Below are 72,089 nucleotides of genomic sequence, written 5' to 3' on the forward strand. Positions count from 1 at the left end.
TTAACAATTTATTTGCATATTATGGTGGAAAATAAGTATTTGGTCAGAAACAAAATTTCATCTCAATACTTTGTAATATATCCTTTGTTGGCAATGACAGAGGTCAAACGTTTTCTGTAAGTCTTCACAAGGTTGCCACACACTGTTGTTGGTATGTTGGCCCATTCCTCCATGCAGATCTCCTCTAGAGCAGTGATGTTTTGGCTTTTCGCTTGGCAACACGGACTTTCAACTCCCTCCAAAGGTTTTCTATAGGGTTGAGATCTGGAGACTGGCTAGGCCACTCCAGGACCTTGAAATGCTTCTTACGAAGCCACTCCTTCGTTGCCCTGGCGGTGTGCTTTGGATCATTGTCTTGTTGAAAGACCCAGCCACGTTTCATCTTCAATGCCCTTGCTGATGGAAGGAGGTTTGCACTCAAAATCTCACGATACATGGCCCCATTCATTCTTTCATGTACCCGGATCAGTCGTCCTGGCCCCTTTGCAGAGAAACAGCCCCAAAGCATGATGTTTCCACCACCATGCTTTACAGTAGGTATGGTGTTTGATGGATGCAACTCAGTATTCTTTTTTCTCCAAACACGACAAGTTGTGTTTCTACCAAACAGTTCCAGTTTGGTTTCATCAGACCATAGGACATTCTCCCAAAACTCCTCTGGATCATCCAAATGCTCTCTAGCAAACTTCAGACGGGCCCGGACATGTACTGGCTTAAGCAGTGGGACACGTCTGGCACTGCAGGATCTGAGTCCATGGTGGCGTAGTGTGTTACTTATGGTAGGCCTTGTTACATTGGTCCCAGCTCTCTGCAGTTCATTCACTAGGTCCCCCCGCGTGGTTCTGGGATTTTTGCTCACCGTTCTTGTGATCATTCTGACCCCACGGGGTGGGATTTTGCGTGGAGCCCCAGATCGAGGGAGATTATCCGTGGTCTTGTATGTCTTCCATTTTCTAATTATTGCTCCCACTGTTGATTTCTTCACTCCAAGCTGGTTGACTATTGCAGATTCAGTCTTCCCAGCCTGGTGCAGGGCTACATTTTTGTTTCTGGTGTCCTTTGACAGCTCTTTGGTCTTCACCATAGTGGAGTTTGGAGTCAGACTGTTTGAGGGTGTGCATAGGTGTCTTTTTATACTGATAACAAGTTTAAACAGGTGCCATTACTACAGGTAATGAGTGGAGGAAAGAGGAGACTCAAAGATGTTGTTACAGGTCTGTGAGAGCCAGAAATCTTTATTGTTTGTTTCTGACCAAATACTTATTTTCTACCATAATATGCAAAAAAAATTATAAAAAAACAGACAATGTGATTTTCTGGATTTTTTTTTCTCAGTTTGTCTCCCATAGTTGAGGTCTACCTATGATGTAAATTACAGACGCCTCTCATCTTTTTAAGTGGTGGAACTTGCACTATTGCTGACTGACTAAATACTTTTTTGCCCCACTGTACCTTTACACTGCTGTCCACCTTGTATATCTAGTCTGATAATGGAGATACCACGGGGGCTGATGTAAGAAAAAAGCTGCTCACACGATTGTCCCCCTGTCTATCTGATCTCATACTTGAGATATCAGGAGTGCAGAGGTAAGAAGAGGCTGCTTGCACTGCTGTCCACCCTATCTGATCTAATACTGGAAATACAAAGGGAGCTAAGGTAAGAAGAGGCTGCTTACACTGCTCTTCACTCTGTATATCTGATCTAACACAGAAGATATCAAGGTGCTGAGATAAGAAGAGGCTAGAGGTTGCTCACACTGCGGATCTCTCTGTCACCTCTCTGTTTACTGTCTATCTTCTCTAATACTATATATACCAGGGGAGCTGAGGTAAGATAACGCTGCTCACACTGCTGTCCACCCTGTCTATCTGACTTTTTGTCTTGGCAAAAATCGGGTTGCTCACACTGCTCTCCATTTATCTGATCTAACACTAGGAGTGTTGATGTAAGAAGAAGATGCTCACATTGCTGTCCACCTTATCTAATACTGGAGATACCAGTGTGTTGATGTAAGAAGAGGCTGCTCTCACTGCTGTACACCCTGTAAATCTGATCTAATACTGGAGATACCAGGGATGCTGAGGTAAGAAGAGGCTGCTCACACTGTTGTCCAACTTGTCTATCTGATCTAATACTGGAGATACCAGGAGTGATGGGGTAAGAATAGGCTGCTCACACTGCTGTCCACCTTGTCTATCTGATCTAATACTGCCGCAAAACAAACTTACTTCTCATCTCTCATATCCTCCCTGTCTCACAACCCTAAACAGCTTTTCAACACTTTCAATTCTCTACTCCGTCCCCCCGCACCTCCTCCCTCCCCCCTCATTTCTGCTGATGACTTCGCCTCTTTCTTTAAACAGAAGATCGATATGATCAGAGAAAGCTTTGGCCCACAGCGCCCACTACCCCTCTTAGCTCCTCAACCCTGCTCCTCAAAAACCAGCTTCTCCACCATGACAGAAGATCAGCTCTCCACCCTCCTGTCAAGATCACACCTCACCACCTGCACGCTTGACCCGCTCCCATCCCACCTCATCCCTAACCTTTCCACGGTCTTCATCCCAACCCTAACGCACCTCTTCAACCTCTCACTCACAACAGGTGTCTTTCCCTCATCCTTCAAGCATGCCAAGATCACACCCATCCTCAAAAAGCCCTCCCTCGACCCATCCTCTGTGTCTAGCTATCGCCCAATATCTCTTCTCCCTTATGCCTCCAAATTGCTGAAGCAACACGTCCATCTTGAACTGTCCTCCCACTTCTCCTCCTGCTCCCTCTTTGATCGGTTACAATCAGGCTTCCGTTCCCATCACTCAACTGAAACTGCCCTAACTAAAGTCACCAATGACCTACTAACTGCCAGGAGCAAGCGACACTACTCTGTCCTCCTTCTCCTGGACCTGTCTTCTGCCTTTGACACTGTAGACCACTCCCTTTTGCTACAAATCCTCTCATCTCTTGGCATCACAGACTTGGCCCTTTCCTGGATCTCGTCATATCTGACAGACCGAACATTCAGTGTCTCCCTCCCCCACACCACCTCCTCACTTCGCCCCTTGTCAGTCGGTGTTCCTCAAGGCTCTGTTCTACGACCCCTACTCTTCTCCATCTACACTTTTGGCCTGGGACAGCTCATAGAATCCCACGGTTTGCAGTACCATCTCTACGCTGATGACACGCAGATCTACCTCTCTGGACCTGACCTCTCCTCCTTGCTTACCAAAATCCCGCACTGTCTGTCTGCCATTTCAGCCTTCTTTTCTGCTCGCTTTCTACAACTGAACATGGACAAAACAGAATTCATCATCTTTCCCCCATCTCACTCTACCCCTCCACCAGACCTATCCATCAATGTCAATGGCTGCTCACTATCCCCAGTCCCACACCCTCGACTCTGCCCTCTCTTTAAAGCCACATATCCAAGCCCTTGCCTCCTCCTGTCGTCTCAAACTCAAAAATATTTCCCGGATCCATGCTTTCCTTGACCGCAACACTGCAAAAACGCTAGTGCATGCCCTTATCATCTCCCGCCTCGACTACTGCAACCTCCTACTCTCTGGACTCCCCTCTAGCACTCTGGCACCGCTCCAATCCATCCTACACTCTGCTGCCCGACTAATCCACCTGTCCCCCCGCTATTCCCCAGCCTCTCCCCTGTGTCAAGCCCTTCACTGGCTTCCTATCGCCCAGAGACTCCAGTTCAAAACCCTCACACTGACATACAAAGCCATCCACAACCTGTCTCCTCCATACATCTGTGACATGGTCTCCCGGTACCTACCTACACGCAACCTCCGATCCTCCCAAGACCTCCTTCTCTACTCCCCTCTCATCTCTTCTTCCCATAACCGCATCCAAGACTTCTCCCGTGCTTCCCCCATACTCTGGAACTCTCTACCCCAACACATCAGACTCGCGCCTACCATAGAAACCTTCAAAAAGAACCTGAAGACTCATCTCTTCCGACAAGCCTACAGCCTGCAGTGATCCTCAACCTACTGAACAGCCGCACAGCCAGCTCTTCCCTCTCCTAGTGTATCCTCACCCACCCCCTGAAGACTGTGAGCCCTCGCAGGCAGGGTCCTCCCTCCTTATGTACCCGTGTGCCTTGTTATCTGCTCATGTTTAATGTATTTGTCTATATTTGCCCCGTATTCACATGTAAAGCGCCATGGAATAAATGGCGCTATAAAAATGTATAATAATAATAATAATACTGGAGATACCAGGGTGCTGAGGTAAGAAGAGGCTGCTCACACTGCTGTCCACCTTGTCTATCTGATCTAATACTGGAGATACCAGGGTGCTGAGGTTCACACTGCTGTCCAGAATGTCTATCTGATCTAATACTGAAGACACCAGGTGTGATGGGTTAAGAAGAGGCTGCTCACACTGCTGTCCACCTTGTCTATCTGATCTTCTGATCTAATACTGGAGATACCACGGGTGCTGAGGTAAGGAGAGGCTGCTCACACTGCTGTCCACCTTGTCTATCTGATCTAATACTGAAGACACCAGGAGTGATGGGGTAAGAAGATGCTGCTCACACTGCTGTCCACCTTGTCTATCTGACCTAATACTGGAGATACCAGGGTGCTGAGGTAAGAAGAGGCAGCTCACACTGCTGTCCACCCTGTCTATCTGATCTAATACTGAAGACACCAGGAGTGGTGGGGTAAGAAGAGGCTGCTCACACTGCTGCCCACCCTGTTAGTTGAATTTAATAGAGATACCAGGAGTGATGAGGTAAGGAGAGGCTGCTCACACAGCTGTCCACCATTTCTTCCTGAATGATGGGCAATTATTATTACATAGATATAGCTTAACAGTACATGAAATAGGTTATTTCCTGGACAAAGCACTGTAGTTTCTCCTGTACACACTCACATGGACCTGTCTTACCAATATTCTAGGATAGGTTTCTATCAGCGTAATAAGGTGGTTGCCATTTTTTTTTGTCATTAGTTCCGTACACAAAATAATTGTGATTTGCTAATTAAAGGTATTTAAAATGTTATTATTGTGACATTTCCTTTACTTATTTTTTATCTATTCTGGGAGAACTCCTGTAATGAAAAGAAGCCTAAAAAGTAAGGTATATGCCCTCTGGTGGTCGCCAAAAGCTTTGCATTAATATTAGAATAAAATTGAGCCTCTTTCAAAGTTTGTGCATACGGGTAAGAGAATTTGCTTTGTGTCCACATTGAATAGCAGTGTGCAACAATGTAGTGCATCCATTGTGACTGCAGCCATGTGAAGAGGGTGCCTTAAAATGAACCCATTATGTTGAAAATGGTATGTGATCTACAAGCAGGATGTTTTTTACCATGCAGCTCCACAGATCAGACTGTGCATGTACAAACTGACAGGTGTCCTTTAAGTTTCTCCTGTTTTATTGTCTTGCAATAAAATGAATGTCCTCCCTTTAAATTTATCTTATCGTGCCATGATGGTTATATTTACACAGGATCGATATGCTGCAAATTTTCCGTGCAGATTCATATATGAAAATTTCAGAATGTTGCAAAATTTTTCTGCATTGAAATTAACCTGTGGCGTGATTTTTATAAATCCTCAACTTGTTAATTTCTTTTACTAAAGATTTAGAAGGGTTAGATTCCTAAGTTACTTTTGCAGTAAAATCCATGTTACCCATGCTAAACAGTGGCATAACGTAAAGATTGTCGACCCAAAAGAAAAACCTCCAAAAGAGCAGCCAACTATTATAGGTCACTAATCTCACTGCTCATCTCATTTAGGCTACAGGGATCCTTTAGTTCTTCCCTAGGCTCCAGAGCTGATGTAAAAAAACGACAAAAGTCGCAAAAGTTTAGTACAACTTCAAGTTGCTCTAAAATATTATGTCGTTTCAAACAGTTGAATGTCGGAATTCAGATGTAAAGTGTTTGATGAACAGGTCCCTCAAAGTAAAATATGCAAATTCTCTCTTCAGAGAGGTAGCGGACTAGAACTCTAGCGCCACCTATTGGAAGCAGCGATCCTAAAAGTCAATATCGACTCTTTTAACGACTTAGGATAAAAGTGAACCCAGAATCTCAATTTGCAGAGACGGTGTTTTGGGATGTTGCCCCCTCATTAGTGCAAAGTATGAGATCTGATTTGGCTAAGAGGCTCTGGACTGGGGGTCTAAGAAGTAACGTTTCTCCTTGTGGAGATTGACAAGCCAAGCCTGGCATGCCAGAGTGAGGAGACTTTATAAGCCCTGTGTTATTTTAATGCACTTTTACTTTTTACTTATTTAGTTACAGCAGGGTTTTTGCTCATTTTGCTTCTTGTATGTTTTGCATACTTATTCTTTGTGCAATCTAAACTACCCCTCTCGTTTTACTAATACACGAGCTGATCTTTTAAATTGGCATAGCCTCTCATGATGTACGCTAGGTAATGTCATATAATCGAACTGTTCAGTTTTCACATCTGTTACATCCCTTCCAGACTATTCCTTCACTGCTGAGGCATGTAGATGATAATAGTCTGAATTCTAACTTCACAAAATATGTTTGGGCTGGAAAAAAAATCTCGGGGCTGAGCCATCAAAGCCTTTACACCAGAAAAGTGGTGTAAAAGCTTTGAGAAGTCATAAAAATTGTTTATCAAAACTCTACCAACTGTTGGAGCTTTAACGCCAGTGTGAATCAGCTCCACCAAAATGGGCAAAGCTTTGGAGGAACCAGGGTGGCATGGGACGTGGCCACATCAGTCTGTGAAATTTAGCATTTTGTAATGCAGAAATACTACTCCAGTCCCTGACTAGAGTAGCATATTTGATGCAGGGCATGTTGATGCGCAACACTCAGAAGAGGTGCAAAATTCAGAGTGGTTTGGTTTTTAGAGATGGCAGAGCTCTTAAACTGTCTCTCATCCGAGAGCAAATTGAGAGCCTACCTGCATTTTCTGCTTTGGTTGAAATGTCGGGAGGTTGATGCATAGTAATTTATTTCTCCCCAACTCAATTACATCTCTACATTTTAAACCTTTCATTTTGGCCCTCCTTGTCATCCGTAGGGGAGCTTACTAGTGTCTGTGTCCCCTTGCTTACTAGACATAGCGCCGTACACTGGTAGAGGTCATGCCCGGTATTACAACTCACACGTCAGACCCATTCAAGTATCCAGCTTTTGAGATTTAGCTAATCGTGGTAGTGAGAATAAATTTATATTCACATAGAACTTTTTTAAGGATTTTCATGTCTGCTCACAAATCCTCCAAAATAAACAAAAAAAAAGCTTCTAATATGATTGGAAAATGCTTATTAATTTCTATGGAGAATCCTGCTTGCTGTTTATATGAGGAGTTGCTTGCGCAAAGAGGTTTTGAAAAATGTCTGATGTTAAAAAAAATTGTTCATATCACTTCAAAGACTCCTGATATTGGTAATCCGCTACAAATTAGGTACTGTTAACCAAAGGATGCAAAAAAAAAAAACACTTTAGGAAAAAAAAACTCTTCCAAACCACTCCAGGAAAAGAAAAATTCCTGCAAAAATTCTCCAAAAATGGAGTGTTCCTGCTTGAAAAACTTCATGAGAACATAGCCTGAAGGTGGTTATCTAGGACTATAGAACTTTTTTACAATGTGACCAAGAACTAACAAGCAGGTAGTTGATAAATACCTGCCTGTTGGCGCCGGTCTCTGCTGGCACAGAGTTGTCACAGACCGCTCTTGCCAGCAATTCAGTGGCTTTGACTGACGGCACACGGACAGGGCAGTGGCTTCTATTCTGCTCTGTTGACGGGGCGTGACTGCCAACGTCATGCTGATTGTCAACCAGTTCCGTCTGTCTCACTGTGGGGAGCCAGCTGTCAGCATGATGTCTGCAGTCATGTCCCATTGATAGAGCAGTCCGGAAGAGAAAGAGCTACACATGGAGCAGCTAAATCGCTGGCAGGAACGGTCAGTCACCGCTCTGAGCCGGTGTCGGGTAGAAAGGGCAGGTAATTGCCTGTTAATATTTAGGCCCATAGTAAAAAAAAAAAAATTAGTCCTGGACAAACCCTTTAATGATCCACATATACTTGTATACACGTACAAATTGACACAAGGCCTCTCTATATTGGGCCTTCACTGTCCACCATGAGGCTCACCTTCAGGGAGTGTAGCAGAACTTGACATTGAACTGAATGTTGATCTTTCATCTCGACCCCTTACAATAGTTTTTACATGTAACCTCGGCCTGGGGCAGTAAGCACTCAGCTTTGCGTTGACGGAAACAACTGAAATCCTAACCTGTCATACTCTTTACCAGATAATTACATCTAGCAAATTACGTATATCCTACCGCTCTACCGCCTCCATGAGATTACAAACTCACAGCTATATTTCCTACTGCGTCAATGGTGCCAAACTAATCCGCTGCGCAGTACATAGATCATAGATTGCCATCACTGCCTCCGTCCAACTAGTTCATTTCCATGTGAAAATGATGAATCTCTTCCCACAAAGTAACTGTAGGGTTGTGATTACAGTCACGTCTTGTGGGTGGCGTAGGATCATATGAAGAGGTCACACAGTCTGCAGTGTCAGCTATTGCTGCTTCTTAACTCCTTAGATGCCGTGTCCATTCTGGGATCTAAAGGCTTATATGCACCCGTCGTCTTTTTCAGACAGGTCCCCTCTAGTGATGAGCGAATATACTCGTTGCTCGGGTTTTCCCGAGCACGATCGGGTGGTCTCCGAGTATTTGTGACTGCTCGGAGATTTTGTTTTCATCCCCACAGCTGAATGATTAACAGCTACTAGCCAGCCTGAGTACATGTGGGGATTCCCTAGCAACCAGGCAACCCCCACATGTACTCAGGCTGGCTAGCAGCCATATATCATTCAGCTGCAGCGATGAAAACTAAATCTCCGAACACTGACAACTACTCGGAGACCACCCGAGCAACGAGTATACTCGCTCATCACTAGTCCCCTCCTTAACCCACCTAAAGAACAAAGTGCTAAATAAACACTAAAAAGAATGAACATACGCTCAGTAATGTAAAAACCACTTACTTGTCCATACGTTCATTCCATTAAGATCTTTCAACTCCTTAAGGTTTCTCAAGCCGCAAAGCGTTTGAAAGAAGTGACCTGATCATTTTTCACTATTTTATACATGCAAGCAAAAAAAAAAAACAACCAACCCCAAAATACTCAAGAATTGCTCCATATAAAGAAAAAAAATGAACAAAATAACTGTTTTTAGAATTTTGAAAAACAAAAATTGGCAGAACATCCTTACAGATGTTGAAGGATTTTAATTTAGTGCTGAAAAGCAATGCTTGTTGTTAGTACTGTACTATTATGGTTTTTGTTGCAATACTTTGCTTACTTTAATGCTGAATATTGTGAATAGTTTTGGGGTTTCTGTGCATAATAGCCGATTCAGAGTGGGTGCTGAGGATGGCAACCAAGCCAATTGAAATGAATCGGTCAGGTCCCCCCAAGCTTCCCAAACTGCCCCACTTACCATTTAAAGTGCTAATACTGCATCCCCATCATGGCCTGGTAGCCCAGACAATACCTTGGTTCTTGCACAAATCCTACTTTTATTGTTGTCCTTGACACATGCAAATTATCCTAAATAATACATCAGGGTGTTTCCCACTTTGGCAGAAACTGATGTGAAAAAAAAGTGGCAACATTTTTGCACAATCTTGTGTTGTGTAAAAAAATGTATCAATTTTTCTAAGTGTTTCGTACCATATTTCTGGCATAAACACTTTTATGAATTGAGGTCTTAAAAGGTATCTCCAGGGTCATGTCCAACCCTCTGCTCAATGCAAGAATCACTTAAACCATCTCAGAGAGATGTCTGTCCAGCTTCTGTTTGAAGACTTCCATTGAAGGTGAACTCACCACCTCTCGTGGCAGCCTGTTCCAATCATTGATCACCCTCACTGTCAAAACGCTTGTTCTGATCTGTATCTTCTCCCTTTCAGTTACATTCCATTGCTTCTCATGTTTCCATGTACAAATGGGAATAAGGATGATCCCTCTACACTGTGACAGCCCTTGAGATATTTGTAGACAGATATTAAGTCTCCTCTTAGCCTTCTTTTTGCAAGATAAACATTCCCAGATCCTTTAACTGTTCCTCATAGGACATACTTTACAGTCTGTTCACCATCCTAGTAGCTCTTCTCTGAACTTGCTCGTTTTTCAACGTGTCCAGAACTGGACTCAGTATTCCAGATGAGGTCTGACCAAGGAGGAGTAGAGGGATAATTACTTCACGTGATCTAGACGCTATGCTTCTCTTAATACATCACAGACCTGTGTTTGCCTTTCTTGCTGCTGCACAGTATTGACTCATGTGCAGTCTGTGATCTATTAGTATACCTAATTCTTTTTCAGGCGTGCTGTTGCTTAGTTCTATTCCTCCCATTCTGTAGATGTAATTTTCGTTTTTCTTGCCCAGATGTAGTATCTTGCAATTCTCCGTTAAATTCCATTCTATTAGTCACTGCCCATTGTTCAAGCTTATCCAGATACTTATGAATCCTTTGTCTTCTCTAGTGTTAGCTATCCCTCCTAGCTTTGCATCATTTGAAAATTTGATTAGTTTACCTTCAGTTCCCTTACCTAGATAAACACTGAGGCCAGGACAGGGCCTCCCGGTATCCCACTGGAAAACTCTTCCAATTCGATGTGCAACCATTTATTACCACTCTTTGAGTATGATCACTGAGCCTGATATGAATCCAACCAGACAGTAGCTTTGTTCATTCCATACTTGGAGATTTTTTCAATAAGGATAGTATGAGATACTTTATCAAATGCTTTGCTGAAGTCAAAATATAATATATCTACCGCATTTCCCTGATCCACCCAGTCAGTGATTCCATCATAGAAGGAAATTAGATTAGTCTGTCATGACTTGTTTGCTACAAATCCATGTTGGCTCTGCTTAATTACTGTATGCTTATCCAAGTATTTGCATACATGCTGTTTAATAATTTGTTCAAAGACCTTTCCTGGTATAGAAGTGTAAATAGATGAATAAAGCTGTCCATAAATGTAAAGATGTGACTCTATTCTGACTTTATAACTAAGCTGTGGGATGTTTGAGATACCATTTCTTGGCTGTCTCTATGTACCTGTTCTCACACGAAGAGATATCATCAGGTAGTTTGACACGAGTGCAGAGGCACGTATAAAGATTCCAGAAGGTTTAATTTCAAGCTGAATTTTTGCAGTTATACACAAATACAGTGGTTAAAAAAGGCTATTCTGAACCAGAGCTGCAAGACATGAGCTTCTTACGATGGTTGACATACAATGAATAAGGATGGAGAGGCAGACAGGGAGGACAAGCTACTAAAAGGCAAACCTTACGGCATAGTAACACAACAGCTACAATACAATTCAATACTGAATGATCCTCAAGTGGTGGGACATGCCCGGCCCAATATGGTAAATAGTCTAATTATTTATAATGTTGATTAGGAAGAGGTCACAAATAAGTAGCATAGCCAAGATTGTTCAGGTCTACTGTCCCTGATGCAAATTCTCAGGCAATCGTGAATTAAATGTTAAGAACGATCAGACAACCAAGTTACGTCACATTCAATTGTTTTGGCAATCATAAGCGCTGTCAAAATCATCCAAAAATTGGTTACATTTTAAGAATTAACAGTCCCTGTACTGTCAGAAAAACTTGACCTCATTTCATAGACAAGGTCCGCTAATTTTCTGTGTGACGCCCAGGAGACCGGGATACCCAGCACCGGCCAATGGGGTCTATCTCTTGAGGGGGATGTCACGGGTGGCTTGACCCGGTGCTGTGGCCTCAGGCAATGCACAGTGTAAAGGGTATCGTGAGGGGACAGGCACTTACTTGATCAGCAGCAGGTTCTCCCAGCGGTGACGATCCCGATCCTGGATAGATGGCTATTGTCCAAATGAAAGACTGAGGCACTGAAACGTTTAACCAGTTTACTTTAACATAAAAGGATTTACAACCAGTCCTGTCACCGGAGTCTGTATGGGAACTCTGAATTACTTTGACCCTGCCGGGGTCTTCGCCTCTTATTGTGCGCAATTTCTGTGTGGCCCTGCTGCTGTATGTGAACTGGCTGCCGGCCCAATCTGTCCCCTCCGGGTCCTGGTTCGACGGGCAACCCGAGTCCTTTTATCGGCTTACCCCCTCCGGGAGTACCGCTGAACTCTGTGTCTGTTGCTGCGTCCGGCCCTAGTGAAGCTGATATCACCTCACGTTTTTCCGGTTGCTGTATTATATATAATGAATACAGCCACGGATCCGGTATCCGTCTTTGCGCCTGTTCTGGGTAGTGATTAATGCTACCCGGTTCTCACAATGTCCCTTTTCTCTGTCCCTCTTCTCCTCAGGCCGGTGATTTGGGCCTGGAAACCGTCATAGGGCTGTTAGAAATTCAGCTGTATGACCTCTCACTATCAGCTCCTTAGCCCAACTGCCATTTCTTCTCTCAGACCAGAATGGATTAAGGGGAGTCTCTGGAGCTCCCCCTTCTGGCCGGAGGTGGTAGTGCAGTTTTGCTATTTTAGTATTTGTGTTTAGTGTCAGTAACTATTTTTGTGGCAAATACCCCTAGGGGTGCCACATTCCCCCTTAGTTAAGAACAGTACTCCGGGACTGTGGGACGATAACATTTTGAAATAACAATTAATATGTACAGAGTCTTAAAAATGAAAAGTTACAAAAACCACTCAAGGAAACAAAAATAGAGTTCTGTAAAAAGTCACTTCAAATAGCGTCCATTAATACAGTTCTACCCTTGAAGGTACTCAATATAAAGTCTAAAGAAAGTTCAAAAAGAGCAAAAAGCAAAGTTCAAAAAGCAGTCTTTCCGGAGCTTTGATTTAGTGCCTCGGGGCTGATAACAAGTTCAAGAATACAGTGGGGCAAAAAAGTATTTAGTCAGTTAGCAATAGTGCAAGTTCCACCACTTAAAAAGATGAGAGGCGTCTGTAATTTACATCATAGGTAGACCTCAACTATGGGAGACAAACTGAGAAAAAAAAATCCAGAAAATCACATTGTCTGTTTTTTTAACATTTTATTTGCATATTATGGTGGAAAATAAGTATTTGGTCAGAAACAAAATTTCATCTCAATACTTTGTAATATATCCTTTGTTGGCAATGACAGAGGTCAAACGTTTTCTGTAAGTCTTCACAAGGTTGCCACACACTGTTGTTGGTATGTTGGCCCATTCCTCCATGCAGATCTCCTCTAGAGCAGTGATGTTTTTGGCTTTTCGCTTGGCAACACGGACTTTCAACTCCCTCCAAAGGTTTTCTATAGGGTTGAGATCTGGAGACTGGCTAGGCCACTCCAGGACCTTGAAATGCTTCTTACGAAGCCACTCCTTCGTTGCCCTGGCGGTGTGCTTTGGATCATTGTCATGTTGAAAGACCCAGCCACGTTTCATCTTCAATGCCCTTGCTGATGGAAGGAGGTTTGCACTCAAAATCTCACGATACATGGCCCCATTCATTCTTTCATGTACCCGGATCAGTCGTCCTGACCCCTTTGCAGAGAAACAGCCCCAAAGCATGATGTTTCCACCACCATGCTTTACAGTAGGTATGGTGTTTGATGGATGCAACTCAGTATTCTTTTTCCTCCAAACACGACAAGTTGTGTTTCTACCAAACAGTTCCAGTTTGGTTTCATCAGACCATAGAACATTCTCCCAAAACTCCTCTGGATCATCCAAATGCTCTCTAGCAAACTTCAGACGGGCCCGGACACGTACTGGCTTAAGCAGTGGGACACGTCTGGCACTGCAGGATCTGAGTCCATGGTGGCGTAGTGTGTTACTTATGGTAGGCCTTGTTACATTGGTCCCAGCTCTCTGCAGTTCATTCACTAGGTCCCCCCGCGTGGTTCTGGGATTTTTGCTCACCGTTCTTGTGATCATTCTGACCCCACGGGGTGGGATTTTGCGTGGAGCCCCAGATCGAGGGAGATTATCAGTGGTCTTGTATGTCTTCCATTTTCTAATTATTGCTCCCACTGTTGATTTCTTCACTCCAAGCTGGTTGGCTATTGCAGATTCAGTCTTCCCAGCCTGGTGCAGGGCTACAATTTTGTTTCTGGTGTCCTTTGACAGCTCTTTGGTCTTCACCATAGTGGAGTTTGGAGTCAGACTGTTTGAGGGTGTGCACAGGTGTCTTTTTATACTGATAACAAGTTTAAACAGGTGCCATTACTACAGGTAATGAGTGGAGGAAAGAGGAGACTCTTAAAGAAGTTACAGGTCTGTGAGAGCCAGAAATCTTGATTGTTTGTTTCTGACCAAATACTTATTTTCCACCATAATATGCAAATAAAATGTTAAAAAAAACAGACAATGTGATTTTCTGGATTTTTTTTTCTCAGTTTGTCTCCCATAGTTGAGGTCTACCTATGATGTAAATTACAGACGCCTCTCATCTTTTTAAGTGGTGGAACTTGCACTATTGCTGACTGACTAAATACTTTTTTGCCCCACTGTATGCAAGAAGTTCATACAGACAAGTCTCTGTAGGTACTGGGCTTAAACGTTGCAGACTGATAACAATGACTATACTACATTTTCTGTTTAACTATATACGGCATAACATATATACAATTCACATTATGAGCTTTATAGTTGGTAATCTGCATACCTGGCCGGTAATTGACCCTGGGTACTACGCTGTGATCTACGTAATAACGGTATCTCTTCATGTGGTATACTACTGTCTACTGCGGATGTAGTATCTGCCCGCTCTGCTAAAGATAATTCCATAACTATGGAGTTGGCAAGTCCACCGTGAATGGGATTACTCTTTTCAGGAATCTGTTCTTCCTGGCCTGGAACCTCCTGTAGTACGGGGTCAGCCTCTTCCTGTCTTGGGACTTCTGGTATTGGGTTCGGTGTTGGATAAAAGGCCACCATGGGAACCACTACTGTACCATGGTATGTTAGTAGGGTTTTGGGAAAGTCTCCTATACAGGTGTGATACACTTCCTCTTCTTTTTCCTTTACTGGTTGAACCTGTATGGGTTGAATAACTTCTGGTTCTGGCTGGACAACGTTTGGCTCTTTCAATGCTTCCGGGCATAATTTAAGATTGTCTCTTGACACTAGTACAGATGTCAAGCCTCCGTTTTTGCTAATGAGACACATTTTAGGATTATCCACTCTTGTTGGTAAAACTGTGTAGGGTACGGCTTCCCACTGATTGTCCAGTTTATTGGTTCGACGATTTCTCTTGAGCACTTGGTCACCCGGTCTTAATGGGGTCGCTAGAGCATTCTGGTTGAAAGTTCGCTCTTGTCTTTCTCTAGTTTGCTGAAGGCTTCTTTCCACACTCTCTTGCACTTGGCGATACTGCTTTTGCCGTATGATATCCCAATTGGAGTCTTGAACTTCTGCGTCTGGTTTCAGAATTCACATTTCTAGATCGATTGGTAATTGGCCGGGTCTTGCACGCATAAGATAAGCTGGGGTGCAGTTGGTGGAGCTCACCGGGACATGATTATACAGATCCACCAAGTCAGGCAATTTCTCTGGCCATTGATTCCTTTCTGTCTCAGGTAAAGTCTTTAGTAGGTCTATTACAATATGGTTCATCTTCTCGCATAAGCCGTTTGTTTGTGGATGATAGGCCGTCGTCCTGATCTTTTTGCAACCATACATATTACAGAATTCTCTGAAGATCTCTGATTCAAAGGCTGTACCTTGGTCGGTGAGAACCTGTTCCGGATATCCATGGGGTCTACAAAAGTACGTTTGGAACGCTTTGGCTGCTGTTTTTGCTGTCAGATCTTTTACGGGTACTACTACCAAGAAGCGTGAATAATGGTCCACGATGGTCAAGGCATAGACATAGCCGGACCGGCTTGGTATTAACTTCACGTGGTCTATGGCTTCAAGTTCAAGTGGTTGTTTGGTGATTATGGGCTGCAGTGGTGCTCTTTGGTTCTTTTGATCGTTTCTTCTGATGTTGCACGGGCCACAATTTCTACACCACTGTTCGATTGATTTTCTCATCCCGACCCAATAAAATCTTTCTCTTAGAAGTACTTCTAACTTTTTCCAACCAAAGTGACCAGCACCATTATGGTAAGCTTCGAGGACCATCTTGACATCTTGTTTAGGCACGATAATCTGCCAAACCAATTCATGTGTTTTCGGATTGGTGTACCTTCTACAGAGCTTCCCTTGATACAGGAACATTTTGCCTCTCTCTTTCCAGAGTTGATGCGTCTCTTCTGGGGCATCCTCATCGGGATATGCACTTTGCTCAGTTAACAGTTCCTTCACCAACTTCACAGCCGAATTGCTGTCTTGGGTGTCAGCCCATCTATGGTGTGCTAACGGATTAAAATTCACCTCTTGTTGTTTCTGATAGGTACTTGACTGATGATGTTTTGCCTTGGGATGATGGAAGGCTGGTAGTTCAATTTCTTCAAGCTCCCCCGTTTCTTCTTCTACATCTCTCAAGTGTGGCATCCGGGATAGGGCATCGGCATTTCCATTCTTGCGACCTGCTCGATATTTGATCTTGAAGTTGTAATTAGATAACCGGGCTATCCATCGCTGTTCTAACGCACCTAATTTGGCTGTGTCCAGGTGGGTCAACGGATTGTTGTCAGTATAGACAATAAATTCTGCAGCGGCCAGATAGTGTTTGAAACGTTCCGTCACAGCCCAAACTACTGCCAGTAGTTCCAATTTGAAGGAGCTATAATTTTCTGGATTTCTTTCAGTAGGCCGGAGCTTTCTACTTGCAAAGGCGATGACTTTCTCCCGACCTTCTTGCTTTTGTGACAGCACCGCTCCTAGTCCCACATTACTGGCATTGGTGTAGAGGATGAAAGGTTGATGGTAATCTGGGTATGCCAGAACCTCTTCTCCGGTTAGTGCCTTCTTTAGTTGTTCAAAGGAGTCTTCCCTTTCGTCGTTCCACTGGAAAGGAGGGTTTCGGTTTGAAGGTTTCTTCGTCTGCCCTACCAAGGCGTCTTGCAAGGGTGCTGCCAACTTGGTAAATCCTTTTATAAATCTGCGATAGTAACCCACCAATCCCAGGAATTGCCTCACTTCTTTTGCGCTGGTAGGTCTCGGCCAATCCCTTATGGCGGTTATTTTTTCGGGATCCGGTGCTACTCCGAACTCACGATGTGTCCCAGGTACTGTACCTTTGGCTTGAGAAGGTGACATTTGGATGGCTTGACTTTCATGCCATACCTGGATAAGGCTTCGAACACTTCTGCCAAGTCTTTTAAGTGTTGTTCGTAAGTCTTTGAGTAGACGATCACATCATCTAGGTACAGGAGGACGGTCTCGAAGTTCTTGTGTCCGAGGCAGCATTCCATCAGCCGCTGGAAGGTACCGGATGCATTGCAGAGTCCGAACGGCATGCGATTAAATTCACTTAGACCCATTGGTGTGGTGAATGCCGTCTTTTCCTTATCTCTCTCAGCCACAGGGACTTGCCAATACCCGCTTGTTAAGTCTAAGGTGGAAAAATAATTAGATTTCAAAGCAGTCAAGGACTCTTCTATCCTAGGCAAGGGGTAGGCATCTTTATGGGTGATGTTATTAATCTGCCGGTAGTCTACGCACATTCTCATAGTTCCATCTTTTTTTTGACAATCACTAGAGGGGCCGCCCAGGGGCTACAGCTGTCTCTTATTACCCCGGCCTGTTTCATTTCCCTCAGCATATCTTTTGCACATTGATAGTGAGCGGGCGGTATGGGTCTATATCTTTCTTTTATTGGGGGATGGTCACCTGTGGGGATTGTGTGTTCTACCCCTTCTATCCGTCCGAAGTCCAATGGGTGTTTACTGAAGACTTGTTCATATTCCGTCACTAGCCTATACACCCCTTGTTTTTGATGGGTAGGTGTTGAATTTATGCCCACGTGTAGCTGTTGGCACCAATCCTCCATTTCTCCATCTGAGCCATTGCCTTCCACCTGACAGGTTGGTTCTAAGGGCTCAATGGTTGTGATGGCATTGTTGTCAACAGTATATAGCTTTGCCATTGTAGCATACCTTGGCAAAGTGACCTCTTCCTCTCCACAGTTCAAAAGTCGTACCGGCACTCGTCCCCGGTGTACCTCGACTATCCCTCGTGCTGTGAGTATAGTGGGCCTGCTGTCGGTGTACACTGGTTCTATTAAGGCTTGATAATCTCGTCCCTTAGTACCAATGGCTGCTCTACACCATACCAGCATTTTTGTTTTTGGTGGGATTACAATAGACGTTGGATCACTTACCCTCACACTGCCGATTTCTCCACCTGCAACTTCTACCTGTTGCCTTAACATCAATACTTTTATTTCCCTCCGGAGAACTCTCTGCTGGCAGGATTGGGCAGTTTCAGCAATTTGCTGTAAGACAGAAATGACTTCGGAAAAGCAGTTGTCTAACACATTCATTCCTATCAATACAGTTGGTTCACAGTTCCGCCGGTCAACATCAACAACAATTATACCCTGTTTCTTCAATTCTACTTTACCAATCTTTATAGTCATCTCCCTGAATCCTAGTTTCGGTACCAACTTACCATTACTGGCCCATATATCTAGTTCAACATCAGAGGGCCCTTTATCAATATCTGCATCAGCCCAGTACCTCTTATAAAGGATATACGGTATAGATGAAATCTGGGAACCTGTGTCCAGCAAAGCGTTGAGGGGCAGTCCAGCACGATAGGGATAATGGGTCGTCCTCCGATGTACCTGTCGTGCCAGGGTGTTGGGCCTTGAAAGTTCATTCCTGCGAAGCGGCCCGCATTCCCAGGGGATTCCCGTTTAAATCACAATCTCGTGCACAGTGGCCTGGCTGCTGGCAACGGCGGCAAATGGGCTGTCCATCCGGTTGGTAGCGGTCGCGGGGTCGTCCTCTCCATGTCGGGTATCTCCAGGGTCTCATCCATGGAACACCTTCCCTACGGTTTGACAACTCCATCTTGGGTCCTCTCATCTCCTGCATGGTTTTAGCCATTGAAGCAACAACATCAGTTAAAGAGTCAAGCTTTTGTTGAAGAGCCTTATTAATACTGGGCCCCAGGGGCTTAGCAATGGCCCCGGACATAGCTGATGTTACTGGTACTCCATGTTGTTGAGGAGCCTCTGCCATGAGTTGCGCAGGCTCCTGATCCCGAGGTGCCTCTGCCAGCTGGAGACGTATAGCGCTCTCCTTTAATTGGGCAAATGTCAATTCAGGGTTCTTAAAAACAAGCATGCTCACATGCCCCCGGTGAGAAGGGGTGTAGAGTCCCTCAATAAATTGATCTCTTAGCAGTTTATCCGCTCCGGTGTTAAAAATGGGTTCAGCCAGTGTAAGTGATTTAAGGGCTTCCTGCAGGTTTAAGGCAAAGTCTCTCACGCCCTCATTAACTTTTTGTTTGCAATTAAAGAATCGTATTTTAGCTTTGCTGCTGGCCGTGGTTTCAAATGTAGCTTTTAATCCAGCAAATATGCGTTCAACAGTGCCTTTTAGATCAGCTGCCCATGCTGTGACTTCTCGCTTAGCATGGCCACTTAACTGCATCATCAGGAGACTAACACGCTGAACTTCACCCACGGGGAAAATGTCAAAATGGGCCAGCATCTTTTCTCTGAAATCGTCAAGGGTATTAGGCTCACCTTCATACATTGGAAGCCATGGGCCACCCGGGGTATATGGCATCAGCACTGGCATGATGGGCGCCACTCCTTGCACCGCTGCGCTACCGGACTCTCTATCGACACTCTGTCTTTCAGCTGCATTAGCGTCGCTGGGTGCTGCGGCGTCTCCGTGCTGCGACATACTGTGCCCCCTTAGTTAATCGGGACCCGTCCGGTCCTCCGCTTCCGTCGGGATAGTGTAGATTCGTTCCGCTGTGCAGCAGGATCGATTTTCCCCTTGCTCTGACGTCAGAGCGCTCAGCTTGGTGCCGCCCACAATGACACGCCCCCTGCTGCTCCCACCCACCGCGCTCTGTAATGGCGGATTCTGAAGTTTTTCAGTTAGACTGGGGCTCAGGTGATGGCGTAGCTCAATTAACAGTCTCGTGTCTAACGGTTATTAAGTGATTACCTCAGGGGATGGCGGCCATCTTTACTCCATTATAACCAATGGGGAAAAGTCACTTTCAATAGTTTTCAATGAGGAATGGATTTTTCTTTAATAAAGTCAATTTTCAAGATTTTTCATCCAAGTTTTCGGCTCCAATCACGGCACACAATACCCGGTATATGGGCTGGCTAGATCCTGTTCGTGACGCCAATTGTGACGCCCAGGAGACCAGGATACCCAGCACCGGCCAATGGGGTCTGTCTTTTGAGGGGGATGTCACGGGTGGCTTGACCCGGTGCTGTGGCCTCAGGCAATGCACAGTGTAAAGGGTATCGTGAGGGGACAGGCACTTACTTGATCAGCAGCAGGTTCTCCCAGCGGTGACGATCCCGATCCTGGATAGATGGCTATTGTCCAAATGAAAGACTGAGGCACTGAAACGTTTAACCAGTTTACTTTAACATAAAAGGATTTACAACCAGTCCTGTCACCGGAGTCTGTATGGGAACTCTGAGTTACTTTGACCCTGCCGGGGTCTTCGCCTCTTATTGTGCGCAATTTCTGTGTGGCCCTGCTGCTGTATGTGAACTGGCTGCCGGCCCAATCTGTCCCCTCCGGGTCCTGGTTCGACGGGCAACCCGAGTCCTTTTATCGGCTTACCCCCTCCGGGAGTACCGCTGAACCCTGTGTCTGTTGCTGCGTCCGGCCCTAGTGAAGCTGATATCACCTCACGTTTTTCCGGTTGCTGTATTATATATAATGAATACAGCCACGGATCCGGTATCCGTCTTTGCACCTGTTCTGGGTAGTGATTAATGCTACCCGGTTCTCACAATGTCCCTTTTCTCTGTCCCTCTTCTCCTCAGGCCGGTGATTTGGGCCTGGAAACCGTCATAGGGCTGTTAGAAATTCAGCTGTATGACCTCTCACTATCAGCTCCTTAGCCCAACTGCCATTTCTTCTCTCAGACCAGAATGGATTAAGGGGAGTCTCTGGAGCTCCCCCTTCTGGCCGGAGGTGGTAGTGCAGTTTTGCTATTTTAGTATTTGTGTTTAGTGTCAGTAACTATTTTTGTGGCAAATACCCCTAGGGGTGCCACATTTGTAATCCGTCTACAGCAGCAGAGATGTGTAAACGGATTACAGGAAGGAAGAACTTCTTTGTCTGCTGACGCTCTATTGTCACACAGGTATAACAGAGGCAGGCTGTCATTGGACTTTGGCAGGAGCAGAATATGGTGGGAGGTGAAGAAAAGAAAATTTCCAGATCTTATAGTGCTGGCAGAATGAAGAGGAACCGCCCATTTAATAAGTAGTGGATGTCAAGATAGAATGAAAATCGAGACAGTTCCCAGACGTATCAGCCTGGTATGTGCACCAAACGTAGTTTTATATTGTAGAGGATGAAGGAAGCAAGATCATGTTTTTCTACAGATTCGGCAACAAAGGCTCTGGATGGAGCCTCGGACGTAAGAGCGAACAAAGCCTGAACTGCTACATGATCGGTGTGAAAGCAGAGACAGATTATTTACATTCATAATAGAAAAGTATTTCTTGAAACCAATGGTAATTACAAAAATGTAAAATATTACTTTATTATGCTGTAAAAAATGTGATTACACATTGAAAGTATTTGCCTAAAGTCAGAATGCAAAGCTCTGGTTTAAACTTGATATTTTTTTCTTAAAGGTTTATGGGAAAGTATTTGCTCCGGGGGCTGCTTTTTATGATTGATACGTTTCAGAATTCCCAACGCTTTTTGTCCATTCTCGAACCTTCACATTCAGAGAAAAACATAGCAGTGATGTGTCCTGTATCACACCCCCCTGTCCCTGGCTACAACGTATGTACAGCGCATACGGCTGCGGAAACCACCAAATAACTCACAACAACACAATAAACTAACCAGATAGATTTAATAACAAAAAAAATACCGGTAATAATTTATTTCACATTTAAAGTATTCAGACCATAGATAAGCACTCAAATTACCAGATTTCCAAAATTTTTTCAGTCCCGGTCAGACATTGAGTGCCAGTACATTGTTCTCCGATTTTCTCTATAGCCACCGTCCGCGTAATCGGGCTGCACTCTGATTACATCCAAGTGCAATCCGATGTTTCACTCAAACTCATAGAATTGCATGGGCGCTTGTGATCCGATCGGAGGCACTCACAGCCATTGTCTTATCATGCCAAATCGGTATGAGAAAATAACTACTGATCTGCACTGCCCCATATATAACGCTCGGCCGAATGATATCCGATAAAAAAAAATTTGGATAGCACTCGGCCGTGTTATATGCTCCAGTGAGCGAGGCCTAAATGGGAATTTAGGTTCCATAGCTTAATGAATATATGCAAGTGGAGAAATAGTTTGCTCTTTTTTTTTTTTCCTGTTTGGATTGATTATGGCAATAAGTGCAATACATATGGCTGTAAACTATGATATATAGTTGCTGCTACTTTTTGATGAACGTGAAAATCAATAACTATATTAAATAAAAAAAGGTTACAGAATTTTTTTTTAACATATGAAGATAGGTTTAAAAGGGTTGTTCCAGCCGGTCCGGTTAGAATATGGACATTTGCTAGTCATCGGCGCTGCTCAACTCCCGATACAGAAGTGAGCGGTGTCACAATACCTCTTTAATTGACTTATTGTTTGATTTTTTTTCTTATTTTGGGAACCAAAAGTTGGAGGGTACCACAAGATAAAATGTGACTCTTCTCTCTTACGGTGGGATCTATTGCTACTTTTGATGTTTTAACATATTTGGGTTTTCTACATGAATGCTTTGGTCCTCTGCAGACATTATGCATCAAAGTCCTCCTCGGCTCTGTTGTATCGCAGTAACTTCTCATCCAGGCCACAATTTTCAATCAGTTGCGTCAAACCAATCTGCTTGTTCTCTGCAGACAATGCCTTCTGGATCTCGGACAGTAAGAGCTGGCTACTTTCTCTCCACTTATCTATTAGAGTTTGCAGCTCCGTCAGATTGTTCTGAATGAAGAAAAAAATTTTTAAGTTTAACATGAATAAAAAAAAAAAAAATACTAATTACACGTACAAGCACAACCAGCTTTCCCAAGTAGAGCTGCACATTACAGGGAAGCATGTCAGCGCCATATTATCTTTTCAAGTCTGCGTGGTCAGACACGTAGGGATAAGTGATGAGCGAACGTTCTTGGATAAGGTGTTATCTGAGCATGCTCGGGTGCTAAGCGAGTGTCTTCGTAGTGCTCGAATAATATGTTCGAGTCCCCACGGCTGTTTGACAGCCCCAACACATGCAGGGATTGCCTAACAAACAGGCATTCCCTGCATGTGTTGAGACTGTCGAACAGCCGTGGGGACTCGAACATATTATTCGAGCACTACGAACACACTTGCTTAGCACCCGAGCATGCTCAGATAACACCTTATCCCAGCACGTTCACTCATCACTAGTAAGGATTTATCGGGGAGATAAGAAATTTGCAAGCGAAGCCAAAAAGTAACAGCAAGCAACGTTGCCATCATGAACCCTATTCACACACCACGGAGTGCAGGACTCACGGTGACTGGAGTGAACTTTGCAGACAGAAGAGTTGGCTTTGATAACTTGCTACTGCATCACGTTCGTACAGAAAACCATACAATAAACGTGTAATGAAGCATTTGGGAACCACATGAGTTTCTGAAGAAGCCACCCTCTGACTTTGAAGCTTTTATGCTCTCTTCTTTACCACATTAATTATCGCATTCATTTATTTTTCTTAATTGTCATTTAATTGCAAAGGAAAATCCTGCAAGAGGTAATCCAAAAAAATCAAGTTATCAAACATCAATACGAAAGGGAATAGCTTTCTGATCGCCGGGAGCACAACAATCCTTTAATAATTTCTGAGAAACTCTGGCTATAGCTCTACCTGATTACTGGCACATGACAATCTAGAACTTACATCTACTAATAATAATCTTTATTTATATAGCGCCATCATATTCCGCAGCGCTTTACAGTTTAACAGTTTCAAACACAACAGTCATAGGTAACAACGTTAACAATACAATAATTAAAGCGAAGTCAGACGACCCTGCTCGTGAGAGCTTACAATCTACAATGAGGAGGGGGAGATACAAAGTACAGGTGTGTATTTACAATGATGTATTTACAATGATGGTCCAGCCATCTTCAGGGGGTGGGGGATAGATGGAGATAGTGAATGGGCTACACACACACAAACATAAAATGACTTTGATTAGTGAACGTGATAGGCCGCTCTGAACAAATGTGTTTTGAGCGAGCGCCTAAAACTATGCAAATTGTGGATTGTCCTAATATCTTGGGGTAGAGCATTCCAGAGGATTGGTGCAGCACGGGAGAAGTCTTGGAGTCGGGAGTGGGAGGTACAGATTAGTGCAGAGGTTAGTCAAAAGTCATTTGCAGAGCGCAGCAGTCGGTTAGGCCGATAGACAGAAATGAGGGAGGAGATGTATGGGGGTGCCGCACTATGGAGAGCTTTGTGGGTGAGAACAAGTACTTTGAATTGTATCCTGTAATGAATGGGCAGCCAGTGTAACGACTGGCGAAGCTCGGACACGTCCGAGTAATGACTAGCCACATGGACAACCCTGGCTGCTGCATTAAGGATGGACTGGAGAGGGGAAAGTCGAGTGAGGGGAGGCCAAATAGAGCATTACAGTAGTCCAGGCGGGAGTGGATCAGGGCGACAGTGAGGGTTTTTGTTGTTTCCATGGTGAGAAAAGGGCAGATTCTAGAGATGTTCTTTAGGTGTAAGCGGCACGGGCGGGCAAGAGATTGTATATAAGATGTGAAGGTGAGATCGGAGTCAAACATAACACCCAGACAGCGCGCCTGCTGCCGGGGTGTTATTATGGTGCCACCCACAGAGAGGGAAATGTCAGATTAAGGGAGGTTACTAGATGGCGGGAGCAGAAGAAGTTCAGTTTTGGAGAGGTTGAATTTCAGATAGAGAGCAGACATGATGTTGGAGACTGCAGACAGACAGTCAGTGGCGTTCTGTAGTACAGCGGGGGTAAGGTCAGGGGATGACGTGTATAGTTGTGTGTCATCGGCATAAAGATGGTACTGAAAGCCAAATCTGCTGATGGTCTGTCCAATTGGGGACGTGTAGAGGGACAAGAGAAGGGGGCCAAGGACTGAGCCCTGAGGTACCCCGACAGTGAGAGGAAGAGGAGACGAAGTGGAGCCAGAGAACAGAACAGAACACTGAAGGAGTGGTCAGAAAGATAGGAGGAGAACCAGGAGAGAGCAGTGTCCTTAATGCCAAGTGACTGGAGCCTAGAGAGTAGGAGAGGGTGGTCAACAGTGTCGAAAGCTGCAGAAAGGTCGAGAAGAATGAGCAGAGAGTGGTCACCATTACACTTTGCTGTCAGAAGGTCATTGGTCACTACTAATGATCTTCAGGGAGAAACTTTGGCATAAAAGACCTTCTTTCCAGTCATTAAAAAAAAAGTTTGATAAAATAGAAGTTTTCTTTTCGTTTTAACAGCACTGCAGTTTTTTATGTACCGTATTTATCGGACTAAAAGACGCACTTTTTCCCCCTAATTTGGGAAGAAAATGGAGGATGTGTCTCATTCTACAAATGTAGCTTACCTGGTTCACTATGGCTGACATGGCGGTGGAGCGGGGGTCACAGGAAGAAGGAGCAGGGTCACTGATGCAAGAAGCCGGCAGCGGAAGGAGTGGGGCAATGATGTTGGTGGTGCATGTTCAGATTAACCTCCGGCGGTCTCCAGCAAAATGACACCACATGCGCAGATCGAAATATCTGCTTGTTATTGAGCCAAGATCCAAATTTGCGCAAGTGCAGCCACCGGCGCCATTTTCCTGGAGTCTGCCAAAGGTTAATTCTCTTTGCTGGAGAACTTCAGGACATGAATGTGCCCAATGGCAAGAGTGGCGCTAGCGGCAAGTTTAGAAGAACATAACATAGGCAAATTCCACTGAAGGACCACCTGTCAATTTTTTTTTCTTATTTTCCTCCACTAAAACCTTGGATCTTTTATGATCCTGTACATCTTATAGTCAGAAAAATAAGGGTAATTTTTTTTAAGAAAGAGAAGGAGATCCAGCTCAACGAAATAGTGAAAAATCCATAATTTATTTCACTTAAAATATAGTGAAAGGACAAAACATCAGCATACAGAAAAAATTATAAAAACAAGGTCAACGCGTTTCCGGTGACTAAGCACCCTTAATCATGATTAAGGGTGCTTAGTCACCGGAAACGCGTTGACCTTGTTTTTATAATTTTTTCTGTATGCTGATGTTTTGTCCTTTCACTATATTTTAAGTGAAATAAATTATGGATTTTTCACTATTTCGTTGAGCTGGATCTCCTTCTCTTTCCTGTTCGTCCACGCCCTGACACAGCGGTTCCGTGCTCCGAGCTCCTGGGAATGTCGGTATGGTGAGCTGGATTTTGTTTTTCCTGTAATTTTTTTTAAGCCAAAGCCAGAAGTGGGTGCAATAAGGAGACAGTTGAGTAAAACTGTGCTAAATCTATTAAAGGGAACCTTTGAGGTCCACCATGTCCTCCAACCCGGCAGCTTTCACTTATTTAGGTATAAATTCCCTGCCTATCCATCTCTGTATGACGTATTTCTGGTCAAATGAGGTTTAAAAAAAAAGGATTTATATTGCCCCGTTTCCTATGCTAATGAGGGCTTTGTCTAGTCGATTGGGTGTTACTTATGCCAGGAGTCCAGGAGGAACATAGTGCTGAGAGCGGAGCTGCGGTGCTGAGGATAGATTGGACACTTGGTACTGGAAGATCCCCAGAATTACAGCTGACTGCTGCGACGTCCTGAACCCAAAGGATCAGTTGTAGAGATGTTACCTTAGATCTGTACAGTTTGACCATCTTCAGCCTTCTCAGATGTTCCTCCTTCTCCTGCACTTGCTTCTGTAATCTCTTCTTCTCTTGCAGCATTTCTTGGTGGCTGTTACTCGCAGAAACGTCTTGCTTGGATGGAGAAGCTTCCAGGACCGCTCCGTCTTCGGACCTCTCGCTCGGTCCAGGGATGAGCACAAATGTAGAGTTATTTTCTGAGATTTTTGAAAGAGAAGAATCACTAGAGCATTGTGCGGTTACGGCGCCGTCATCACCGTCTACTTTCAGCCGCTTTGCCACTGTACAAGTTGGGTTAAAAGATCTCCGACATTTCTTCAGACGCTCTCGAAGACTCGCGCTCATGGGCTACGGAAATAAAAAAAATTCAATAGTGACATCATTATTGGTCTTGAGCTGCCCAGACGACTACATTTGTAAGCTGCGTTATGTGTTAGTCCTGGTCCATAGACTTTATTTTTCAACCATAGGAGAAAATCACAGATGAAGCCCAGAGGATAAAAACGGACCCTGACCAAACACTGATTAAAATCTGATCCAAAACACTGATGAAAATTGGACCATTGTTATTGCGCAGTAGAAAAATCCCTGATAACGTCTGAACGAGGTCTAACATTGATGGGGGTCCGTCGCTTGGTACCCCCGCCGAATACCTGTTATCTGCTCCAGCTGCAGCCAGCTCGCTGCATACTGCACTTTTTTAGGGTATGTTCACATGCTGTGTTTTTACTGCATTTTTTCTTTTTGTTGTGTTTTTTATGTATTCGTTATAATGGGTGAAAAATGCTGCAAAAAAACACTGAAAACAAAAAAAAAAAAAAAAATTGGGAGTACCAAGTCCACATTTCATAAAAAATATATAAATTTATTAAACATCCAGTTATTACAAATCACATCATATAAATCAAATAAATGTATGAAAACATCAGTGATGAGTATCAGAAAACAGGATCAGGTAAGAAATGGCTACAAATGTCCTGGTGCGGACCAAACCTTGAAAAAGCAAAGCGAAACGCGCGTCGGTGGCGGTGTGGTGCGTGTCCTGACTGAACACAGAATGGGTAAGCATGTGTAACTTTGGGGAGATACAAGTTCCATTGATAGATGTGCGCACCTTCTTAGTTTTGGAATGTACTGTTCTCTACCCTATTCTTCTCCCATGAGTTCACTAGCACGAAGCACTTTATGTTGTATACATCTGTGGTTGTCAGGACATTTGTAGCCATTTCTTACCTGATCCTGTTTTCTCATACTCATCTCTGATGTTTTCATACATTTATTTGATTTATATGATGTGATTTGTAATAATGGGATGTTTAATAAATTTATATATGTTTTTATGATATGTGGACTTGATACTCCTACGACCACTCATATAGTGACAGTAAGTTAGTTACTTGTTAATGGTCGTAACCATGGATACTTAAGCTGCCCTGCACACGGGGTAAGTGACATAGTGAATCAGAAGAACTAGACTAGATTTCTATTTGGAGGTATTTGCTAATATTATTATTACACCTGTAGCTTGGAGATGGGAATACCCCTTTAAGTCACTGCAATAAATGGTGCTCTGTGTGCACAAAAGGCTGGATTGTGGTAGGGACAGAATTTATGACAACTAATCAGTAATCGGTTTATGATTATGAATATGAAACGAGGGTGGACATTTCAGCAAGACAATGATCCCAAACACACAGCCAAGGAAACGCTCAACTGGGTTCAGAGAAAGAAAATAAAGCTGCTAAAATGGCCGAGCCAATCACCGGACCTGAATCCAAGAGAACATATATGGAAGGAACTAAAGCTCAGAGTTAAGGAGTCCATGGGATCTTCATGATTTGAAGAGTGTTTGTGGGGAAGAATGGGCCAAAATCACACCTGAGCAATGCCTGTGACTAGTTTCTCCATAGAGGAGGCGCATGGAAGCTGTCATCACCAACAAAGGCTTTTGTATAAAGTATTAAATTACATTTCAGTAAGTGTGTTCAATACTTTTTCCCAGGATTTTACAAATGTTATAATTAATAAAGAAGCTTATTGATGAATACATCTGGTGCCTTTGAAACTTTTTGCTTGTCTGAAAACGTGCAATGCTAAAATAAAGGGCATTTCTAATTTGAGCAAGTGTCAAAAACCAGGTGCGCCTACCTGAAGAACTTGGTGCTAAAAAATGGCAACAAACAGCGCCAGGGCTGTGGATTTGGTAAGCCAAACCTCCGACTCCTTAATTTCCCAGACTCGACATCACTGGTCACTAATGAGCATGTGCAGAAAGTGCAGCACAGATTTATCTCAACTAAAAGCCGATATCCTTACATCAGGAACAGGACAGACATTTATAGGACATTTCATAACTTTCCCAAATTCTTATGAAAAAAAATTTACAGCACATCCTGCATTGTACTACTGTACCCAATATATTATAGGAGTCAGTCCATTTTATACCGACTCCTCCAAAATGGCTGACCCCACAGCCCTGAATACCACAAAGAAAGAAAATTAAAGGGATTTAAAAAAAAAAAAAACACAAATTATGAATTGGGCGGGCTTTAAGCTGGGGTTACATAAAGACTTTGGCCACGACTAAAGTCTGCTCGGTGCCGCTGCAATGGGGCTCCATTGCGACACCTGCACTAGTGCGAGTGTCTTCGGCGTGCTTGAATAATATGTTCCAGTCCCCGCAGCTGCATGTCTTGTGGCAGGTCAACAGCCGCAACACGTGCAGTGACGACCTAACAAATGGGCAATCCCTGCATGTGTTGTGGCGGTTTAACCCCTTTACCCCCAAGGGTGGTTTGCACGTTAATGACCGGGCCAATTTTTACAATTCTGACCACTGTCCCTTTATGAGGTTATAACTCTGGAACGCTTCAATGGATCCTGGTGATTCTGACATTGTTTTCTCGTGACATATTGCACTTCATGACAATGGTAAAAATTCTTTGATAGTACCTGCGTTTATTTGTGAAAAAAACGGAAATTTGGTGAAAATTATGAAAATTTCGCAATTTTCCAACTTTGAATTTTTATGCAATTAAATCACAGAGATATGTCACACAAAATACTTAATAAGTAACATTTCCCACATGTCTACTTTACATCAGCACAATTTTGGAACCAAAATTTTTTTTTGTTAGGGAGTTATAAGGGTTAAAAGTTGACCAGCAATTTCTCATTTCTACAACACCATTTTATTTTAGGGACCACATCTCATTTGAAGTCATTTTGAGGGGTCTATATGATAGAAAATACCCAAGTGTGACACCATTCTAAAAACTACACCCCTCAAGGTGCTCAAAACCATATTCAAGAAGTTTATTAACCCTTCTGGTGCTTCACAGGAATTTTTTGAATGTTTAAATAAAAATGAACATTTAACTTTTTTCACAAAAAATTTAATTCAGCTCCAATTTGTTTTATTTTACCAAGGGTAACAGGAGAAAATGGACCCCAAACATTGTTGTACAATTTGTCCTGAGTATGCCAATACCCCACATGTGGGGGTAAACCACTGTTTGGGCGCATGGCAGAGCTCGGAAGCGAAGGAGTGCCATTTGACTTTTCAATGCAAAATTGACTGGAATTGAGATGGGACGCCATGTTTCGTTTGGAGAGCCCCTGATGTGGCTAAACATTGAAACCCCCCACAAGTGACACCATTTTGGAAAGTAGACCCCCTAAGGAACTTATCTAGAGGTGTGGTGAGCACTTTGACCCAACAAGTGCTTCACAGAAGTTTATAATGTTGAACCGTAAAAATAAAAAATCATATTTTTTCACAAAAATTATCTTTTCGCCCCCAATTTTTTATTTTCCCAAGGGTAAGAGAAGAAATTGGACCCCAAAAGTTGTTGTACAATTTGTCCTGAGTACGCTGATAGCCCATATGTGGGGGTAAACCACTGTTTGGGCGGATGGGAGAGCTCGGAAGGGAAGGAGCGCCGTTTGACTTTTCAATGCAAAATTGACAGGAATTGAGATGGGACGTCATGTTGCGTTTGAAGAGCCACTGATGTGCCTAAACATTGAAACCCCCCACAAGTGACACCATTTTGGAAAGTAGACCCCCTAAGGAACTTATCTAGAGGTGTGGTGAGCACTTTGACCCACCAAGTGCTTCACAGAAGTTTATAATGCAGAGCCGTAAAAATAAAACAAAATTTTTTTCCCACAAAAATTATTTTTTAGCCCCCAGTTTTGTATTTTCCCGAGGGTAACAGGAGAAATTCGACCCCACAATTTGTTGTCCAATTTGTCCTGAGTGCGCTGATACCCCATATGTGGGGGGGAACCACTGTTTGGGCACTTGGGAGGGCTCGGAAGGGAAGGAGCTCCATTTGGAATGAGGACTTAGATGGAATGGTCTGCAGGTGTCACATTGCATTTGCAGAGCCCCTAATGTACCTAAACAGTAGAAACCTCCCACAAGTGACACCATTTTGGAAACTAGACCCCCTAAGGAACTCATCTAGATGTGTTGTGATAGCTTTGAACCCCCAAGTGTTTCACTACAGTTTGTAACGCAGAGCCGTGAAAATTAAAAAAAAAAATCTTTCCCCCCAAAATTATTTTTTAGCTCCCAGTTTTGTATTTTCCCGAGGGTAAGAGGAGAAATTCGACCCCAAAAGTTGTTGTCCAATTTGTCCTGAGTACGCTGATACCCCGTATGTTGGGGGAAACCACCGTTTGAGCGCATGGCAGAGCTCGGAAGGGAAGGAGCGCCATTTGGAATGCAGACTTAGATGGAATGGTCTGCAGATGTCACATTGCGTTTGCAGAACCCCTAATGTACCTAAACAGTAGAAACCCCCCACAAGTGACCCCATATTGGAAACTAGACCCCCCAGGGAACTAATCTAGATGTGTTGTGAGAACTTTGAACCCCCAAGTGTTTCACTACAGTTTATAACGCAGAGCCGTGAAAATAAAAAATCTTTTTTTTTCCCACAAAAAATATGTTTTAGCCCCGAGTTTTGTATTTTCCCAAGGGTAGCAGGAGAAATTGGACCCCAAAAGTTGGTGTCCTATTTGTCCTGAGTACGCTGATACCCCATATGTTGGGGTAAACCCCTGTTTGGGCACACGGGAGAGCTCGGAAGGGAAGAAGCACTGTTTTACTTTTTCAACGCAGAATTGGCTGGAATTGAGATCGGACGCCATGTCGCGTTTGGAGAGCCCCTGATGTGCCTAAACAGTGGAAACCCCCCAATTATAACTGAAACCCTAATCCAAACACATCCCTAACCCTAATCCCAACAGTAACCCTAACCACACCTCTAACCCTGACACACCCCTAACCCTAATCCCAACCCTATTCCCAACCGTAAATGTAATCTAAACCCTAACTGTAACTTTAGCCCCAACCCAAACTGTAGCCCTAACCCTAGCCCTAATCCTAACCCTAGCCCTAACCCTAGCCCTAACCCTAGCCCTAACCCTAGCCCTAGCCCTAACCCTAGCCCTAACCCTAGCCCTAACCCTAGCCCTAACCCTAGCCCTAGCCCTAACCCTAGCCCTAACGGGAAAATGGAAATAAATACATTTTTTTAATTTTTCCCTAACTAAGGGGGTGATGAAGGGGGGTTTGATTTACTTTTATAGCGTTTTTTTTAGCGGATTTTTATGATTGGCAGCCGTCACACACTGAAAGACGCTTTTTATTGCAAAAAATATTTTTTGCGTTACCACATTTTGAGAGCTATAATTTTTCTATATTTTGGTCCACAGAGTCATGTGAGGTCTTGTTTTTTGCGGGACGAGTTGACGTTTTTATTGGTAACATTTTCGGGCACGTGACATTTTTTGATCGCTTTTTATTCCGATTTTTGTGAGGCAGAATGACCAAAAACCAGCTATTCATGAATTTCTTTTGGGGGAGGCATTTATACCGTTCCGCGTTTGGTAAAATTGATAAAGCAGTTTTATTCTTCGGGTCAGTACGATTACAGCGACACCTCATTTATATCATTTTTTTATGTTTTGGCGCTTTTATACGATAAAAACTATTTTATAGAAAAAATAATTATTTTGGCATCGCTTTATTCTCAGGACTATAACTTTTTTATTTTTTTGCTGATGATGCTGTATGGCGGCTCGTTTTTTGCGGGACAAGATGACGTTTTCAGCGGTACCATGGTTATTTATATCTGTCTTTTTGATCGCGTGTTATTCCACTTTTTGTTCGGCGGTATGATAATAACGCGTTGTTTTTTGCCTCGTTTTTTTTTTTTTCTTACGGTGTTTACTGAAGGGGTTAACTAGTGGGCCAGTTTTATAGGTCGGGCCGTTACGGACGCGGCGATACTAAATATGTGTACTTTTATTGTTTTGTTTTTTTTATTTAGATAAAGAAATGTATTTATGGGAATAATATTTTTTTTTTTTTTTCATTATTTTGGAATATTTTTTTTTATTTTTTTTTTTTTTACACATTTGAAATTTTTTTTTTTTACTTTTTTACTTTGTCCCAGGAGGGGACATCACAGATCAGTGATCTGACAGTGTGCACAGCACTCTGTCAGATCACTGATCTGACATGCAGCGCTGCAGCCTTCACAGTGCCTGCTCTGAGCAGGCTCTGTGAAGCCACCTCCCTCCCTGCAGGACCCGGATCCGCGGCCATCTTGGATCCGGGGCTGGAGGGAGCAGGGAGGGAGGTGAGACCCTCGCAGCAACGCGATCACATCGCGTTGCTGCGGGGGGCTCAGGGAAGCCCGCAGGGAGCCCCCTCCCTGCGGGAAGCTTCCCTGTACCGCCGGCACATCGCGATCATCTTTGATCGCGGTGTGCCGGGGGTTAATGTGCCGGGGGCGGTCCGTGACCGCTCCTGGCACATAGTGCCGGATGTCAGCTGCGATAAACAGCTGACACCCGGCCGCGATCGGCGGCGCTCCCCCCGAGAGCGCCGCCGATCGCGCTGGACGTACTGTCCCGTCCGTGGTAATAGGGGCCCACCCCACCTCGACGGGATAGTACGTCCGATGTCAGAAAGGGGTTAACAGCCGCGAGACATGCAGCCATGGGGACTAAAACATATTATTCGAGCATACAGAAGACAGTCAGTTAGCACCCGAGCATGCTCAGATAACACCTTATCCCAGCATGTTCGCTCATCACTACTCCCATGGTCTGTAGTAGTATTTTTTTTTTTTTTTCACTTAAAGTGTAAGTTAAGAGGATGGAAGATTCTGGAGCCGGATGCATTTCACCTGCTGTACCAGAAGTATGTTGTAATGTTTCGCAGGTGAAGGACGACATCTGTGTTGGTATTAAAAAATGTATTTTTTTCATTACATTTTGCCTAAGGCGTCATGTGATAGAGTTACCTGAGGCCCCCACCTACCCCCCGAAATAAAAGGTGAAAACAAGGTGATTACTCCTGTACAGAACCACGCAGTAAATGTGACTCATCGGGGAAATTCTCAGGGACATGAAATAAAAAAACTTGCATAGAGATGTAATAAATTTGCTCAGATACCGAGGTGTTTAGTCAATGTTGTTTATCAGAGAGTGGGGTAATCATCTCTGCCCCCCGTCCTTCCTCAAGGGATCATCAACATATTTTACTTTTAATGTGTTTTTGTGACTGATAAACAGAAAAAAAATGCTTGTAAGTATGATCAAACGGAGAGATTGGCGCAGACGGGAGACATGCTGGGTTTTTTGGGGGATAAAGTTTATAAACTTTAATATTAGTAAATGGAGTCAGTACCTCCAGCAATGGTGGCGCCAACCAAGACAACCAGATCCATCTCCTAGGGGTATAGATACAACTCCCCAATTAACACAATTTGCACCATTATTGATATTTAATATCTACAGGATCATTTATCCTTCCTCCTGATCTCTTGGTACTTCCCGTATTAGAGAGGGAAGAAGAGAGTGAAAAGTTATCTGCTACAATACAAGAGGCCATGATAATAATACGGTATATCACGTAGATACGGTTTCTATTTCCCCCTTTTTTTTTTCCACTTCTTGCTTGGAAGGACCCACAGAAACTCATCTATGAAGAGGAGACCACGTAAAGTTACAGAGCGGGGTCACCGAGTGCTGAGGAGCAGAGGGCAGAAGAGTCACCAACGCTCTGACTCCATAACTCCAAACCTCGTCTGGTATTAGCATCAGTACAAAAACTGCTGGGAGCTTCATGGTAAGGGTTTTCTAAGCAAGCCTTACATCACCAAGCACAATGCCAAAAGCTGGAAGGAGTGGTGTAAAGCTGCCACCACTGGACTCTGGAGCAGTGGGAACGTGTTCTGTACCGTGACGGATCGCACGTCTCTATCTGGCAGGTCCGGGTTTGGCAAATACCAGGAGGACATTATCCGCCTGACTGTGTTGTGCCAATAGTGGGGTTTGGTGGAGGAGGGATAATGCTATATAAGTGTTTTTCAGGGGTCAGCCTGGGATTATTCGTTCCAATGAAAGGAAATTTTAAAACACCCCTCCAGCCTGGGACTGAAAAGTACCGTGACTATACCTTCTTGTATAGTCACACTGACTGGTACCATTTGCCTCCGTCTACCGCCTCTGCACCGATTAGGGTTCGGTTCTTCCGATTTCAAGAAGACCGCCACAATGACATGGGGAAGGGAATAGTAAGTCCGAACCATCACGTATTCCTTACCTTCCTTTAACCACAACAGTCATTAAGACGGGCCGATAGTTGGGGCAAGTGTCCTTAGGAACCCTCGTTTCCCGATTATTGGCTCATCTAAAATGGGCCATAAAGGATTTCAACCCAAACACTTAGGTGCCACTAGCAGTCTGCACAAGGCACTGACTACGAGATTTTTGTGCTTCGCTTTTCTGTGAATTTTCCAAATTTCTCCAACTATCTACAGACCCCCCAACCAGTATTTCTCCAGCTGTTCTCCCAGCCACTAAGGCCTCATTCAGGCGTCCGTGTTGTGTGTACGTTTTCCAATTGCAGTTTTCATGAATGGAATACAAACCCATTATAATCTTAGGTGCTGTTCACAGGTGTCGGGTTTTATTACAGACCGAGTGTGCCCAAAAAAACACAGGCGCAATTCCGATTTTGATAAAATCTACAGATCGACGTTTGCAAATTTATGTAAATGAGTCAACAGAAACTTCGACAGGACACAGATACCATCTATGCGTCGTCCGAGTCCATTATTTTTTACTGTTTAATGGGTAGGAGTGTATTTTTTTTGCCTACTAGAAATAAGGATACCACCTAGAGGATAAAAACAGACAAGGCGAAAAATGGATAAAAATCTGGCCCAGCACACGGATGAAAAATAGTCCAATTTTTCTTATATGCAAAAGAAAATAAGGGATGTCTGAGAGGCCTAAGAGTTGCCGTTTGGAAACATCAGGAGAGCTCTAGTTTAGGGATCACTCTCAGGCCAGGGTCATCCGAGAAAATTGGTCTGATTATGCTAATTGCACTCTGATAAGACTACAGAATGTGATACGATTAAAATTAAAATTCTCCATCTTCTCCATTCTGTCAGTCCGTGAAAATCAAACTGCATTCTGATGTCATCCGAGTGCAGTCCAATTTTTCCCACACGCTCATTAACTTGCATGACCGAGTGCAATCTGATTTTACGGGTGCAAATTATGCATGCAGCAATTTTTTCCTCGGACAGACTTGGAAAAAAAAAAATCGGACATGTGCACGACCCCATAGAACATCATTGGTCCGAGTGTGACCCGATGTTTTGTTGGATCACACCCAGAACGAAAATATGTCCGTCTGCACCTGCTGTCATAGATGGAAAAGGAGTAATGGAAAGAAAATAGAAACTCCCTTCAGATCTGAGCCAATTTCACACGTGATGATTACACTCTTACTTGTTTGGCCGATATGTTGTCCTCAGGCTCCGGAGAACCAACGTACAGTGTGGGCACAGAACTCGGGGGAGGATGGTCCATTCCTTCCTCCATTTCTGCTCAGTGAAAGGGTTCCTGTTACAGAAAGAAAAACAATGCAGAAATAAGAGGCGAAAAACAATAAGAAAAGCAAAGATTAAAGCATCAAAATATCAGCTGACACTTGTATGTGATTAATATGCACAGGATGCAGCACCCGATCCATGGAGGGTCTGTGACGGGATCTAGGAGTGCGCACATAAACCGCTGCGCTTACTGACATGTAATGCCCCAATATTGTGTTCTCCTGGGAGGTAAGAGACTGAGGCTGGGGCAGAGACATCACAGGAGACGCAGGCGCAGAGACATCACAGGAGACGCTGGGGCAGAGACATCACAGGAGACGCTGGGGCAGAGACATCACAGGAGACGCAGGCGCAGAGACATCACAGGAGACGCTGGGGCAGAGACATCACAGGAGACGCTGGGGCAGAGACATCACAGGAGACGCTGGGGCAGAGACATCACAGGAGACGCTGGGGCAGAGACATCACAGGAGACGCTGGGGCAGAGACATCACAGGAGACGCTGGGGCAGAGACATCACAGGAGACGCTGGGGCAGAGACATCACAGGAGACGCAGGCGCAGAGACATCACAGGAGACGCAGGCGCAGAGACATCACAGGAGACGCAGGCGCAGAGACATCACAGGAGACGCTGGGGCAGAGACATCACAGGAGACGCTGGGGCAGAGACATCACAGGAGACGCTGGGGCAGAGACATCACAGGAGACGCTGGGGCAGAGACATCACAGGAGACGCTGGGGCAGAGACATCACAGGAGACGCTGGGGCAGAGACATCACAGGAGACGCTGGGGCAGAGACATCACAGGAGACGCTGGGGCAGAGACATCACAGGAGACGCAGGCGCAGAGACATCACAGGAGACGCAGGCGCAGAGACATCACAGGAGACGCTGGGGCAGAGACATCACAGGAGACGCTGGGGCAGAGACATCACAGGAGACGCTGGGGCAGAGACATCACAGGAGACGCAGGCGCAGAGACATCACAGGAGACGCTGGGGCAGAAACATCACAGGAGACGCTGGGGCAGAGACATCACAGGAGACGCTGGGGCAGAGACATCACAGGAGACGCTGGGGCAGAAACATCACAGGAGACGCTGGGGCAGAGACATCACAGGAGACGCTGGGGCAGAGACATCACAGGAGACGCTGGGGCAGAGACATCACAGGAGACGCTGGGGCAGAGACATCACAGGAGACGCTGGGGCAGAAACATCACAGGAGACGCTGGGGCAGAGACATCACAGGAGACGCTGGGGCAGAGACATCACAGGAGACGCTGGGGCAGAGACATCACAGGAGACGCTGGGGCAGAGACATCACAGGAGACGCAGGCGCAGAGACATCACAGGAGACGCTGGGGCAGAGACATCACAGGAGACGCTGGGGCAGAGACATCACAGGAGACGCTGGGGCAGAGACATCACAGGAGACGCTGGGGCAGAGACATCACAGGAGACGCTGGGGCAGAGACATCACAGGAGACGCTGGGGCAGAGACATCACAGGAGACGCTGGGGCAGAGACATCACAGGAGACGCTGGGGCAGAGACATCACAGGAGACGCTGGGGCAGAGACATCACAGGAGACGCTGGGGCAGAGACATCACAGGAGACGCTGGGGCAGAGACATCACAGGAGACGCTGGGGCAGAGACATCACAGGAGACGCAGGCTCAGAGACATCGCAGGAGACGCTGGGGCAGAGACATCGCAGGAGACGCTGGGGCAGAGACATCACAGGAGACGCTGGGGCAGAGACATCACAGGAGACGCTGGGGCAGAGACATCACAGGAGACGCTGGGGCAGAGACATCGCAGGAGACGCTGGGGCAGAGACATCGCAGGAGACGCTGGGGCAGAGACATCGCAGGAGACGCTGGGGCAGAGACATCACAGGAGACGCAGGCTCAGAGACATCACAGGAGACGCTGGGGCAGAGACATCACAGGAGACGCAGGCTCAGAGACATCACAGGAGACGCTGGGGCAGAGACATCACAGGAGACGCAGGCTCAGAGACATCGCAGGAGACGCTGGGGCAGAGACATCACAGGAGACGCTGGGGCAGAGACATCACAGGAGACGCTGGGGCAGAGACATCACAGGAGACGCTGGGGCAGAGACATCACAGGAGACGCTGGGGCAGAGACATCACAGGAGACGCTGGGGCAGAGACATCACAGGAGACGCAGGCTCAGAGACATCGCAGGAGACGCTGGGGCAGAGACATCACAGGAGACGCAGGCTCAGAGACATCACAGGAGACGCTGGGGCAGAGACATCACAGGAGACGCAGGCTCAGAGACATCACAGGAGACGCTGGGGCAGAGACATCACAGGAGACGCAGGCTCAGAGACATCGCAGGAGACGCTGGGGCAGAGACATCACAGGAGACGCTGGGGCAGAGACATCACAGGAGACGCTGGGGCAGAGACATCACAGGAGACGCTGGGGCAGAGACATCACAGGAGACGCTGGGGCAGAGACATCACAGGAGACGCTGGGGCAGAGACATCACAGGAGACGCTGGGGCAGAGACATCACAGGAGACGCAGGCGCAGGGACATCACAGGAGACGCTGGGGCAGAGACATCACAGGAGACGCTGGGGCAGAGACATCACAGGAGACGCTGGGGCAGAGACATCACAGGAGACGCTGGGGCAGAGACATCACAGGAGACGCTGGGGCAGAGACATCACAGGAGACGCAGGCGCAGGGACATCACAGGAGACGCTGGGGCAGAGACATCACAGGAGACGCTGGGGCAGAGACATCACAGGAGACGCTGGGGCAGAGACATCACAGGAGACGCTGGGGCAGAAATATCACAGGAGACGCTGGGGCACAGACATCACAGGAGACGCTGGGGCAGAGACATCACAGGAGACGCTGGGGCAGAGACATCACAGGAGACGCTGGGGCAGAGACATCACAGGAGACGCAGGCTCAGAGACATCGCAGGAGACGCTGGGGCAGAGACATCACAGGAGACGCTGGGGCAGAAACATCACAGGAGACGCTGGGGCAGAGACATCACAGGAGACGCTGGGGCAGAGACATCACAGGAGACGCTGGGGCAGAGACATCACAGGAGACGCAGGCGCAGGGACATCACAGGAGACGCTGGGGCACAGAAATCACAGGAGACGCTGGGGCACAGACATCACAGGAGACGCTGGGGCACAGACATCACAGGAGACGCTGGGGCACAGACATCACAGGAGACGCTGGGGCACAGACATCACAGGAGACGCTGGGGCACAGACATCACAGGAGACGCTGGGGCACAGACATCACAGGAGACGCTGGGGCAGAGACATCACAGGAGACGCTGGGGCACAGACATCACAGGAGACGCTGGGGCACAGACATCACAGGAGACGCTGGGGCACAGACATCACAGGAGACGCTGGGGCACAGACATCACAGGAGACGCTGGGGCACAGACATCACAGGAGACGCTGGGGCACAGACATCACAGGAGACGCTGGGGCACAGACATCACAGGAGACGCTGGGGCACAGACATCACAGGAGACGCTGGGGCACAGACATCACAGGAGACGCTGGGGCAGAGACATCACAGGAGACGCTGGGGCAGAGACATCACAGGAGACGCTGGGGCAGAGACATCACAGGAGACGCTGGGGCAGAGACATCACAGGAGACGCTGGGGCAGAGACATCACAGGAGACGCTGGGGCAGAGACATCACAGGAGACGCTGGGGCACAGACATCACAGGAGACAATGGGGCACAGACATCACAGGAGACGCTGGGGCAGAGACATCACAGAAGACGCTGGGGCACAGACATCACAGGAGACGCTGGGGCAGAGACATCACAGGAGACACTGGGGCACAGACATCACAGGAGACGCTGGGGCAGAGACATCACAGAAGACGCTGGGGCACAGACATCACAGGAGACGCTGGGGCACAGACATCACAGGAGACACTGGGGCAGGGGCAGAGACATCACAGAAGACGCTGGGGCAGAGACATCACAGGAGACAATGGTTGGAATGGAGGTTGAGTACGCTGCAGCTGTCAGAGCCCCAGCGATTTGGAAGTTGACCCCCTATCCCATTGATAAGGTGACATCTTACAATTTGGGGAATAGCCCTTTAGAGTTGTCCAGTGAAAACAAGTTATTACCTATTAGTGAGATAGGCCCGACCAGCAGTCAGTTTGGGGGAACTTCTATCCTTGTTCAGAAATGGAGAGACAGGTCAGATGCCGATCACCCCTCCATTCATTATAGGACTGCAGGAGAAAGCCGAGCGCAGCCCCATAGAGAATGATTGCAGCAGCGGTCGAGCGGCTTTTAGCCAATCACTGGCCACAGTGCCGACCCACCTCAGTGAGCAGCAGAGACCGGCGGGGGATCAGGTCATCACCGGCTCTGGCCGGCAATTATGGCTTAGATTTTTTAGCTGCGGCCGACTCTCCTATATAGATGAGCTTTTGGATCAGTTCTGCTGATTGCTCTCTGGCATTGGCTTATCTCCCTGAAACCTGTCATCTCATGTGTACGGGAGACTTAAATGCTCTTATTATTTTTTCTCCCCTGGACGTCTCCTTTAATCCTTAGATTTATCTGGTATTTTAAAAGGAAAAAAAAAATTAAAGGAAAATGTTTTATTTGGGAAAAACAGCAGAAAATTAAAATAAGTGTAAAAAAAAAAAAAAAAAAAACCTGAACTGCTGCACAGAAAATATGGGATATAAGGCAGAGTCGTATAAATACTAAAATAATGGCGATAAGACGTGCAGCACATCCCAGAGACAAACACCGGGAGGAATAATAATAAAATACAACTTATAGAATGTGACCAAGAAAAAATACTTCCTCCAAAGGGTTAGACACATGACAAGAACAACCACCTTGTTCAGCTCATGTCACCAGCAACCGGGGTACTACAAGTACCTGCCAGTCTGCAACGACTAACCGGAATGGGCAATCTGATCGTACGACCCCCGATAATCGCTCAGGCGACCGAATACTGACCGGACAGTGAAGCCCACCAGCGCATGTCAATCAAAGCTCCCGCCATCCTACGCCCCGCCCATCCAGCGGCGACATCCTATCCAGGTGCAAACGCGGCAACTCCGCCAATCAGAGAACAGAATCACAGCCTTACACCCACACGTGATGTCAACGGGACAGCTGATTGGATGTTGAGGTTTGTTGCTAGTCACTAGTCAGTATTTTACTGTAACTGGAACATCCGAAGCAGACTCGCAGAGAGGCACATGGTTGTCATGGAGCAGGAGCAGGAGCTGGAGCAGGAGCCGGCAGTGTCTGAGGAAAAGAATTGTAAAAGCATTTGGAAGTGCTGAAAATAAAAATATATTAAAATACGGTGTGCAACCTCTCTATCGCACAGTATATGTGTATACATTATTACATACGTGCACTATATACATGAGTTTTATACATGTATACACCCACACTGTGCTCATCGGACTATATAGTTTTATATCTACTATATAATTGTCTAAGGGTCACTTCCGTCTGTCTGTCCTTCTGTCAGGGTTATTCATTCACTGATAGGTCGCGGCAGCTGCCTGTCATGGCTGCCGGGACCAATCAGCGACGGGCACAGTCCGGAAAAAAATGTCCGCTCCTTACTCCCCGCAGTCAGTACCTGTCGCCCGCATACTCCCCTCTGGTCACCGCTAACACAGGGTTAATGCCAACGGTAACGGACCGCGTTATGCCGTGGGTAACGCACTCCCTTACCGCCGCTAATAACCCTGTGTGTCCCCAACTTTTTACTATTGACGCTGCCTATGCGGCATCAATAGTAAAAAATGTAATGTTAAAAATAATTTAAAAAAAATAAACCTGCTATACTCACCCTCCGTACTCGCTCCCGCCGGCCGCCATCTTCCGCTGCAGTTTCCGGTGGCAAAGATGGTATGGGAGAAGGACCTGCCATGACGTCACGGTCATGTGACTGCGACGTCATCACAGGCCCTGCGCTCATACCAACGCTGGGACCGGAAGCTGCCGTGGACTACAAGGGGCCTTCGGAAAGGTCAGTATATGTTTATTTTTTATTTTTTCACCTGTGACAAACCTGGCTGGGCAATATACTACGTAGCTGGGCAATATACTACGTGACTGGCCAATATACTATGTGGCTCTGTGCTGTATACTACATCGCTGTGCAATATACTACGTCACTGGGCAATATACTACGTGACTGGGCAATATACTACGTGACTGGCCAATATACTACGTGGCTCTGTGCTGTATACTACGTCACTGGGCAATATACTACGTAACTGGCCAATATACTACATGGCTGGGCAATATACTACATGACTGGGCAATATACTACGTGACTGGGCAATATACTATGTGACTGGGCAATATACTACGTCACTGGGCAATATACTACGTGACTGGGCAATATACTACGTGACTGGGCAATATACTACGTGACTGGGCAATATACTACGTGGCTGGGCAATATACTACGTGGCTGGGCAATATACTACGTAGCTGGGCAATATACTACGTCACTGGGCAATATACTACGTGACTGGGCAATATACTACGTAGCTGGGCAATATACAACGTCACTGGGCAATATACTACGTGGCTGGGCAATATACTACGTGACTGGCCAATATACTATGTGGCTGGGCAATATACTACGTGGCTGGGCAATATACTACGTCACTGGGTAATATACTACGTGGCTGGGCAATTTACTACGTCCTTGGGCAATATACTACGTGACTGGGCAATATACTACGTCACTGGGCAATATACTATGTGGCTGTGCAATATACTATGTCGCTGTGCAATATACTACGTCCCTGGGCAATATACTACGTGGCTGGGCAATATACTACGTCACTGGGCAATATACTATGTGGCTGTGCAATATACTATGTCGCTGTGCAATATACTACATCCCTGGGCAATATACTACGTGGCTGGGCAATATACTACGTGGTTGGGCAATATACTACGTGGCTGGGCAATATACTACGTGGCTGGGCAATATACTACGTAGCTGGGCAATATACTACGTTACTGGGCAATATACTACGTGACTGGGCAATATACTACGTAGCTGGGCAATATACTACGTCACTGGGCAATATACTACGTGACTGGGCAATATACTACGTGACTGGCCAATATACTACGTGGCTGGGCAATATACTACGTGGCTGGGCAATATACTACGTCACTGGGTAATATACTACGTGGCTGGGCAATTTACTACGTACTTGGGCAATATACTACGTCACTGGGTAATATACTACGTGACTGGGCAATATACTACGTCACTGGGCAATATACTATGTGGCTGTGCAATATACTATGTCGCTGTGCAATATACTACGTCCCTGGGCAATATACTACGTGGCTGGGCAATATACTACGTGGTTGGGCAATATACTACGTGGCTGGGCAATATACTGCGTCACTGGCAATATACTACGTCACTGGGCAATATACTACGTGACTGGGCAATATACTACATAGCTGGGCAATATACTACATCGCTGGGCAATATACTACGTGGCTGGGCAATATACTACGTGGCTGGGCAATATACTACGTGGCTGGGCAATATACTGCGTGGCTGGGCAATATACTATGTGGCTGTGCAATATACTACGTGGCTGGGCAATATACTACGTGGACATGCATATTCTAGAATACCCGATGCGTTAGAATCGGGCCACCATCTGGTAATCCTATAATTAGTAACACTGCGTGTAATGTTCCAAGCTTGTAAAAGTATTATAATGTCCTATACTGTGGGCAGTTAAAGAAGAAGAAAAAACAAAAGGTACAATGCATTTTTTGGTCACTTCTGCATCCAGAGTTTTTTCCAGTTTTTTCAGTACATGAAACAATCAAATGAATGGTATTATTCAAAACTACAACTCATCCTGCAAAACACAAGCTCGATATCGAAGGAAAAAATGAAAAAGTTATAACTCTTGGAAGAAAGTGAAGAAAAAGCAAAGCCAAAAAAACAAAAAAATAATTTGATCCAGAAGGGCATAAAGTTTTTGTCCACCATTGGTCAACACCAGTTTAATTAATTTACAACACTAATTTAATCAAATATGATATTTATTCACCTCCTGCAGCGGAACTGTTCCAGCGATGTGGACGACAAAGTTCCCGGAGGGTGACATGACGTTGTTGTGTCAATGCAGCCTATGAGCAGCGGCTATTTGGCTGCAGTCTTCACTATTTCGTCAGATGTCGCCTTGATGGAGTATTATTGTGCTGCAGCTGATGAGTGGCCACTCATTGACTGCAGTGAGCATATGGCAAAACAATGTTAGAATAATTCTCTCCCGAGGCACGGTGTCATCCGGAACCAGGCAGGCTTTATTCTTATCTTGTAGCAAGTGGACAAGGCATTGGTCATAAGCGTTGTCTGACGTTTGATACACCGCCAGACCTTTCATACTCTTAGAATACAACGGACAATTCAAACATACTTTTGCTTATTGGTCTAAAATCTATATGTGTAAGCAACTTTCTTCAGAATTCAATAAACGCAAAGAGTTACTCATATTGAAGATGTACTCCCTGTATATGTCTGCCTTTATCTACTTCATCTAACAGGTGCATATAGTTACAAAGTAGTGAGAATTCAATGGTACAGGCAACGCTGTATCTCTATCTCACAGGGGTAGATAAGCCCATGTTTTGTACAAGGTCGCAAAACATTCTTTTGTCCCTGCTATGAGAACATCTATTGAAAATATCTTTTGCTATAGCTTCTATCTCTTGATTTCCCTAACAATGTCAAGTTACTCTTCAGGAACAGCGGTGGAGACATTGCAAAAATGTGGCCACTGTGGCAGATGAGTAAACACTATATATATTCTAATTGTGATCTTTAATTGACTAAGCTGGGGTTGTCCAGTAGTGGACAACCTCTTTAAAGAGAATCAGTCGTCAGGTTTGGTGTATATACGATACGGGCCACCACCTTTCAGCCCTGGTGTTTAGCATTCTATAATGCTGTACATCTGACCCCGATCCGACCTGCAAGACCAGAGAAAGAGCTTTTATTATGCTCACCTGGGGGGGGGGGGGGCGATCCGGTCCGAGGTGTGTTGCTCGCCTTGGTCCATCTCCTCCCTTCTTCTTTCAATGCCGCCCTCCTTCTTGCTTCGTGTGGATGACGCGTCCTTTCGTCATCAACACAGTCTTCCCAATATCGCGCTCCTGCGCAGGCGTAGGGCAGAGTAAAGTACTGCAGTATGCATGCGCCGGGGCCTCTTTGACCCTTCTTTGCACCTGTGCACCGCAGTACTTTGTTTTGCCCTCGTCAGGGCAGAGAAGTACGCCTGCGCAGGAGTGCGATGTTGGGAAAAAAAAAACAAATTAATGTGTAAAGGCAAGGATCACCATTGAATATAAAAGATTTAACAAAATTATCTGTATTCAAAATTAGTCAAGCAAGCAAACAAGACGTGATTTAAAAATAATTAAAAAAACCCAAAGGTTTATATATGAACAACAACATGGAAGGTCATATAAGTACCCTCCGGACTCCTACACTATGTGCATCGGGAGTGTACTGAGGTCAGGCACACTATACAGAAAAAAAAACCATATAAACAGTACAAAATATACAAAGCTCAAAAAAAAACTCCAAAATTGCAAAATATGTAAATAACAGACCTCCTTTAAGGGGAATATATTAATTCCTGAGAATGGAAAGAGAAAGGAACTATCCCTATAAAAGGGGCATAATAAACACAAGTCAAAGGGAAAAAAGAAGAAGAAGAAAGAGCAAATAAATGAGGCTGTATAAGACCTGTTGGAATCTAAGAAGAAGGGTCACCCGGTCACATCATAGAGGAGGGGGAAGAGCCCCACGTGTATCGCCACACAGCGTGGCTTCCTCAGGGGAAAGTGTGATTTCGGGGAGATTGTATTGATGATGTAGGGACGCGTCATCCACACAAAGCAAGAAGGAGGACGGCATCGTAGGAAGAGGCGCCAGGCCAAGATGAGCAACACACCTCGGACCAGATCGGCCCACTGGTGAGTATATAAAAGATCTAGAAAGATCTAGAATGCTGTATAAGAGGACTGAAAGGTGGTGGCCGCATCTCATAGCGGCCAAACCTGGTGACAGGTTTCCTTTAATGTCCAATATTAAGGATAGGTCTTCAATGTCTAAGTGGTGAATAATCCCTTTTAATTAAGATCTGCCGCGGTAGGATCTAATGCATGTCTTCCAGAAAAACTGACATACAGTAAATACAAATGACTGATGACTTTAAGAAATCTTTCAAGCCCTTCACATTCGGAAGATAAGATGGATAAAGAGGTACCAAACATTTCAGAGAATTACTGTAGGTAAATATGATATTTTCCAGACATATTTAGATGAATTACTGATATCTTCGCGGCTGCAACATCTCAGTGGGATCACTTTCCGGGGAAGGAAGATGAGCCTGCGCTGTCTACGGTTACGTTTTAACATGTCTGCAGATTAGCAGATGAATAATACCATAATTGATGTAACCATCACGTGGAGAAATTGAAATCCCATGTGAACAAGTTACAAAGAATTTCAAAAATATCGGCCAGACCGATTCTTGTTTGGCAAATGGGTGTCCTATTTCTCGACTCTCAGTAATAGTAAGCGGTCCTTAGGATACACTTCTCCTTCCTACATTCTTGTTATATTTTACCATGGATCTTGTATCTCATCCAAGATCCGATCTTTAAATTCACATTTTTTGACAATGCATATATGGAAAGCAGAATAGGTGTCTTATTTCAAAACCCAGGATCCAATTTCAGGTCTTTTACACCTTGAACTTGTGGATGCACTATATGGCATGTGATATATCTAACTGCTTATAGTATAATGTGTAGTTTGCACATTTTCAATGCTAGAGGCTAAAGGTGGAGCGTCGCTGGATGCCTCACCAGCTGCTGCGGTCATCGTGGAGCTGCTGTGTATCACCTAAGGCAGACTTATTGCTGGCAGATGACTTCCAACCAAACAACTTGTTGAAAAAATGTTCAGACATGTCCGAGCCCTTCAAAAAAGATGTTATCTAAAAAAGCATGTTCTACTCTCTTTCAGTACAACCACCATAGCAGTACAACAATGTCTGGTTGTTCAAGTGTAAGACATTGAACTTGAGAAACATTGCTAGTCTTGTCCATGCGTCGTATCTGGTAGCTAACCACTGTTTACGTCTATGCCGCAATACCAGAAATAGCCAATAGAGATGAGCAGACCTATTGAAATTCGAGTTCCCTGAATTCTCCCCAAAAATTTGATTTGTGGAGAATAAATTCACTTGAATCTCAAGACTAGAAAACTTGCATTTGCTTGTAAAATACCGTATTTTTCGGACTATAAGATGCACTTTTTTCTTCCAGAAATCTGGCGGAAAAATAGGCTGTGTGTTAGGCTATGTGCCCACGGTGCAGATTTTGCTGCGGATCCGCAGCGGTTTTGATGCTGCGGATCTGCAGCTGTTTTCCATGGGTTTACGGTACCATGTAAACATATGGAAAACAAAAAACGCAGTGCACATGCTGCGGAAAAAAACACGCAGAAACTCTGCGGTTTACATTCCTCAGCATGTCAATTCTTTGTGCGGATTCCGCTGCGGTTTACACCTGCTGCACAATGGGAATCCGCAGTTGTAAAACTGCAGATGGAATCCGCACGAAAACCGCAGTAAATCCACGGTGATTCCACAGTAAAACCACAGGTAATCCACAGTGCGTTTTACCTGCGGTTTTTCAAAAACAGGTGCGGAAAAAACCACAGAGATCCATCCTACGTGTGCACATACCCTTATAGTCCGGATGTACCGGCTGTGGCATTGAATGGGGAGGTGGGATAGAAGCAGCGGCAGAGCAGCGGGTCACAGGAGGCAGGAGCTGGCTGCTGCGGCTAATCCTTGAGCTAAATAGCAAACCTGAAACCACAATGAGGCAGAGCAAAGTTAGCCCTTGACATGATCCGCCCAGAAAAAGGGCAGACAGGATTAAACCCTGGAACGGATCATGACAGTACCCTCCTCTCAAGGGTGGACCACCGGACCCTCAGGCTTCCCAGGATAACGTGCGTAAAATGCCCAAACCAATCGATCAGCATGGACAGATCGCGCCGGGACCCAAGATCGATTCTCAGGACCGTAAACCCTCCAATGGACCAAATAGTGAAGTGAACTACGGACCATGCAAGAATCCACAATCCGTTCCACTTCATACTCGGTCTGACCATCCACAGAGACAGGAGGTGGAGGGGATGGAGGCCCAGCAGAGGATGGTACAAATGACTTAAAGGGAATCTCACCCCCAAATTCGCCTATAACCTAAGGCCACCGGCATCAGGGGCTTATCTACAGCATTCTGTAATGCTGTAGATAAGCCTCCGATGTAACCTGAAAGATAAGAAAAACAAGTTAGATTATACTCACCCAGGGGTGTCCCGATGCGGTCCGGTCCAATGGGCGTCGCGGTCCGGGTCCAGCGCCTCCCATCTTCATACGATGATGTCCTCTTCTTTGTTTCCTGCCGCGGCTCTTGTGCAGGTGTACTTTAGCTGCCCTGTTGAAGGCAGAGCAATGTACTGCAGTGTGCAGGTGCCGGGCCTCTCTGACCTTTCCCGGCACCTGCGCACTGCAGTACTTTACTCTGCCATCAACAGGGCACATAAAGTACTCCTGTGCAGGAGCCACGGCAGGAAGCAAAGAAGAGGACGTCATCGTATGAAGATGGAAGGCGCTGGACCCAGACCGCGATGCCTATCGGACCGGACCGCAGCGGGACCACCCCTGGGTGACTATAATCTAACCTGTTTTTTGCTGTAGACAAGCCTATGATGCCGGTGGTCTTAGCTTATAGGCAAATTTTGGGGTGACAGATTCCCTTTAAGAAGGGATTTATGGAACACATTGGGGATCTGAAACAACGGAGGAAGGCGTAAGTGAAAGGCAACTGGATTGACCACCTCAATGATCTCATAAGGACCAATAAACCTGGGACCTAGCTTAGCAGAAGGAATCTTAAGATGAATGTTCTTGGTAGACAACCACACTTTATCTCCTACCAGAAATATAGGTCCTACAGACCGTCGCTTATCCGCAAAACGTTTATGTTTGCCCTGAGCCTCCCCAATGTTCTTCTGGACCTCCCTCCACACCTCGCCTAATCGTTGCATTGCCGTACCAGCCCCTGGACATCCTGAATCCAGCCTAGAAAATTTGCCAAAATGGGGGTGAAAACCATAGTTACAGAAGAATGGAGATGTGCCCGTGCACTAGTTAATTTGAAACCACATTCAAAGGCACGCCATGCAGCCGTACAACATGCTCGACAAGCAGCTTAGTTTTTCAGCATTAGGCAGTACTGTCAGAGGTACAAAATGCGCCTGTTTACTGAATCTGTCAACCACTACCCAGATTACAGTTTTGCCATTAGAAGGAGGGAGATCAGTGACAAAATCCATGGACAAATGAGTCCAAGGTCTATCCGGAATTGGCAATGGCACCAATTCCCCCGCTGGCCGGTTAGTACAGGCACAGGTATCACAAGCAGACACAAACACAGTGATATCAGAGGTCATGAAGGGCCACCAAAACAGCCTAGCAATGGCTCTCTGGGTGGCTGAGATCCCCGGGTGTCCACTGAGAGCAGAATCGTGGAACTCACGGAGAACCCTCAACCGGTACTGAATGGGGACAAAGAGCTTATTGTCAGGCAAAGAGGGAAGAGCAAGAGACTGAGTCTTCCGAATCTCCTGCTCCAATTCACAGGATACCCCTGCAACAACCACCCTTTGCTGAAGGATAGAGGAAGGAGATTCGGGGGGTGATATAGTAACATAGTTAGTAAGGCCGAAAAAAGACATTTGTCCATCCAGTTCAGCCTATATTCCATCATAATAAATCCCCAGATCTACGTCCTTCTACAGAACCTAATAATTGTATGATATAGTAACATAGTTAGGCCGAAAAAAGACATCGGATATCGGATCAAAACTGCGAGATAAGGAATCCGCCTTGACATTCTTGGAACCAGGCCGAAAAGTGATTGAAAAATGAAAACGAGAAAAAAAAAGCGACCACCTAGCCTGTTTGGAGTTAACCAGTTGGCAGATTCCATATAAGACAAGTTCTTGTGGTCCATAATCACCATGATCCAATGAACCTGCCCCCTCCAAAAAATGCCTCCATTCTTCAAAAGCCAATTTTATGGCCAATAACTCCCGGTTACCAACATCATAGTTCTTCTCTGCAGAAGAAAATTTCTGGGAGAAAAGGGCACATGGTCTTAAATTGGTCAAAGTAACGGGTCCCTGAGACAACACCGCCCCTACTCCCACCTCTGATGCATCCACCTCTACAATGAACGATTCAGATGGATCGGGCTGAACCAATACAGGAGCAGACATAAAACACTAATGTAGAAAATGCTTCAACCGCCAAGGTTGACCAAACCTTGAGATCAGCCCCCTTGCAAGTGAGATCGGTGAGTAGCTTGACCACCTGAGAAACCCCTTGATGAATTTTCGATAATAATTGGCGAATCCCAGAAAACGCTGCAACCCCTTGAGGTCTCTGGGTTGCACCTAATCAACAATGGCCTGTACCTTTCCGGGATCCATCCGAAACCTATTGGCAGAAAGGATGATCCCCAGAAAGGAAAGCTCCGGGACACAAAACAAACATTTCTCGGGTTTAGCAAACAGAATTTCCCCGTAACCTGTGAAGAACAGCACGTAAATGACCAATGTGGGATTCCTTGTCAGGCGAGAAAACAACGATATCATCCATGTATACAACCATAAAGCGCCCGATAAAATCCGAAAAACATCATTCATGAAGTTTTGAAACACCTCGGGCGCGTTCGTGAGACAGAAGGGCATGACCAAATTTTCAAACAGACCCTCGGAGGTGAGAAATGCCGTTTTCCACTCATCCCCTTCCTGAATGCGCATAAGGTTATATGCTCCCCTGAGATCAAGTTTGGAAAACCACTTAGCCCCAGACAATTGGTTATAGAGGTCAGGAATGAGTGGAAGAGGGTAGGCATTTCTCACCGTAATTTTATTTAGCTGCCGTAAATTGAGGCATGGGCGTAAACCACCATCTTTTTTCTTGACAAAAAAGAATTCCGCAACCCAGGTGAGACAGAGGGACGGATGTGACCTTTGCGTAGACTATCAGAGATATAGTTTTTCATAGCGGTACGTTCCGGGCCAGAAAGATTGTACAAATGCGCTTTGGGCAATTTAGAACCCGGAATAAGATTAATGGTACAATCATAAGGACGATGTGGTGGCAAGACCTCAGCCTCTTTTCCGGAGAACACGTCCACAAAGTCCTTTAGGTACTCTGGAATACCCTCCGGACTAATGGTAGACACCAAAACAGCTGAAAGACAACCATTGGAACAATTCGGACCCCATTTAACAATATCACAAGATCCCCATTCTATAACAGGACTATGCCTCTGCAACCAGGGAAACCCCAACACCAGTCCCGCAGGAAGATTATTCATAAAACATGAAATTCGTTCGTGGTGCAAAGAACCCAACTTGAGAAGGAACTCTTCAGAGACAAACTTAAGGACATTTTGAGCCAACGGTGTCTTATCAATGGCAATAATATGGATGGGAGTCTCTAGCTAACTGTCCATAACTTTAACTTGGACATCAGACTAGAGTCAATGAAGTTTATGGAAGATCCACAGTCCACAAAAGCTAAAGTGGATGCAAAACCACCTCCATAACATAGTTCCACCTCTAACAAAACTTTTTGAAATGATGAAAATGGTACCTGAGAGTCTGGATGACCTCCTAGACAATCACCCAGACTTGGCAGCTTGTTACTTGATGGACAAGAGGGGCAGTCCTTCTTCCAATGTCCCCGATCTCCACAATAAAAACATAATTTCCCATCACGTCATCACTTCCTCTCTTTCTCCTTGAAGTTGGTGGCACCAACTTCCTTAGTCTCCTTGAATGACATCACCTCAGACTTGGCAGGCAACAAAGGAATCTCCTGCTGGACCACTCCTCTCTCCCGTAACCTCCGGTCCATACTAATGGTGTCACGCATGTGCCGAGACTGGATGGCGCGGGTGTGCGGGGGTGTGGCCCTACTGGACCACAGACCAAACTTCCCTGGAAGGGGCGTAACTAAGTAGCTTCCTAGGTGTTCGCTGGAGCCTCTGATGGTGAGGTCAGACTTCTGCAATAGGAAGCTACCAGGTACCACTCCAGGGTGGTGTCTGGCTGTGGCTGCTGATCCCACCGGGGAATGGAACATAAACAGGCAAGCGGGCACGGCTGGCACTCTGGCAGACAGGCGGGCACGGCTGGGACACAGGCAGTCAGATGAGTACAACAGAGACACTGGCAGGCAGGCGGGCACGGCTGGCTCTCTGGTAGGCAGGCAGGTACGGCTGGCTTTCTGGCAGGACAGGCGGACAAGGCTGGTACACTGGAAGAGCCGGTAGGGACCGGTCTGCAGACAGGTATGTAAAACAGGTAAGAACCTGTTCAGACAGGAAGACTTAAGAAAAGGTAGAGGAAGACAGCAAGAGCGGATGCAGAGCGAAAGCACAGGAGCTAGAGCCAATAACAGAGATGCCGGAGGCGGAGCCAAAAGCAGGAGGCGGAGCCAAGTGCAGTAATGCAGGAGGCGGGGCCAAGAGCTGGAGGCAGAGCCAAGTGCAGAAACGCAGGAGGCGGAGCCAAGAGCTGGAGGCAGAGTCAAGTGCAGAAACGCAGGAGGCGGAGCCAAGAGCAGGAGAAGTAGAACCGCAAAGAGCGGAGCCAGGTAGAACCGCAAGGAGCTGAGCTGCAGAGAGAAGCCACAGAGTGCAGAGCAAGGTCAGAGTGCAGAGCGAAGCCACAGAGTGCAGAGCTAGGTAACAGAATGCAGAACAAGGAGCAAAGCAAGGTCGCAGAGAGCGGAGCCGAAAGCGGAGCAAAGCAAGACACAGAGAATGCACAGCAGGGAAAGGAACTCAAGACAGGGATATAAACGAACACAGGAACAGGACTAGACTAGGACAGAGTCAGGAACGAGACAAGAAACAGAGACATGGACACAAGCCAGGGTACGACGCCCCTCTGGGTGACGGACATAGGCCAGGGTACGAAGCCCCGCTGGGTGGCTACACAAGGAACAAGGACATAGGCCAGGGTACTAAGCCCCACTGGGTGGCTACACAGGACACAGACCAGGGTACAACGCCCCCCTGGGTGGCGGAACACAAGAGTCATGGAGAAAAGGCCTGGCGCTTCAGCAGCTAAGAACTGACTGAGGGAGTAAGTTGCACAGGCCCCCACCAATGGGTGGGGATGTCTTAAATACAGGAAGCCTCATGGCGATTGGCCAGGGACACCTTAGCAAGGTGCACACAGTCTCTATAAGAAACAGGAGTTGCCGATGCCACCCCCCTATGCACACAGACAGAGCATGCACAGAGCAAACAGCAAACATGAGGCACACAGCATGGAGCTGGCAGCAGCGAGAAGTCACAACAAGGCCCAGAGAAATTAGTGAGTTTGAGTATAATGCAGGTGGGGGATGGGAGGCCATGCAGTGATGCCAGCAGAGTTGTTACAAATGGCCTGGGTCATGGCCTCCTCCAGTGAACTGGGTGGCGTATGAAGGGCCAACACGTCCTTGAGATGATCAGAAAGTCCACTCTCAAACAGGCATCTCAAAGCAGAGTCACCCCAAGACACCTCAACAGACCACCGTTTAAACTCAGAACAATACTGTTCAGCAGTGAGTTCATTGTGGGGGAGACCCATGATCATGTCCTCTGCTACCCTGACCCAGTCTGGTTCGTCATAAATCAGTCCCAAAGCCTCAAAGAATCTGTCCACAGACATACGTTCAGGAGCAGAAGCAGGTAGAGAGAAAGCCCACGACTGAGGTCCCTCCCGCAGTAAGGAAATGATTATCCCCACCCACTGACTCTCATATCCAGAAGATCGGGGTCTAAGAGAAAACAATAGCTTGCAACTCTCCTTAAACGAATGGAACCCCTCCCTTTCCCCAGAGAAGGTATCTGGGAGCTTGACTGTAGGTTCAGGAGAGTGCAATGAAACATCAGCAGAGTTAGAGTGCTTACAGTCAGTCTGCCACAATTTTACGGTGTCAGAAAGCTCTCTTTTAGGTGGTCATGAGACGACGCCAGCGTCAAACTGTCCATTTGATCCGCCAAGGTATGGAGTGGATCCATAGAAAACAGAGCAGAGAAAAAAAATGCAGAAATCCCTTTAAATGTATTGGTCAGCTATAATGTCATGCTGCTGCAGTGCAGTATAGCGCAACCTCCACCAAGGGCGAGAGAGTGGTCAGACAGGCCGAGTCAAAAAACAGTCAGAAGCAGAAGTACCAAAAGTAGCAGCAGTCTACATGGTCAGGAACAAGCCAGGGAATTCAGCAATGGTCAGAAGCAGATAAGACAAAGACAGAAGCTAGTCCGAATACGAGCCAAGTTAAGAACCAGAGAATCAAACCAACAAACAGAGAAACACTGAGAAAAGGGCAGACAGAGGGAGTCAACAGACACGGGGCAAGTCAGGGATCACAGCAGGACAAATCAAGAGCTACAAGAGTCAGGTACTAGTGATGAGCTAATATACTTGTTACTCGAGATTTCTCGAGCATGCTCGGGGGTCCTACGAGTATTTTTTAGTGCTCGGAGTTTTAGTTTTTCTTGCCGCAGCTGAATGATTTACATCTGATAGCCAGCATAAGTACATGTGGGGGTTTCCAGGTTGCTAGGGAATCCCCACATGTACTTATGCTGGCTAACAGATGTAAATGATTCAGCTGCGGCAAGAAAAACTAAAACTCCGAGCACTAAAAAATACTCGTAGTCACATGGTCACATGCGCATATTCCTCACTGTAATGAGCGGGACCATGTGACCGCTCACACAGGACCTGCTGCCAGCGGCCGCTGAGAGGAGACATTGCAGGAGCTGGGTGAGCATTTCCCGGCAGGCAAGCAGGGGGGCGCACAGGGGATGGGAGGCGGGAGGGGACGCACAAACTTTATTTTTAAGGGAAAATAAATAAAAAAACATTGATTTTTCATTCCTTCTCTCCAGCAAACGCTGCTGGGGAGAAGGGATGAATACCGGCTTCAGCACCGCACGCAGGGGACAGCGCTTAACTGTAGCGCTGTCTCCTGCACGGTCCGTGTGGTACTCAGTCGGCACACGGGCGGAATACGGCTGCCACACGTGTGCCACACTGATGTGCTACGTGAGCACACGGACACACGGACACGGATAATTCCGGTACCGATTTCTCCGGTACCGGAATTATCTGGACGTGTGAAAGAGTCCTAAGATAGCCAAATCTAAAAAAAAAACCACTCCAACTTCCAAAAATATTAAGTTTTGATATTTATGAGTCTTTTGGGCTGCTTGAGAACATAATTATTGATGAATAATAAAAATAATCCTCTAAAATACAACTTGCCTAATAATTCTTCACACACTGTATATGGATATATGTTATTTAAAAGGGCATTATATACTTACCTCTATTCCTTTGACCTGCGGTTCTATTTGCTTGGTAGCAGTCAATGTTTGATTCCTCCTTTTAAAACAATTTTGAATAAAAGACTATATTTTAATGGATTTTTGATTCTTGCATGTGCAGTGTTTCTCTACATGTTCTATACTTTGCTAAAAATTGCAGACCTCTCCATTCTTTGTAGGAGGGAAAACATACTTGTTTTCCCCACTGTATCTTTATTTTTTTATTTTTTATATCTTTATTTTTAATGGGGGAAAAGGAGGATTGATTGAAATTTTTATGTACGGTATTTTGTAAACCTTTTTTTTACTTTTTTTTAGACCCATTCGTTCCCCATACACAGTAATGCCCCAAATCAGTATGGTGCCCCAACTCGGTATAATGGCCCCACAGTCCCTTAATGTGATGACTTCCACAATCCCCCACTCAGAATGATGGCACCCATAGCCCCCATTAAGTATGATGTCTCCTGCAGTTCCCCACTCGGTATGGTGCCCCCACTCAGTATGATGATCTCCACAGATCCCACTCAGTATGATGGCCCTCACTGAGTATAATATCCCCACAGCCCCCACATATATTATGGCCCTCACTCAATATGATGCTCCCACAGACCTTACTCAGTATGATGACCCCCACTCGGTATGATGTTGCCACAGTCTCCTACTCAGTATGATGTCCCCACAATTACTGACATTTGAAAATTTTAAAAAAATCACTACTCAAAAATCCTGGTTCAGTGTGCAGTGTGTGGACTGAGGCTCCACATAGCAGACGTCACTGCACCTATAATGTGCTGAATCTTAGACTCACAGGTGCAGGATGAATGGTTGGTCTGCGATCCTTTGACTCCATTTTCTACCATTTTATTCAATGGTATCCACATTCTGAACAGCTGCAGGATGTGGATTCCGCTGAAATTGGTTGGTGATGATAGGAGAACCCCATAGTGGCCGCGTGATCTGCTACTAAGGACAGAACACCACTGGATAGGAAATTACCCTCTTCCCTCAGAATTAGAGTAGAGAGAGTCACTAATAAACAGTTCTAGTATTATATTATACCTCGAGGCTTGGTTGACTCAACCAGTAATGTGATGTGAGTTCAATCAGCATATTGAAATCTATGACTTCTCCATGGAGACAATGTTCCTAAGGGTGCGTTCAGGCGTCCGTATAAGTCGGATCTAGATCGGACTGCAATGCATGGACCAGATGATGGGTCTTCTGTCCTAAACGTGACAGATTTATGGAAATATACGCTGCTAAAAATATAAAGGGAACACTTAAACAATAGAATCTAACTCCAAGTAAATCAAATTTCTGTGAAATCAAACTGTCCACTTAGGAAGCAACACTGATTGACAATCAATTACACATGCTGGATGGAATAGACAGCAGATGGAAATTATTGGCAATTATCAAGACACCCTCAATAAAGGAGTGGTTCTGCAGGTGGGGACCACAGACCACATCTCAGTATCGATGCTTTCTGGCTCATGTTTTGGTCACTTTTGAATGTTAGTTGTGCTTTCACACTTGTGATAGCATGAAACAGACTCTAAAACCCACACAAGTGGCTCAGGTAGTGCAGATCATCCAGGATGGCACATCAATGCGAGCTGTTGCAAGAAGGTTTGCTGTGTCTTTCAGCATAGTGTCTAGAGGCTGGAGGTGATACCAGGAGACAGGCCAGAAACCAGGATATGTGGAGGGGGCCGTAGGACGGAAACAACCCAGCAGCAAGACCGCTACCTCCGCTTTTGTGCAAGGAGGAACAGAAGTAGAACGGCCAGAGCCCTGCAAAATGACCACCAGCAGGCCAAAAATGTGCATGTGTCTGCACAAACGGTTAGAAACCGACTCCATGAGGATGGTCTGAGTGCCCGACATCCACAGATGGGGGTTGTGCTCACAGCCCAACACCGTGCAGGACACTTGGCATTTGCCACAGAACACCTGAATTGGCAAATTCGCCACTGGCGCTTGTGCTCTTCACAGATTAAAGCAGGTTCACACTGAGCACATGTGACAGACGTGGCAATTTGCCTGCAACATCCTTCAGCATGACCGGTTTGGCAGTGGGTCAGTAATGGTGTGGGGTGACATTTCTTTGGAGGGCCGCACAGCCCTCCATGTGCTCACCAGAAATAGCCTGACTGCCATTAGGTACCGAGATGAGATCCTCAGACCCCTTATGAGACCAAATGCTGGTGCGGTTGGCCCTGGATTCCTCCTAATGCAGGACAATGCCAGACCTCATGTGGCTGGAGTGTATCAGCAGTTCTTGCAAGATGAAGGCATTGAAGCTATCAACTGGCCCGCCCCTTCCCCAGACCTGAATCCGATTGAACCCATCTGGGACATCATGTCTCACACCATCCACCGTCACGTTGCACCACAGACTGTCCAGGAGATGGCGGATGCTTTAGTCCAGGTCTGGGAGGAGATCCCTCAGGAGACCATCCGCCGCCTCTTCAGTAGCATGCCCAGGCATTGTAGGGAGGTCATACAGGCACGTGGAGGCCACACACAATACTGAGCATCTTTTCCTTCTCATGAGGCATTTCCACTGAAGTTGGATCAGCCTGTAATTTGATTTTCCACTTTGATTTTGAGTATCATTCCAAATCCAGACCTCCATGGGATATTCATTTTGATTTACATTGATAATTGTTATGTTTTATTGTTATGACCATATTCCACTATGCAATGAATAAAATTTGCAACTGGAATATTTCATTCAGAGATATCTAGGATGTGGTATTTTAGTGTTCCCTTTATTTTTTTGAGCAGTGTATGACGCTGCCACGCTCGGATTTAGAGACCTGCTGGCCAGTCCGTGCATTGTGGTCCTATCTTGGTCCAATTTATACAGCCGTCTGAATGCACCCTAAAAGTTACAGACATGCTTCACTGTCCTCTGCCTTCCGATAGGACCCATGTTGATGACATCAGTACACTGTCCATCCCTTTTTTCCCATTGGCGTTTGTATAGTAGGCCAGATAGTTCCACAGCTTCCTTGTTAACGCCTTACAATTGCTCCTTTCAGTCTACCTCTTGCTCTATTTTTCTCACATGTTCTCTAATTTATGTACACCTAGGTACAAATGAACAATTATAATAAAAGTAAAAGCTCAGAAAGCATATAATAACATATCAATGTACATTTTTTTCTTAGGAATCTCTGTAATTTTTAGTAATAGCTCATAAAAAAACAGTACCGTATTTGGTTTTAGGGCAAAATACCACAAACTGTTCGCAAAAACAGCAAGGTCAAATGCAGTCAGTGATGTTTACCAGGAAACCTGGATGGAATGGATAGTATTTCAGCAAGCACTGTAAATCTGTGACCCTATAATATGGTAGCCCCCTTTTCAACACGTTCCTTCCTATATTTATGCCATCAGAAGATGAGAATACCAAGAAAGGACTCTAGCAGCACTCTGCGAGGAGACGAACGCCAAGAAATCTGTGTAGGAACTTGGCACAATCACTGATGCTGGCACAGGCTCCAGTCTATCATAAGATTAGGGTTTTTTTTTTACCTGCAGTTACAAGTTTGAGTCTCCAGTGCTGATTAATACAAAACAATGCCTTGGCATGATGCATCTTGTAATAAAAGTATTTTAAAGGTGTTTGTCAGCTGCAGGCAATGTGAAAAGACTAATGCAAAAACGCAGCACGGACCTTACTCCTCATTTTAGCTAAGAGGAATTACTTTTAAGGACAAGATATTATTCATATACCTGACTATAAAGTTCAGAGCCTCGCCCTCCAAGCTTTGTCTGGTGGCTTTGTCAACAATGGGGAAGCTCTTTTTTTATGGGTGCGGTCAAACGGCGGTATAAATCGGAACTAGATCAGAACGCAGTGCAGGGACTGGCCGACGGCTCCACCGACCCGAGTATGACTGCTGCATAGAAATACAGTTATATGAAAAAGTTTGGGCACCCCCATTAATCTTAAGCTTAATGTTTTTAAAAAATTGTTTTTTTGCAACAGCTATTTCAGTTTCATATATCTAATAACTGTTGGACACAGTAATGTTTCTGCCTTGAAATGAGGTTTATTGTACTAACAGAAAATGTGCAATCTGCATTCAAACAAAATTTGACAGGTGCATAAGTATGGGCACCCCACCAGAAAAGTGACATTAATATTTAGTAGATCCTCCTTTTGCAAAAATAACAGCCTCTAGTCGCTTCCTGTAGCTTTTAATGAGTTCCTGGATCCTGGATGAAGGTATTTTTGACCATTCCTCTTTACAAAACAATTCCAGTTCAGTTAAGTTGGATGGTCGCCGAGCATGGACAGCCCTCTTCAAATGATCCCACAGATGTTCAATGATATTCAGGTCTGGGGACTGGGATGGCCATTCCAGAACAGTGTAATTGTTCCTCTGCATGAATGCCTGAGTAGATTTGGAGCGGTGTTTTGGATCATTGTCTTGCTGAAAAATCCATCCCCTGCATAACTTCAACTTTGTCACTGATTCATGAACATTATTGTCAAGAATCTGCTGATACTGAGAGGAATCCATGCGTCCCTCAACTTTAACAAGATTCCCGGTGCCGGCATTGGCCACACAGCCCCAAAGCATGATGGAACCTCCACCAAATTTTACTGTGGGTAGCAAGTGTTTTTCTTGGAATGCTGTGTTTTTTGGCCGCCATGCATAACGCCTTTTTGTATGACCAAAAAACTCAATCTTGGTTTCATCAGTCCACAGGACCTTCTTCCAAAAAGAAATTGGCTTCTCCAAATGTGCTTTTGCATACCTCAGCCGACTCTGTTTGTGGCGTGCTTGCAGAAACGGCTTCTTTCGCATCACTCTCCCATACAGCTTCTCCTTGTGCAAAGTGCATTGTATAGTTGACCGATGCACAGTGACACCATCTGCAGCAAGTTGATGCTGCAGCTCTCTGGAGGTGGTCTGAGGATTGTCCTTGACTGATCTCACGATTCTTCTTCTCTGCCTTTCTGATGTTTTTCTTGGCCTGCCACTTCCAGCCTTAACAAGAACTGTACCTGTGTTCTTCCATTTCCTTACTATGTTCCTCACAGTGGAAATTGACAGGTTAAATCTCTGAGACAGCTTTTTGTATCCTTCCCCTGAACAACTATGTTGAATAATCTTTGTTTTCAGATCATTAGACAGTTGTTTTGAGGAGCCCATGATGCCACTCTTCAGAGGAGATTCAAACAGGAGAACAACTTGCAAGTGGCCACTTTAAATAGCTTTTCTCATGATTGCATACACCTGGCTATAAAGTTCAAAGCTCAATGAGGTTAGAAAACCAAAAAAAGTGCTTTAGTAAGTCAGTAAAAAGTAGGTAGGAGTATTTAAAACAAGAAAATGATAAGGGTGCCCATACTTATGCACCTGTCAAATTTTGTTTGAATGCAGATTGCATATTTTCTGTTAGTACAATAAACCTCATTTCAAGGCAGAAACATTACTGTGTCCAACAGTTATTAGATATATGAAACTGAAATAGCTGTTGCAAAAAAAAAACAATTTTTATAAAACATTAAGCTTAAGATTAATAGGGGTGCCCAAACTTTTTCATATAACTGTCTATGAACCTGACACGCACGGATCGGGAAAGCCGCCGACCAGTGCCCACATTGCCTTAAGATCTCATTAGAATCTATACGGCCTTCTGACTAAGCCATATGTTGGCCAATTCTTCTCATATACACATGTGCATGCAGGGACGTAACTATAATAGGTGCAGAAGTTGCAGTCACATCCACTTCTTGGGGCCTAGAGAGGCCAGGTCAGAAAATAGGTGGGTGATTTTAATGTTATTTTTTTTGTCAACTCTTTATTTAGTCCACTGTATATTTTAGCTCCCATAGTTCTGATTGCTGATGTTAGAGGTAGGTGTTGGCATAGACAGTGGCTTATGAAATTATTCACCCCCTTTGGCTTTTCAACAATTTTGTTACATTACAACTTGTGTTTAAATATTTTTATAATCTGTTTTCTGTCTGATGCATCAGCACTAAATAGTCTAACTTCATGAAGCGAAGTGAGAAAAATATAAGCATAGATTGCATTTATGGGATCAAATAGCTAAAAATCTGCATGTTCATATGTATTCACCCCTTTTGCGATGAAGTCCCTAAAAATTTCTGGTGCAAGCAATTATCTTCATTAGTCACATTCTTACTGAAAGGACATCCACCCGTGTGCGATTTCAGTGTCACATGGCTGTCAGTATATACACTTTACCTTTTCTGAAAGGCCACAGAGGCTGCAACACCATTAACAAGAGGCACCACTAACCAAACATCATGAAGACCAAGGAGATCTCCAAACAACACCATGAAGACCAAGGAGATCTCCAAACAAGTCAGGATTGGTTATAAAAAAAATCCCAATCTCTGATGATCCCCTGGACCACTATCAAATCCATTGTGGTCAAATGGAAAGAACAAAGTACCAAACCTGCCAAGAGAGGGCCATCCACTCAAACTCTCACCCCGGGCAAGGAGAGCATTAATCAGAGAGGCAGAAGAGAGACCAAAGGTAACCCTGGAGGAGCTGCAGTGTTCCCAAGTAGAGACTGGAGTATTTGTCCATACGACCACAATAAGCCATGCACTCCATAGAGGTAGCTTTTATGGAAGACTGGACAGAAAAAAAGCTTTTACTTACACACAAAAATTCTAAGGCTCATTATGCGTTTGCCAAAAGACATGTGGGAGACTCCCCAAATGTATGGAGGAAATTGCTGCAGTCAGATGAGACCAAAGTTGAACTTTATGGCCACGAAGGTAAACGCTATGGCTGGTGCCAAACCAACACAGCTCATCACTCCAAGAACACCCTTCCCACAGTGAAACATGATGGTGGCAGCATCATGCTGTAGGGATATTTTTCGACAGCACGGACAGGGAAAATGGTCCCAGTCAAGGAGAAGGTAGATAGTGTAAAATACAGGGATATATTTGAGTAAAACTTGTTTCAGTCTGTCATTGATTTGAGACTGGGATGGAGGTTCACCTTCCAATAAGACAATGACCCAAAGCATACTGCTAAAGCAACATTCAAGTGTTTTAAGGGAAAACGTGTAAATGTTTTTGGAGTGGCCTAGCCAAAGCCCAGACCTTAATCCAATTGCTATATGACTTAACAGATTGTAATTGAACAGGAAAGGGTTTTAAAAATGTTATCAATTGTGGTGTTGTCCAATGAATTCACCAGTGTGTTCTTTTTGTATATAGTGCCTTGCGAAAGTATTTGGCCTCCTGGAACTTTTCAACCTTTTCCCACATGTCAAGCTTCAAACATAAAGATACCAAATGTAAATTTTTGGTGAAGAATCAACAACAAGTGGAACACATTATTTATTAGTACGAAAAAGCGGAGCATACACATCCATAACACCATAGTTATTAAAATGGTATAATGTTTATTAAATAATCTTATCAAAGGTAACAACAGTAATAACACCAATATTAGCATCAGAGAAACATATCTAATGCTGACAATGCCGTGAGTGCTGTAAGCACCCCGCACATACAGGAAGGTAATAAAATAGGAGACGTGGTGGTAGCCAAAACACAAGGAGGGATAAACACTGTCTCACATATCACACTAGCACTCTTAAGTCATTACCCATTACATTCAGGTACCCACCGGTCTCTCCTTAATCTAACCAGCACAACAGCACGGTGCCTATAGTGCACCATATATTAGATCCGGCTTACTTATAATGATTTTGCTAGGAAAGGTGTCCCCTCCTGGTGTGGCTCCCGAGTGGAACACAAGTGGAACACAATTGTGAAGTTGAATGAAATTTATTGGTTATTTTAATTTTTTGTGGAAATCCAAAAACTGAAAAGTGGGGCGTGTAATATTATTTGGCCCCTTTAACTTAATACTTTGTTGCGCCACCTTTTGCTGCAATTACAGCTGCATGTCACTTGGGGTATGTCTCTATCAGTTTTGTACATTGAGAGACTGAAATTCTTGCCCATTCTTCCTTAGCAAACAGCTCGAGCTCAGTGAAGTTTGATGGAGATCGTTTGTGAACAGCAGTTTTCAGCTCTTTCCACAGATTCTCGATTGGATTGAGGTCTGGACTTTGACTTGGCCATTCTAACACCTGGATACGTTTATTTGTGAACCATTCCATTGTAGATTTTGCTTTATGTTTGGGATCATTGTTTTGTTGGAAGACAAATCTCCGTCCCAGTCTCAGGTCTTTTGCAGACTCCAACAGGTTTTCTTCAAGAATGGTCCTATATTTGGCTCCATCCATCCTCCCATCAATTTTAAGCATCTTCCCTGTCCCTGCTGAAGAAAAGCAGGCCCAAACCATGATGCTGCCACCACCATGTTTGACAGTGGGGATGGTGTGTTCAGAGTGATGAGCTGTTTTGCCTTTATGACAAACATATCGTTTGGCATTGTTGCCAAAAAGTTCGATTTTGGTTTCATCTGACCAGAGCACCTTCTTCCACATGTTTGGTGTGTCTCCCAGGTGGCTTGTTGCAAACTTTGAACAACACTTTTATGGATGTCTTTGAGAAATGGCTTTCTTCTTGCCACTCTTCCATAAAGGCCAGATTTGTGCAGTGTACGACTGATTGTTGTCCTATGGACAGACTGTCCCACCTCAGCTCTAGATCTCTGCAGTTCATCCAGAGTGATCATGGGCCTCTTAGCTGCATCTCTGATCAGTCTTCTCCTTTTTTGAGATGAAAGTTTAGAGGGACGGCTGGGTCTTGGTAAATTTTCAATATGATCGCTTTCACAGTGCTCCTTGGGATGTTTAAAGTTTTGTAAATCATTTTGTATCCAAATCCAGCTTTAAACTTCTCCACAACAGTATCACGGACCTGCCTGTTGTGTTCCTTGGTCTTCATGATGCTCTCTGTGCTTCAAACAGAACCCTGAGACTATCACAGAGCAGGTGCATTTATACGGAGACTTGATTACACACAGGTGGATTATATTTATCATCATTAGGCATTCAGGACAACATTGGATCATTCAGAGATCCACAATGAACTTCTGGAGCGAGTTTGCTGCACTGAAAGTAAAAGGGCCGATTAATATTGCACGCCCCACTTTTCAGTTTTTGAATTTCCACAAAAATTTAAAATAACCAATAAATTTCGTTCAACTTCACAATTGTGTTCCACTTGTTGTTGATTCTTCCCCAAAAATTTACATTTGGTATCTTTATGTTTGGAGCATGATATGTGGGAAAAGGTTGAAAAGTTTCAGGGGGCCAAATACTTTCTCAAGGCACTGTATATCAGAAGATGATTTGTCTCATTTTCTTTTTAAAGAATAACTACATAAGTGAAGATTGAGCACCTTGTATATATATTATTTGATATCAGTTATCACTTATCATTCACGTCTCTCCTGCACTCATCATTCATCCTCAAAAAACTGCTCAAATCTGTCTATAGTTTTGTCTTCAGTGAGGGATCATATAGAGAACGCACAGGGGAGTACTGCTGAAGAATGCAGTTTACACGTTATTTAATGCCCAGAATTAGTGTTATTCCTCGTACACGATTGCTTATCCTGAATTGTTGCTTAGAAGTGCAGTTATGCTTTAAATAAGCTTTAAATTTTAGGAAACCAGTGATGTGAAAACCTCCGACAAATAACTGCTGCTACCTATGCCATGAAAGCAAATAACAGAAAGGCTTGATATAAATATGCTCTCCGGTTGTTCTTTAGGTTGGGTGTGCTCCTGTGATGTCATTGAACCAACAAAGAGACAAACCCTTTCAAAGTGAGCTCCTCTTTTAATGTGGTGACACAGAATAAAGAGTCTTCTCAGTAACTAGATGGATCTTTATCTATTGGAGCCTAAAGAAGGGAAAACAAGTTTGTTTAACTTCCTGTGTTCCCTAGGGCCGTAGGAACGTCTTTACACGAAGAAGGAGGAGATATCAGACGAACCTGATTAATTGTTCTTCTGGGATTGTTACAACACATACAAACATAGCAGATCCTGTATAAATAATATTCATACTTGTATGTATCACATTTTGAAGATTTGGTGCATAATTCATCATTTTAATTTTTTTTTAGTCATTTTTCTGTTTCTTTGTCCTGGGAGTCATTGACATTTTTTAACTACAAATTTTTCAAAATGGCTCACATGGTGCATGAATTTTGCAGAAAACCCAAAAGGCTCTTTATTTTTCTTTTTTTCATATTTTTTCCTACTTTTTGCTAAAATGTTGAAAAATGTTAGACGTACAGTTGAAACCAGAAGATTACATACACTATATAAAAGTACACATTTGCATGTTTTTCTCAATGTCTGACATGAAATCAGAATAAAACTTCCCCTTTTAGGTCAATTAAGATTACCATAATTATTAATATTTGCCAAATGCCAGAATAATGAGAGAGATAGAGAATGTTTTAATACATTTTTTTTACTTACTGCAAAGTCAAAAGTTTACATACATTTCATTAGTATTTGGTACCATTGGCCGTAAACTGAATGGCCAAACGTTTGGGATCTCCTTCCACAAGCTTATCACAATAATTGGTCAGAATTTGGGCCCATTCCTCCTGATGAAACTGGTGTAACTGATCCAGGTTAGTAGGTCGCCTTGCTCGCACCGGCCTCGTATCTTCACAACTTATTCAAGTGCACCACCATATTATGGGTGTCGGGTCAGAGCATTCCTACATGAACAGTTTCCTGGAAAGTGGATTGGTTTTCGTGGGCCAGTTGAATGGCCACCAAGGTCTCCCAATCTGATCCCCTTAGTCTTTTATCTTTGGGGTCATCTGAAGGCAATTGTCTATGCTGAGAAGATAAGAGATGTGCAGCATCTGAAACAACGGATACTGGAAGCCTGTGCTAGCATTTTTTCCGTGGTGTTGCTATTAGTGTGTCAAGAGTGGGAAAAGAGGGTTGCATTAACAATCCAGCACAATAGGCAGTACTTTGGACACATTTTATAAGTGGTCATAAACTTGTAAATAACTCATGAAATAATAAAGTTACGTTAAAACCAAGCACATCATTGTTTTTCTTGTGAAATTCTCAATAAGTTTGATGTGTCACATGACCCTCTTCCCATTGGAAAAAAAAAAGTTGGATCCAAAATGGCCAACTTCAAAATGGCCGCCATGGTCACCACCCATCTTGAAAATTTGTCCCCCTCCCATATACTAATGTGCTACAAACAGGAAGTTGATATCACCAACCATTCCCGTTTTATTTAGGTGTGTCCATGTAAATGGCCCACCCTGTACATATGGGACCAAAGCATGTTCATCTCTGGGACACAGAACCTGTCTCCTTCCTGAGCGGTGTGATGGCAGGACATTCCCATCTTGTTTTTACCTGCGCATAATTGTTTGTACAGATGAACGAGGCACCTTCAGGTATCTTGAAATTGTACCAGGATGAGTCAGACTTGTGCAAGTCCACAATTCTCTTCCTGATATCTTGGCTGGTTTCTTTAAACGTTGCCATGATGCTACACAAAGAAGCAGTATGTTTCAGGTGTGCATTAAAATACATCCACAGGTGTGTCTCTAATTAACTCAGATGTTGCCAAAAAACCATGATGCTTCCAAACACATGACATCATCATATGGGCAGTCCAGAATAGTTTAAAGGCATAGTAATTTTAGTGTATGTAAATTTTTGACTTTGCAGTAAGTAATAAAAATGCCTTAAAACATTATCTCATTATTCTGGCATTTGGCAAATATTAATAATTATGGAAATCCTAGTTGACCTAAAACGGGAAAGGTTTATTCTGATTTCATGTCAGATATTGAGAAAAACATCCAGATGTGTCCTTTCATACAGTGTATGTAAACTTCTAGTTTCAGCTATACATAAAATCATTCCCTGAGGAAACTAGATTACATTTGCACAAAGAAGCATGGTGGGCTTATCTTACACTCCCTCACTTATGGGTAAGCAATATTTTTTTACATTGGATTTTGATGTTCTCCCTATGTCCCCCTTCTTAATGCAGTATGTATATAATGGTAATATTTGTAATATTTTTCAATAAATTATATTTTCATTGTATTGGTGGTTTGTGACTACTCCGGTTGTTTGTTCTTCTTTTGTGACCATATTAGAATGCTGTATATGAGGGAGTTCAGGTGCTGGCCTTAGTTTAAATGGGGAAAACTTGATAACAGCTTCTTTTAAAAAGACCAGCATGGTGGAAGCACCTGTACACCCAACAACCATGGATAAAGAGAAAGGTGTGCATTTACAGAAGCAAGAAGAGCAAAGGAAAAAGACCAAATTATGCAGGCTAGATAAACTAACTCCAGCTATATTACATAAATTTTACCGTATATCTACTGCTGTTTAAAGAGTGATTTTTACCTGCAATGGTAATTACATGTTGAAGAGAGTGATGAACACTGGAGGTGCTGGAGCTGTCTATCATGGCCAATGGATGGCACAGGGTAGGGTTTACAGAGGAGAGCCCGAGAACTTGGGTTGAGACCAGTCATGACAAACTTCTGACCTTGCTTGCCTGTGAATTAATAGTATCTTTTCTATTAGACCTTATACTTACAATTTTGTTTCAGTCCCCTACCCTGTTATTGGTTTCATGCATAGAGAAAGAAAGAAGCTGGCAAGCTTCCTTTAAATAGATTTTACCAAAATTGAAAGTTCTTCACTTTCCGTAAAATAGGGGATAACTTGCTGATGCCTTGAGGTCTGACCATAGGGAGACCCCGCCATCCTGACATCGGTGGTCTGGATCCTTGTTAACATAGCTCTGCAGAGCCTAGTATTGAATAGAGAAGAAGTGCTCATGCTCAGTCTCCACTCTATTTATTGCTGGAGATTGCAAAGTACAGTACTCGATTATTTCCAGCAATCCTTTTGACATTTATTGGAGCCGAGACTGAGCATGTGGGTCTCTGCAGAAACAAATTCTCGAGCTCCCTTCAGTCTCAGCTGCCAATGATCAGCAAATCATCTACTATCCATTGAACATAATATAATGTGCAATATTGGGAAAACCCTTTTTGTGCTTTACTGTGTCTGATTCCCTGATCTTGTTGCCAGACCTTGGATTTGTCGTGACTATTTGTGTGTGTTATCCCTTTTGTTTTTGGTGCTCTCTGACCTCAGGTACTTGACCCCGGACTTGGCCTCTGACTATCCGTTTCTTCTATCCCCTTATCTTGATGTACCCTCCTGGCTTTGGACCCCTGACTGTTACTTGACCATGCTTTTGAATTGCCCCTCTGTGTCTATGAACCCTCCTGGTATCTGACCTCGGACCTCCTGACTATCCTGTCTCACGGCTTTTCCTTAAGTATTGACTCAGCGTTACGTCAAGGTGATATCAGAGGGCACCCTGAATACTAGTAAAGTTTTTACAACCTTAGGCTCTGCTCACATCACATCAGAGCCTTAGTGGCATATGTTGGTAGTATGTATCGAAATACAGTATATTTCTGATGAAAGGCTCAGAAAAATACCCAGCTGTATTTTGATATGTCTCCCATGGAACCATATTGTAAAAAAATCCAGTATGTATGTTCTGTCCTCACTAGCTGAGGCAGGCTCATACGTAGCTATACAGTCAGCTAAACCGCTATACCGGGGTCCAATAAGGAGACTGTGGTTGAGTCTGTGCTTTATTAAACGTAGTGGTATATTGATGCGGTGAAACTGTGAACAATGATATACATAGAATCAGTGCATGGCATAGAACAGATACATAATACACATGATATACATTATGCATAACATTTAGAAAGCTAGTGACTAAACTGGGAGTACAACTGGTTAAACTAAGCTAATATAGAGCAGGAATATCTATATGAAGCATAAAGACATACCGGCAATGCAATCGCAAGGGGAATGAAGTGAAGCGTCTTTCCTTGAAGGCAAACTGAAGAAAGTGAAAGGAAAATGGAGGGAAATGGAGGCTGAGCTACCATAATGCATTGCAAAGGAGGAGGAGAATCAGACATGGATAATACAAAAACAAGATTGAACTGCCAACATAACTCTGACCGCTAGAGGGAGCCAAAGCATCACAGATGAATAAAGGCATGAATATATCAATACTGTATACTGAGGAAACTGCAATTATGCAAGCAAATAATCAGGGTAACAATATTAGATGGCGGAGACAGAACACCCCCCGTCTGGCATCAACGGATGTCACTACTCCTTTCTTCCGAAGGCAACAATAGGACCAGTTCAGATACCGGTCTGGAAAATGTCTTAGGTTCATTCCCTTTGGTCATCCTTAGCTCAACTTTGCGGACGTTGCCGTCCTTGCTCGGGAACGTTGCGGTAACTAGACCAAGTGGCCACTGGTTCCGGTGAATCTGACAGTCTTTCACAAGAACAAGGTCACCTATGTTCAGATTAGGTTTAGTAGATTGCCACTTCGTCCGTGGCTGCAGGGTAGACAAATATTGTTTGCGCCACCTGTCCCAGAAAGTATTTGCAAGACTTTGTACCTGTCTCCATTGGCGCTTGTAGAGGTCCTTCGCGTCGAATCCTCCTGGAGGGGCACTGGACAGTCCTGTTTTCTGGGTAAGTAAAGTAGCTGGAGTCAATAACAAGGGCTCCTCAGGGTCGTTAGGAACTGGAACCAGGGGTCTTGCATTGATTATAGCTTCAGCCATGAAGGTGATTAGGCTTTCGTGGGTAAGCCTCGCTGCTCCTTTAGATTTTTCCATGTCACGAGTTCTGGTGGTCCCGAATGAGCGAGCTATATGAGTCAGGCAGGTAATGGCTCGAGTAAGTGACTTCCAACTTGAGAATCTGTCGAACCTGCAAGATCCAAGCTGGATTACAGAGGTCATTGTATGTAGTGTAGACACCTGAGGGCGGATTTCAGCATCTGAGTCCTCTCCTACTAGTTCGAAGGTGTCTGGAAAACATTCCTCAATGTACAAGAGTTTTGGTCCAGAGAGCCATGTTGTGCTTCCTAGTCGACTTGCGTCAACTGCTCTAGTTGCATGATCCGCGGGATTCTGGTCTGTGGGTATGTAATGCCACTGCTTTGGATGAACTGATCTTCTGATTCGTAGCACTCTGTTATTGACATAAACGTAGAATTGCCTGGTTTCGTTGTGGATATATCCCAGGACTACTTTGCTGTCTGAGTAGAACTTGGCCTGTGTCAGGTCGATATCCATTTCGGATGCGATGAACTCCGCTAACTCAATGGCTAAGACTGCGGCACAAAGCTCTAACCTGGGTATAGTGTGCTCTGGTTGTGGTGCGAGTTTGGCCTTTCCCATGACGAAACCAATGTGGCACTGACATTTGGAGTCTACAGTTTTGAGGTAGGCAACAGCGGCAATTGCTTTCACAGAAGCATCTGCAAATACGTACAGTCTTTGGCTCTGTATCTCAGTAGATGGCACAGGGGTGTATGGTCTTGGCATATGCAAGTTGGAGAGTGCCGCTAACGAGTTCTTCCACTCTTCCCACTGGATCCTCTTATCAGGTGGCAGAGGTGCATCCCAGTCAGATGTTTCCCTAGTTAAGTCTCTTAGTAGGGCCTTGCCTTGTATAGTAACAGGAGCTGCGAAACCCAAGGGATCGTACAGACTGTTGATGGTAGACAGGACGCCTCTACGTGTGAAAGGCCTTTCTTCCTGGCTGACCTGAAAGGTGAAAGTGTCAGATTGTAGATTCCAGAGAAGCCCGAGGCTGCGT

The 72,089-nt window shown here is 44.8% G+C and overlaps 1 protein-coding gene across 2 annotated transcripts; it reads right to left on the reverse strand.

The window, feature by feature from the left end:
- Positions 1-21,931: 21,931 nt before the first annotated feature.
- SFR1 (SWI5 dependent homologous recombination repair protein 1) lies at positions 21,932-41,943 on the reverse strand. Of its 2 annotated transcripts, none has more exons than XM_069753833.1 (4): positions 41,859-41,943; positions 36,742-36,855; positions 26,902-27,261; positions 21,932-23,035 (listed from the first exon to the last, which is right to left on the reverse strand). In XM_069753833.1, the coding sequence occupies exons 2-4, from the start codon at positions 36,832-36,834 to the stop codon at positions 22,847-22,849; spliced, it is 642 nt and encodes a 213-aa protein (XP_069609934.1). In that variant the 5' UTR covers positions 36,835-36,855; positions 41,859-41,943; the 3' UTR covers positions 21,932-22,846. The 2 variants fall into 2 exon arrangements, with proteins under 2 accessions (XP_069609934.1, XP_069609935.1); XM_069753834.1 differs by having other exon boundaries at positions 41,800-41,908.
- Positions 41,944-72,089: the final 30,146 nt, after the last annotated feature.

The sequence above is a fragment of the Ranitomeya imitator genome, chromosome 2 (genome assembly GCF_032444005.1).
Source record: "Ranitomeya imitator isolate aRanImi1 chromosome 2, aRanImi1.pri, whole genome shotgun sequence".
NCBI classification, from domain to species: domain Eukaryota; kingdom Metazoa; phylum Chordata; class Amphibia; order Anura; family Dendrobatidae; genus Ranitomeya; species Ranitomeya imitator.

Bases quoted from the DNA above. Each gene is read 5' to 3' on its own strand.
- SFR1 (XM_069753833.1), bottom strand. From the start codon at position 36,834: ATGGAGGAAGGAATGGACCATCCTCCCCCGAGTTCTGTGCCCACACTG. The intron at 27,262-36,741 runs GTAAGAGTGTAA...TTATTTCCGTAG, and splicing joins ACAACATATCGGCCAAACAA to CCCATGAGCGCGAGTCTTCG. The intron at 23,036-26,901 runs GTAACATCTCTA...TTCTTCATTCAG, and splicing joins TCAAACTGTACAGATCTAAG to AACAATCTGACGGAGCTGCA.